Source organism: Papaver somniferum, chromosome 4 (assembly GCF_003573695.1).
Source record: "Papaver somniferum cultivar HN1 chromosome 4, ASM357369v1, whole genome shotgun sequence".
NCBI lineage: Eukaryota > Viridiplantae > Streptophyta > Magnoliopsida > Ranunculales > Papaveraceae > Papaver > Papaver somniferum.
In genome coordinates this window covers 160259907-160331789 of record NC_039361.1, presented here as the reverse complement: position 1 = coordinate 160331789, position 71883 = coordinate 160259907, and the positions used below count along the sequence as shown (strand labels likewise).

General features: G+C 35.7%; 5 protein-coding genes across 8 annotated transcripts; 3 read left to right on the top strand and 2 right to left on the bottom strand.

The window, feature by feature from the left end:
* Window positions 1-12983: 12983 nt before the first annotated feature.
* Window positions 12984-14234, bottom strand: LOC113274433 (mediator of RNA polymerase II transcription subunit 21-like). The gene is made up of 4 exons (XM_026523824.1): window positions 14025-14234; window positions 13252-13315; window positions 13155-13202; window positions 12984-13033 (listed from the first exon to the last, which is right to left on the bottom strand). The coding sequence occupies exons 1-4, from the start codon at window positions 14232-14234 to the stop codon at window positions 12984-12986; spliced, it is 372 nt and encodes a 123-aa protein (XP_026379609.1).
* Window positions 14235-27863: 13629 nt separating this feature from the next.
* LOC113271751 (ankyrin repeat domain-containing protein 50-like) lies at window positions 27864-33750 on the top strand. Of its 2 annotated transcripts, none has more exons than XM_026521655.1 (12): window positions 27864-27983; window positions 28067-28162; window positions 28253-28462; window positions 28957-29088; window positions 29685-29824; window positions 29970-30056; window positions 31280-31405; window positions 31772-31924; window positions 32414-32515; window positions 32884-33054; window positions 33136-33215; window positions 33324-33750. In XM_026521655.1, the coding sequence occupies exons 2-12, from the start codon at window positions 28093-28095 to the stop codon at window positions 33379-33381; spliced, it is 1329 nt and encodes a 442-aa protein (XP_026377440.1). In that variant the 5' UTR covers window positions 27864-27983; window positions 28067-28092; the 3' UTR covers window positions 33382-33750. The 2 variants fall into 2 exon arrangements, with proteins under 2 accessions (XP_026377440.1, XP_026377441.1); XM_026521656.1 differs by having other exon boundaries at window positions 32884-33026; window positions 33324-33741.
* A 721-nt stretch (window positions 33751-34471) lies between these two features.
* LOC113271752 (ankyrin-3-like) lies at window positions 34472-39520 on the top strand. Of its 2 annotated transcripts, none has more exons than XM_026521658.1 (11): window positions 34472-34691; window positions 34846-35022; window positions 35441-35572; window positions 36074-36213; window positions 36351-36440; window positions 37321-37446; window positions 37784-37936; window positions 38658-38752; window positions 38871-39041; window positions 39125-39204; window positions 39313-39520. In XM_026521658.1, exons 3-9 carry the CDS (start codon window positions 35464-35466, stop codon window positions 38914-38916), a joined length of 759 nt encoding a protein of 252 aa, XP_026377443.1. In that variant the 5' UTR covers window positions 34472-34691; window positions 34846-35022; window positions 35441-35463; the 3' UTR covers window positions 38917-39041; window positions 39125-39204; window positions 39313-39520. The 2 variants fall into 2 exon arrangements, with proteins under 2 accessions (XP_026377443.1, XP_026377442.1); XM_026521657.1 differs by having other exon boundaries at window positions 34472-34753.
* A 461-nt stretch (window positions 39521-39981) lies between these two features.
* On the top strand, window positions 39982-47325 carry LOC113271750 (ankyrin repeat domain-containing protein 49-like). Of its 2 annotated transcripts, XM_026521652.1 has the most exons (10): window positions 39982-40830; window positions 41143-41274; window positions 41939-42086; window positions 42314-42403; window positions 43243-43368; window positions 43717-43869; window positions 46248-46349; window positions 46453-46623; window positions 46709-46788; window positions 46894-47325. In XM_026521652.1, the coding sequence occupies exons 4-8, from the start codon at window positions 42338-42340 to the stop codon at window positions 46576-46578; spliced, it is 573 nt and encodes a 190-aa protein (XP_026377437.1). In that variant the 5' UTR covers window positions 39982-40830; window positions 41143-41274; window positions 41939-42086; window positions 42314-42337; the 3' UTR covers window positions 46579-46623; window positions 46709-46788; window positions 46894-47325. The 2 variants fall into 2 exon arrangements, with proteins under 2 accessions (XP_026377437.1, XP_026377439.1); XM_026521654.1 differs by lacking the exons at window positions 46248-46349; window positions 46453-46623; window positions 46709-46788; window positions 46894-47325 and adding an exon at window positions 46008-46217 and having other exon boundaries at window positions 42314-43368; window positions 43721-43869.
* Window positions 47326-47440: 115 nt separating this feature from the next.
* LOC113271749 (presenilin-like protein At2g29900) lies at window positions 47441-49055 on the bottom strand. Its single transcript, XM_026521651.1, has one exon. The coding sequence runs from the start codon at window positions 48862-48864 to the stop codon at window positions 47548-47550; it is 1317 nt and encodes a 438-aa protein (XP_026377436.1). The 5' UTR covers window positions 48865-49055; the 3' UTR covers window positions 47441-47547.
* Between the last annotated feature and the right edge of the window lie 22828 nt (window positions 49056-71883).

Below are 71883 nucleotides of genomic sequence, written 5' to 3'. Positions count from 1 at the left end.
AGTTGATAATTTCATTCATACACGGAAGAAGCCTACAATAATATAAAACAGGATCAAGTGGTCCGTGAACAAACACAAGACTCCTTTGTATCCCTGGTGTTATTAACAATGGTGAACTGAGACATTGCCTAGTTTTCATACTACTTAGTTTAATATTCTCTTTTTTTATTACTTTAAGTAAGATGTGCTTACCAGTAGCATATCTATTAGTCACGTTTAATAAATTATATAAAAAATAATAACAAGTACAACATCTAAAACTCAAAATAGCTTTAACTTGTTTTATGTACCTGATTTAAATGATTAAGGTAGATGTGTGGATATTCATTGTTATCCACATGAGTGAAATCCATAATACTTGCACCACAATTGCTTTGAATTAAAACCCTGAAATACTCCATGCCCATTACTAATCAGCACAAAAAAGTAATGCTTTTAGACTGAATACTAATAAACTCCATCGAATGCAATATGTATAAAAAAGGTGGAAGTAAGTGTCCACCGTCGTAGCAACAAAAGCCTGATTAATAACATTATGATCAACCACGAGCACAGATTCCCCTTCATGAGAAAGAATTTTATGATATCCCAACAATTTCTAGCAGGAACCCACAATTCTCTCATAGGGTAATGACCATCAATCTCAAGATTAGGTGCAGCCTTTTTCCATTGCCTGATTTCTTCACCATATTTCTCTATTGCTTCATTTTTCAAAAGTCCATAAATGTTCCACAATTTTAAAGCATTTTCACTTAGACCAAGTCTCAAACACTTAAATTACATTGCCAAAATACAACTAACCTGGAAAAAATAAAGATTGATTCCGCGTAAATCAAATTCGGGAATCATCGCCCCTTTACGAGCATCCCACATAAGCTTTGACATCCTCTTCGATCGATTTAACATGCACAAATTAAGAATTTATGTATTTAAGCAACCGTGGATCTTTAAATCATAAACAAATTAAGATACCAAAACCATATTCTGAAACAAACCCTAGAATTCTACCCAATATCTGTGATTAACATACTCGAATAACCCAAAGAATAGAAGTTCATAAAATCGTACCTTCCGATCTTAACTTCAATGGCTTTAAAGCAAACCCAACCTCCATAATACCAGATGGACTTGAAGTCAGTTTGAATTTTGTCCAAAAATCTAGTCAATTAACGACAGCAACATGATCATCCTCGACTAATTTTTCCATGTTCACTGGGCAAGAAGAAGGAAATCATAAAAAAGCAAAAAGAAAAGAGAAGACGAAGGCAGAAGAAACGAAAAGCTAATTTTAAAAAATATGGGTTTCTGAGAAATTTTTCGGCAGAAAATGGGTGCGCCCATGAAGTTTTCCGACAAGGGGTTTGACAGTGAAAAAAAACTGAAAAAAGGGTTTGACAGTAGTTTTCACAAAGGAAAAAATAAGCAGTAAAAAAGGAAAAAAAAAACTGTTCTTTTTGGACATTGGTAGCGGGATTCATCGACCAATTTAGCTCACCATTTGAACTTTCCTTGGGATATTATAGATGACCTAAATTTTATTAGGGCCATTTACAAAATGTTCGTACTTTTTGTAATTGGGTTATAAAATGGTCATACTTTTCAATTTTAATTACAAAATAGTCATCTTCCATCCGATCTAACAGTTTTGAAGAAAAAAAAGTCTCAAATTTTACATATATACCCTTCTCTTATAACTCAAGTATCTAACTACAGTTAGACACATATGGCACCACCTGCACCTAAACCCTTGATCTGAAATGGAAAACCTTCTGTGTTCTGAATGCCATGGACAGTGCAGCAGCAACATCCATTTGGTCCATTTCCACCTCCATAGCATCTGCAAAACCATCACATCAGTTTGGTCTATTTTCTGCTGCATTTCCACCTCCATCAACATCTTCAAAATCAACATAAGAATCAAAACCACCACAGCTTTTTGGTCCATGACGACCTCTATCAACATCATCGAAACCACTACAGCAGCACCAACAACAGCTTGGTCTACTTTTACCACCGTCAACATCTGCAAAACCATCGTATTAAATTAGAACATTTTGTTGAGAAATTGAACAACCTAAAATTGACTGCCAAAAAGTAGATACTAAGAACATACTAAATGAAGAGTCTAGTCTCAGTAGGAAGATAACTCTCTTTTGTGGTATGAACAAAACTCTTACTTGGTTATAAGCAATATTTCCCATTGCTTGTTTTCATATTACACACTACATAAATAATATGAATCAAGTTAGTTTAGGAAATTCCAGTATATGAAGAAAATATTATGCTCGAAACTGTAAAAGAAGTTCAGCAAACCTGATATGTATTTCTTGGTGACTGATTTTGGTGAGGAAATGGAGTTATCCCAGCAGAAACACCCAATATCGTGAAAGGTTCAATTTCTATACGAGTGATATCTTCTATTAGTTCCCCTTCATATAAAGCAATCTAAACAACAATTTTTCCAAAGTAAGCCATTACTGATAGCTTGGGATTAACATTTTCAAGGAGAACCTAGAAAATGTTACAGTTATAGACATACCAATGCATTTTTCTATAACTTCTGTTCATTAACGTCAAGATATTCGATTAGCCCTTCGCGTAGGAAGTTGTTAAATGTGTGCACTCCATCCTAAAGAAGTTAAAAAAACATGAGGAATCGGATAAAAACAATGTTGTATTTTCCTAAGCTTAAGAAAAAATCAGAATACAAACTTGCATCTCCTGCATGTGGTGTTCTCTAATCCTGTATTTTCCCTTGTCAGCAATGACAAGCGGACGACAAGCACATATCTCTTAGCACAAGCTAAAACATTTTCTTTGGGGATCCATTAAAGAAGAAGAAATGTCATAACAATGAAGAATTAACTTAATTAATCCAAAGTAAAGGTCACATAAATAGAACCAAGACCCAATTGGCCATTCTAACTGTAAAGATCATTCAATGACGTTTTTAGACAACAGCCCCTGTAGGCACTTGAGAAAAACACCACCACAATCACTCTTGCAAAATGGATGGTGTAACAATGAGCATCAATGATCATTCCCCCTTGATTAGAATCATACCTTCAACAGATGAAAGCTGGTTCCAACGGAATAATGAGGATTGTGTGATATACCTATATGAATTCAACATTACCAACAATTACAACACATAAATTTTCTGATAGTTAATCCCTGAACAACAAAGTAACATTACCAACACATTCAAATGTTTCATATAACTGATAATTAAGTGATAATTTGCAGTAGACATTAACCAAACTTTTGATGGAGTCAAATCTGATATTAACCTTTCAATCTCTTCAACTAAGAATCCATTATTCTCATTTTCAGCAAAAATACATTTAAAATCACCGAAATAAATAATAAGTTCAGTTCCTAACGACACTAAGTACATGCTACCGGAATCGATTGATATACAAAAAAACTGAAATTAGGGTTTCAGGAAAAATTCCCAAATTCAAAATTAGTATTTAAGGTTTCCTAAATTTAATATCAGGGATAAATGATAGTCACCTATTTAAGTTTGCTAACATCCTTGCATTTCCCATCTTCATCGTCAAATGCCTTCGAACATTGAACAACGACCAGTGATATACCTAAACCTGAAGCTAAATACGGACAACCAGTAAAAAGAAAAATCTTAATACGAGCTCCAATAAACATGAGTCTCACGTTCTTATATTGCATCCACCTCAGTTCATACCTCCATGATTTCCGTCTTTCCTTAGTTGTAGACTCGTAAGTTAGAGGACTTCTGGAAATTCATCAACAAAGCTCTTCTGGCATTGGGTCTGCCACTCTGCCTGCTTGGATAGTGGATCGTATAATGTTTTGTATATCTTCAGTAACATATACAAAATATATGCAGGAAAGAGAGAAAACTTTTCATTTTCTCGTTCAGTTTCATCATCTCAGAAGCATATAGGAGAGCAGTTTCCAAGTTCAGAAGAAAGATCAAATCATGCCTCGAGTTTTGTATTGCGAGGGAGATATCATAGAGGAGACACCAGAAATACTGATGGAGTGTACTTTGGATTGGCACAATCCTAATATTCCCATCTCCAGTTTTCCATATGAGATTGCTTTCCCAAATGGCAGAGAAGCAGTGAACTACACCCGTAATTTCAATTGACACTGGGAAAATTTGCGCCACAATCGAAGAGTGAAGTTGGAGCAACTGTATGATCAGATCACTCCAGGTCAAGGACAAGTAGTGAAGAGACCAAGATATAAGATGCCTTATTCCGATCAGGTAAGCAAATTTAACATGCAAGATTATGGTAATTCTCTTTTATTTTTATTTTTATTTTTATTTATTTTTACTTTTTTGTATAAGAATTGTAATATGAGATGTGATCCACCTTGATTAGGTGCATGTTGATGGAAACACCATTCCACCCAAAGGCCAAGGAGATGCTAGTAATGAAGATAGAAGTGCTCCAGAGAGTCGGGGAGGAAGGTATGTGTTTCAGAACAGTGTTCGTGAAGTTGGAAGTGAAAGCGGATCCAATGCTGAGAATGGAACAGCTCCAACTGGTAGAGGTCAAGAGGGACGACAACCTACTCCCAATCCAAGGGTTGATACCGCATGGAGTGTGAATGATGGTTGAGTTGTATTTGCTACTCACCCCGACGTGGTCGATTTGTGGTGAATGAAGGAGTTGTATTGGTGGGTGATCGATATGTGGTATGAGGTGGGGTGCATCAAGGTATTTTTCTGTTACAATGCATGAACTTGTCTCTCGAATTGCAGCTATTCCCATTCCTCTTCATTCTGTGATTTTCCACGGTTGGATATGTTGAGTCCCATGGTTGGTCGAATTGCTACTGAGGTAGCTGCCATTGCAAATGCTGGCTATGGAGAAGTTAATCCACCTCATGATGCACGAGAGCCTAGACCAGAACCTGCCCATAAGACAAGAAACACATAGTTTGGACTACGTAACTTTTTCCAATTTGTCCGTATTTGACCAAGTAATTAAATGTAATACAGTAGTCGGATTGACAGATTAGTTAGGCTTGTCTAGTCGTTTCATTGATTAATTAATTACTTAAGGTCATAACTCACAATCATTTCAGTTTTACTTTTTATATCTTGCTTGGATTATGTTCTTTCCTTTTGTTTTATGAGAATTTAGACGGTTTTTGTCTTAATTGATAAGCTCTTCTCTCTATAATAGTAAGAGCAGTGTTGTCCCGCGTCGTTTTGCGTGAAAACTAAATGAGCAAGCTCATTATTGATCGTTGGATCAAGCCATCATCCGTTGGATTGACTTTTTCAGCTGTATACAACTAAAGAACTTAACAAATTAGAGTTAGGCCCTTGTAGTCTTTGTCTAAAATAAAAACCACCCTCAACATATAATAATTTCTCTTAATAAGTACTATTAAACTATTAAGAAGAGAAACCGTTTCTTAATAAAAAAAACCCATCTTCTTCATCGGTTCTGTTTAAAGAAACTTTCTGCATCTTGTTGATTTTTTTTTATTGATTTTGATTTTTCTAATCACGGATTGCTGCACGTTATAGCACGCTAAGTACTGTCATGTGCATACATCTTCTCTACCTGTATCAAAAATGATGGACAAATATCTAATTCAATGATCAAATTGTGGAACTAGGACCTCATGAATGTATGACGATTGCTAGAGGGAGTCGGGCACTCTTTTGGCTCATGGTTTTCCGTCAATGACTCGCAGTGTAAACTTGAGAATGCAAGGTTCTTTGGTATGCATAATATTATCATTTGATTAGTTAGTCCGTAACAGTGGGATGTTACCGTAAATTGGCCCATATAAAAAAATGTCGCTAAAGATGCGACAAAAGAACAAACCACATGAATCTAACATGATTTGCGGAACAAAAACATACTCGTATGACCAAATTATGGTACCCAAAGATAATCACTTAGAATACACAACAAGTCGTCCTTTAAGACATTAAGCATTCAACACTTCCACCGCAAAATTGTCTTTGACTTGATAATACACCATTAATTACCCTACCCCATAAGGTTTCTTCAATCCTACCCTACTTGATTTCCAAGGTTTAAGATGGTCGAGAATTAAATGAAAATTAGTCAGTAATGTTGTCGACCCATTCATTTTGCTTCTAATCTCCAAAAGAATAAATAAAAATTATCACTAAATAATCTTATGGGAAAATGGAAAATTCAATTAAAAGAATGGCTCCCACACAAGGCGAAAACTATCAAAACAAGATACAAGCATGGTGGCTAAAATTAGCTCACACCAATAACAACATTTCAGTTACAAATTATGGTACTCAAAGAGTAACCCTAATTAGTGTTACATTTAACTGCAATTAGTAAATAAGTTATTGACCTGAAAAAGAGAGGGTCCAAAAGATTTGTATCAAGAATTACAAAGCAAAAAGGAAAAATAAAATGAAGCAAAGACAGTTACAAACAGCCATGTGACTTGTTTAATGTGGATCAAAATAAATCTTGGGCCCATTGACCATACAAGTCCAAAACCTAGGCTCTTCAAAGTCCTTAAAAGGCTTAAACTTTGGTATATGTTGATCTAACCAAATCTATCTCACAAAAACCAATGGTTTTTGAACCATCTGACGGTTATAAATGTACATTTTTGAGCCATCAACGGCTCCTATTCTGCTCAGAATGGAAAAGATAAATCGCGGGGGAGAATGAAGCCGCTTTTTAAGCCCTAATCTGACCGCTGAGATCACTTCTTTCACTTATTCCACTCTTCGGTTACCAAATCTACTTAACGTCAATCTCATTAAAATCCGATTAATCCCTAAATCAGAGATTTTCTTCAATTCGGTATTATCAAAACCATTAATTCAATCCCTTTAATTCATACTAATCAATTTCTTCCATTACAGGAACCTCTGAAATGCTCGACTACATAAATCTTCCCATGTTTCTCCGTTTTTTTCTAACTATCATCTTAGTCTGGATTCTTGCATTCGGACTTATAAAAATCAATGTCAGATGTTCCAAATAATTTGGGCAGACACCTTGATTTATATATTTTGTTTGAGCCTCTTTTTATACTGGTTGGGTTCGAATGTTACAGTCCCAGATAAAAGCCATGTCTGGTCCTATTCCATCTCATGTAGGGAAGCTTCATAAGCTCCAAATACTGGATCTCCCTCGAACAACAAGTTCAGCGGTGGAAGTACCAAATTCGGCGGGAGGCCTTAAGAACCAGAATAATTTGTGAGTTTGCATATTGCGGAGAACAAATTTAAATATGAATATGCTATAAATCTCCACCACTTTGTATTCTGCTTATAGTATCTAACTTACACCATGTTTGTTTACTCCTGACTCATCTGATTCGTCTGGATCTGAATCATCTGGATCTGAGTGAAATCACCTGACTCATCTGGATCTGAGTCGATATGTTTGTTTTGAGTCAGATCTGACTCATCTGACTCGGAAATAAGTGAGTCAGTGGTTTGGTCCCATGAGTCAGGGGTATTTTGTTACCTAATTTAAATGAGTCCGAGTCAGGGGTTATGTCTGAGTCATAGGTCGAGTCAGATCTGACTCAAAATGGAAAACAAACGGTCTGACTGTTGACTCGGTCCGAGTCAGGGGTTGACTCAGATTCAGACGCCGAGTCAGCTACAAACAAACAATTTCTTAATCTCGGTGTAAAGGCAAGTTTTTGGTACTCATTTATCTTGCTTGCGATATTTAGCTTATCTCTTTGTTATATGGAATGCAGATATCCCATCCTCTCAAAGAATACTTATTTGTGTGATTTTTTATTGTATGACTTTCGCTTTCACTGATTCATGTTGGTACGTGATTCATATGCAGATGTCAATTCAAACTGGGTATCCTCTTGATTTTCTTGGAGAAGTCATATGGTGTGTAACCAACTACGGACTCCATCTCTTAATTTTCTCTTATTGATTTGTATGATATGTTTTCCCTAATAATGTTTTTGGTTCTTTTAAAGTTGTCATATGGTGTAGTACTGGATAAGATTATTCGCCAACTTTTTATACTGATGTTTCGTAGCAAATTACGATAGAGCTAGGGAAAATAGAGAATTAGGAAAGTGTTGCTTGAAATCAGGTTATGGCCAAATTTCTGCGACATCTTTGACGTTATTTATGTGTTTCAGTGCCTGTAAACTTGCAAGGTCTGCCGTGGGAAAGTAGTTGGTAAGGAAGGTGACCAATGATGCAAGAGATGCGAAGCTCAAGTTCCTGGCGCCATACCGAGGTGACATCTTATCTCTATTACAAGAAGGGTTTTTCAATATTCATAGGCATATGTATACATTGGCGCAAATTCGACATATATGTACGGCAGTTCAATTACTTACTCCCACTGCACTTACAGACTCAAATTATTTTACCTAATGTTAAATATCCGTGTTACGTACTTTATTCTTATTTTACCCTACCAGATCATATATTTTTGTTTCCTTCCGAATGATTGTTCTCGACCTAGCAATGTACATTTGTGGATGCCAGAGATGCACTACAAAATTCCCAGCAGCTCCTGTGCGTATTGATGTTTGTTTTTTTTGGCCATCATTAACCTCTAGGGGAATTTGAGACTCAACTAAAAATGTGTCTGTGTTTTCTTCGTAACCCATATAACAGTTCTTTGATTTTTTATGGCCTTATTAGTGTGACCTGGCGCCGGCATGGGCAATAAAAGGTTAGATCCTTTATTCTTTAACAGGTAATTTTCTCTTTGTTTTGGTGTTTTGCAATTTTACTTTTTGTGCCCGTTTCTTCCTATGATTAGAGGCTCGAGCCTTCCACGACTCCGCTGATTTAGTTGCTCTAAAAATGAAGCATATAAATGAAATCAGCACCTAGCAAACAAGGTGGAGAAATATGTTACTGAAGGGGTTATATATGGCTGATAAAATTTCATAAATATGTTTTACAATAAGGTTAAGCTAAACTAAATTGATTCCAGAACAATAATCATTTTGTGGTCACTTATAGTATAAAAATAAAAATGTTACTTAGAGTTTGGATATTCTTTTAGCCTGACGTGGCGTTCATGTGGTGACGTGTCAAGTTGACATGGAAGTCCAGTGCTGACGTGTTAGTTACTGGTCGGTTGCTGATACTGATATGTCATGCTGACGTGTCACATATTGGTTGGCGATTATTGTTGATGTGGCACTCAATGCTGATGTGGCTCGCACTCAGTGTTGATGTGGCTCGCTGATGTGGCATTGGTGATGGGTCTTTTTTCTTGCTTGATTTGAACCTATGCACATGGGCTCCTATGTAAGGTGTTTGTGAGGCCTAGTTAGCTATACTAGGCTTATAAAGGAAGAATGCTTAGCCCAATGAAGCATGCTTAGCTAAGAAGAGCATTTTAGGCCTATGTAAGCCCATTTTTTGGTGTAAATGTATTAGGGTACAAACAGTATTGTTGCAAGAACAGTTAGGCTAGTTGAGAGTTGAGACCACGAAGGAGCACATCCGTATGGTTGGTTTGTCAGCTACATGCATCTCACTGTGTATTGTTCAAGACCATAAGCTAGCTAGACAAAGATTCCAATGCCAATGCGGGAAACAAATTTCTGATCATTATGTCACAACACAGCTATGGGAGGAATCTATAATCTAACATGCAGAATTATAGAATCCAATCCAAAATCTTGACGATACAACCAGCATATAGATCATCAAAGTGAAGTGGATAAAAGTTTGGATTTCACAATGGATCATGGGGCATGTTAGTACCCTGTCCAGGTATAACATTTAGGTTTTACCACGAACATTGAGAAAGAAAATACAGGAAGAAAAGTAAAAAAACTAAATTTCGTTGAAGAAAATGAAGTGCTTACAACAGAGATTATAAGTTCCTATTCTACTTCTACTACTCCTAGTAAAGTAAAAAGATCACCATTGACCAGTCATGTTACTAATACTACCAAGTTCTCTTCTTCTTTTGAAGTGCACTTCTTGAGCTTGAACTCAAGATTTTGAGTTTCTTTCTCTTGGGTCTTTGAATCAAGGCTGAATTGGGGGTCATGGAAACTAATTGGGGGCCATGACATATTTTATATCCAAGCCCAAAAATATATTGGGCTTCTAAAAATGAGGGTGAAATATCTATTTATTCTTCTCTAATAAAAAAAAACAGTTTGAGTCGTCAATATTAGAGATGTATAAAAAACGACTCTCATTTAATATGAAAGGGTCGTCCGTATATAGTAATGCTTAACTGACGACACTTGGAGTGATAGCTACAAAGAGTAAAAAGTTTTTTAGTCGTTCGGTTCTAAATATATAGAGTTAAAGACTCTATATGACCTAAAAGATGGAGTCCTCGTCTTTTAAGAACCTCATTGACGATTTTTCATAACTGAACAATGGAGTCGTTTATTTTGGTGCCAATTCATTGACGACTCTACAGGGTCGTTAGTTAATTATACTCACGACCTAACGACCCTCACACTGAGTTGTTGCATAGTGACCATGAATCGACCATTTGGAGCACCATTCATGCGATTTGAAGAGTATAGGAAATTTACCTGATTGTTTAGAGGTTGGGGTTCCTCATTTTGAGTGTTGGTTCCTTCATTTTGAGCAATGACATCTTCATTTGCACCATTGTTCATAGCTTCTTATCCAAAACTCAACTTCTTTTTCTTCACAAGACAAAAACACAATTTTTCTTTTATCAAATTTTTATCCTTAAATCTGATTTTAATCTACCCAAATTAATTAACAACTAATCAACACTCAATTAACACTAATAATCCAGGAATAGTTTACCCATTTCTAAAAAAATGGGATAAGGGATAACTCCCACTTACCATTTCATGACCTTTTTTGTCCTGTAGCTAGGAGTCCCAATTACTATTTCAAGGCCCCAATTCAGCCCGGAAGCTTCCAACAGCATCGTCACTTTTCGTATATTGGTCGGTCATCCTTTTCTCAGTGATACGTGCTTTAACTTGTAACTCTCTCATTTTTGCTTGTAATTCCTCATCCTTTTCTCGATTATCCGCTTCATCTACTGCAATACACCTAAGCTCGTCAAACTTTTCCAGAAAAGAAAGAAAAATTACAGAAAAGAAAAACTAACTAAAATTTCATTGAAGGAAATGAAGTGCTTACAACATAGATTAAGTTCCTATTCTACTTCTGATACTACTATTACCAGTAAGGTTTTGTTGCAGCTGTTTTAAAAGACACCAAGTTGTCTTCTTCTTTTGAGGTGCACTCCCTGAGCTTGGACTCAAGAGCATGAGTTTCTTTCTCTTGGGTCTTTGAATTAGCTTCTAACTGCATCATCTCTTCTCTCAACTCGGTCATCATATCCTCATTGACATGTGCTTGAACTTGCAAAACTCTCATCTTCACTTCTAGTTCCTCTTTCTTTTCTCTATTATCTGCTCCATCCACAGCAACACACCGAAGCTCATCAAACTTTTTCCGGAGCTTCTTAACATCGTAACCCATGTCTTCCAAAGTCGTCAGTTGAGAATCAAAATCTTTTACACCTCTATGAAAAGTCACAGGATCCTCAGCTTGAGAAAACGTATCAACGAGACGAACGAATTCCAAATCTAAAGCAACCTTCATGGTATGACGAATACTAGGAGGGTACTTATCCAGAGGTTTGAAATATGGTTCTAGATGAGGGACAGTTTTGAAGGTTTCCTCTTTAGCACTCTGGAAATCATCAGCAACGTAAAGAGAATGAGTGTATGAACTAGGTGATATACTGCTCACTGTTGAAGGGGGAATATAGTTGAGTGGTAGAGCTTCGTTAACGTACAACAAGGAACTAATGAAGAAGACATCTTGATTTGTTGAAGATGAAGGGAACTGCAGAATATGAGAGCTGTAGGGAAAAGAAGAAGAAGAAGAAGAAGAATGGATGAATGAAGATTGAATACAGATGTTTAGAGTTGGTTTATCTACCTTGTTTATTTTACAATAAATGGATTGATTAATGAAGGTAGGTGGAGCAAAACTTTTATTTACAAAAGCTTTTAATTTCAAAACATAAATTGATCCACTAAACGAATCAGTTATCATAAAGATCCAGTTTTCCTATAGCAGGTGACAAATCTGTGTACTTGTTCTTTTAAATATTGTCTGTAGCTCTTTCAGTTGCGTTTAGGAGTTGCACTAAATTTACTATCATATGTTTGGGATTTGTTTTTGATTCTCGTTTTGCCTTTTGCTTGTAAACCATTACACATTTCCTTGTATTCTTCTGGTAGCATTCGATTTTTGCAAAGACCAAATCTCGCCAAGTTCCAATTCTTACTTGGATTGGCAACACAAAGAGCACAGCACTTTTTCAGTTTTACTGTATTTGATGAGTTAGGTGCTAATTCTTTAACTTCTTCAGAGGAAACTAGGACATAGGTAATGATATTTAAAAAAGAAACCTTTTGGGACTGAGTGGCGGCTTAACGTCTTGGTGACAGACTGCTATCCTCCCTGAGACTTATAACTTCAACTCATTGTCACGTTCCGTGGCTTGTTTATTTTCTTTCGAGTCTTTATGGGTGTTGGTATTTTACAAGCCTAGGATGGTACGACTGTGCAGAATGTGTAGTAAATGCAACTGTGAAATGTCTTAATTAATGGTGTTGTGCATCCAGTATCGTATTTTGGCCTCAAGTCTACCATAGATGATGTCGAGAGCAATGAATTTCAGATGAAGTAATAGCGACTTAATAATAGTTGCAGCAGCTAAGATCATAAGTGGCCTAGTTGCAGCTTGTTCTTGTCATTTGTTAGTACCAAGTGTGTTTGGTCTTTGGTGGTTGAGACTAATTGTATGTCATTTAATGGGAGAATCTTATACCAAAATGCACAAGGCCTAAAAGAGACAAATTTTGCTTTTCCATGGAAGATGGACCATTGATTGATTAGAGGATAAGAGGCAGTGCTGCTCATGCCTTACTCATTTTCCATTTGAATCATGCTTTCAATCTCTGCGATCTCGCTGCTCTTCATTCAGGTTTTTTCAAGTTCAAACAGTTGTCTCGTTAAACAATCCTTGGACCTGCCTCAATTCTGTTTCTGCAATCACAAATGTGGTTATCGACATCAATTTACATCACAGAAGGTGAGTTTAGAAACATAATAGCGGAAAATTGTGGAGAATAAAATGTACAAACTGCCCATAAACTTTACAAATTACCTGCAGCCTCTAGCTGATTTTGGAGTTCATTTTCTGCCTGGATTTCAAGTTTGGGAAAGAGGGTCAGAGAAGAAACTATGTAGGGAATACCCAATATTCATGTGTAATTGAGCTTCCTCATCTCCTTCTGACACTGGAAGGGCCGAAACCAATACGTCAAACTGCAGAAGATAACCGGCAGTATGGTAAACATAGTAAGAAAATATGCATTATCAGCTTAAACATCAACATAAAATGACGAATTCAGACATCAAAACAGTAAGTTCGCAAAAGAAAAGAAAGAACTACATATCTCAGAATTGATATTTGAAACTTTGTAAATATAGTAGCAGCTTTTTTTCACAGGTTGAAAAGACAAGGTCTATGGACTATACACGTCGACCATGTTTCTGGATGATTACTCCTTGGAAAGTAAGCGAGTGCTGATAGTATTCTATACAAGACCGGATGTTAGGTCAAGTGCACAAATGATGAGATTGGAACACTTCTGATTGACAATCTCACCTAGGAGGTCTTACTAAAAAGATATAAACAATTTCTAGTGATGCCCCCGCTCGTCAAATATTCTACAAATTCTTATTTCTACCAATATGCATCAAATTTTCCCTTTTCAAATGTGATACTTATCAGTTTACTTGAGTTCAAGAATGACAAAATTTGAAGGCAATCCATATTCCACGGGAACAGACATGAAAGACGTTTTTCTAGTCAAATATTATTGTCAGTGTAACTCGATGTATCTCGAGAAGTAATTCAATTATAACCGAAACAATAACTCAATCATCAGTGTAACAAATGCATGTGTATTCATAAGGGTTCCTGCGTTCAGAAAATGGGATTCGATGTCTTTTTTTTTTTGCTTTACTGTACCTGCTTTGCAGCCTTAACCAGAGCAGCACTCATGAGCTTGGGTTGTTCTGCAATATCAGCTGGGGTTTCCGCAGTAGTGTTAGCAGGTGGCTCTGGATAATTTGGGGAAAGACTCACTGGTGGCGCATCTCTTTGAAGTGTTCCAAAAGTATTGAAAGCTAGGGATGCAATAGTATTCGCTTGTTCTTGTAGCTGTGATATGATATCCATCCTAACAAATTGTCACCAAAATCCTGAAAATGATTAATAAATACATAAGAAGAACAAAATATATGAACATACGCCAACAACATTGGACTCAATATTGGTTCGTTAAACCCACAACTGGTTTAGAATTGTAAAGTGCACAAACAATTGAAATAAAATTGATAGTTTCGTAATCACCTAATTCAGCTAACTGGTTCAGGAAAGGGAAGTAGGGTTGTTCCAACTATTCACTCGTTTTTGTAATTCTTAACCACTTCTGAAGTTGATCAAGCATTTAAATCCTACCGAGGTTAGCAATTAGGAATACCATGGCAACTAGAAATTCAGCTCTACCCCGTTATACATCCTCCAATATGAAGGACTAAGACATATAGTCATGGCCACAAAAAAACAGTAAGTCCAACATCTCAAAATCGACATGACCCAACTTTTCGTGATAGTAGAATCCTGCCCAACTCCGATATATTTTCAAGAGAATCAACTAGACATTTAGACTCAATCTCAAGAAAGATATATCAAGGAGTTAAATATCTCAATCTCTAATTCAATCTGCAATCAGCAAATAGAAATCTGCGAGCCCGATTGAATATAAGAGATATAAACTTGAATGGTACCAAAGACCAATATCCAAGGATCAATTAATTTCCAATCAACAACCAAAGTTTGGATTTCACAATTGATCGATACAACGCATAACAATGTATAACAAAATATAATGCGGAAAAGAAATAACACAAACACCAGAAGTTTTGTTAACGAGGAAACCGCAAATATAGAAAAATCCCGGGACCTAGTCTAGATTGAACACCACACTGTATTAAGCCGCTATAGACTCTAGCGTAATACAAACTAACTTCGGTCTGGACTGTAGTTGAACCCCAATCAATCTCACAATGATTCAAGGTACAGTTGCGCTCCTTACGTCTCTGATCTCAGCAGGATTCTACGCACTTGATTCACTTAGCTGATCTCACCCACAACCAAGAGTTGCTACGACCCAAAATCGAAGAATTTAATAAACAAATCTATATCACACAGAAAAGTCTGCGATAGTAGATAAATCTGTCTCCCACAGATAAACCTACGAGTTTGTTCCGTCTTTTGATAAATTCAAGGTGAACAAGAGCCAATCGATAACCCGGACTTATATTCCCGAAGAACATCCTAGAATTATCAATCACCTCACAATAATCTTAGTCGACCAACGAAACAAGATATTGCGAAATCACAAACGATGAGACGAAGATGTTTGTGACTTCTTTTATCTTGCCTATCGGAGATATAATCTCAAGCGAATCTTACGATTGTACTCTTATGATAGAATCGGAAAAATCAGATCACTAAACTACAAGATAAGTAGTTCGGTCTGGCTTCACAATCCCAATGTAGTCTTCAAGTCATTAACCTACAGGGTCTCGAGAAGAAACCTAAGGTTAAAGGAGAATCGACTCTAGCTTAACACAACTAGTATCACACAGAAAGTGTGGGGATTAGGTTTCCCAATTGTTAGAGTTCTCCTTTATGTAGTTTTCAAATCATGGTTTGCAATCAATGTTAGCTTAGTAAAAAAGCATTCAATATTCATTGTTAGATGAAAACCTGATTAGATTCAAGCTAATATAATTCAATCGTTAGATAAAATTTTATATTGTCATACACAAATGAAATGTATTTCATTTAGGTTTGGGTAACCGTACCTAAACGTGTACATTTGGTTGGTTCAACAATAGTTAACCAATGGTTAGCCATATGAGCACTTTCATATCAACCGTATTCATCTTTATCACAACTACTTCAAATGACTTCAAAATAACTAGTTGGAGAGTTGTTCAATTGCTTAGGTCTTTATAAATAGACACAATCGAAACAAAATTGGTTTGATTCATTTGAATCAATTCATGAACAATATATCCACGGTTTCCAAAGATTGCATTCCTTATAATTTATTTGTTTAAGTTCATGAACTACCAATTTGAGAAAATAACCTGCTCAAGTATGCGTACTTAAGCAACCAGATTTGAGTTTGTTTTGGTTTCCAAACTCAGCAGAAAATTTTGCGTAGAAAATTTCCGTCAGTATGCGTACGGGTACGCATACTTTAGGTGACTGGTTTAAGAGTTTGTAAACTCCAAACTCAGCAGATATTCACGGACGTGAACTTCCGCCAGTTTGTAACCTGTCTCCTTCACCAATTCCGTATACACAATATGCATACACTTGGTTCCCGGTTTATGGATTTATACACTAATGTGCGAACATACTATATATGCTTATATCCAAAGATGGTTACATAATCTTAACTCTTCATTTCAATCATTGAAACATTCTTAGAGGATGTTATATAGTTGTTATTCACAAACTATTTTTCATCAAAGCGATTTTCAAGATATTGAAATGCCATCATGACATTCGTCACGAGTAAAGATGAATTTGGTTAAAGCGAAAGCTTACCAACACATATTTCGAGAAATAGATAGGCAAGATAAACACGGGCTCGAAATAGCAAATGTGTATAATTGAAAACTATATACTTATATGACTTTTGTCTCAAGAGTAGGAGATAGAGTAAATAGACTTTTGAGTGATCGATAAGTTCAAGTCTCCACATACCTTTTAGTCGGATGAAGTTCCACTGGTTCCTTGAGTAGTTCTTCGTCTTCGTAAGACGATCGTCGTGGAGTCTGGAGCTCAACTACACTTAACTGTCCTAGTCCGAGACTTAGCTATAAGTAGACTAGAAATCAAGACATATGGTTTTGACAACTAAATTTGACAAACAAGCTTGAGATAGCAACGCTTGCGAGTTCGACCGAGCAGTGCTCTAACACCAAGTTCTTCGAGAAATCCGCTAACTCGATAATTAGTTCTCGGCTCGAAATTCTTATATATGCATACTAGTCTATTTAGTTATGCGACATCGTCTCAAATGATAGAAAAGTGAATATAACCTGAGATATAGGTGGTTCAGTCTTCAATTACCTTTTGTTGGTTTAATTTTCAAAAATCTTCGGTTTATCTTCGCCTTCAAACAGTAGAACGCAACGATGACTGCCGTGATCCACTGTTTCTCAACAACATTTATATCCTAGTCCGAGACCTAACTGTTAGAGCACTGTCACGCGTTTTCATTAACTAATTATAGACAAAAAATCAAGATATAGTTCTGGAAACTAAATTTGACAACAAGCTTGAGATAGCAACACTTGTGAGTTCGACCGAGGAATACTCTAACAACGTTCATCTATTCTCACATAAGTTTTAGAGTCATAAATCTCCATGTGACATGTAAACGCATACATATATAAGAATCTTCAAAAACACTTTCAAAAAATCATAAATATTTATTTTTCTATTGAAGCACGCTTTGTATGAGAAAGTATCTGTTAGAGTATAGATCGGTTGAACCCACCAAGCGTTTGTATATGTCAAGTTTGATTGTCATATTTTAGTATCAAAACTCATTTGTAGTCGCTTGATTAATTACTAGAGTCAAATTCGTTTAGGTTAGAATAGAAAGTATAAGAATGTTGAGACTTACAACTATTACTCTGAAGACCTGAATAATGTGAAGAACTAACGACTACAACGAAGACATCATCCCTCCACTTGAGGTTAGTAATACTGACTTGACTTGTTTCCATTCCTAACGTATCTTCCAAGTCGCTTTTATATTGAAAATAACATGCAAAGTTATATTTATAACATTCCAGTGATTAGACTTGGTCATAATAACATAATGATCAAACTATCAAATATTTATATTGAACTACGAAGTATAACGTTTATCTTGCGAACTACGTAAATATGACATCAACATAGTCTATGTATATAGTTATTTGATTATGTGTAGAATATAGGTGTAATTTCATACTAGAAAACTATGTATTATTACATTGGTTTAAGGAAGTATATGTATGAACTTGTTTCATAATACAAATGGAAACCATAAGTGTGTTGGTACGGTTTTCACTGAATAATATTTGGATGGCCAATGCAAGATGATAAGGTAGAACCGATCTTAACTTATGTTTATAATCAAGGTGGAATCGGTCATAGCCTATACTGTGTGACAAGTTATAACTGATCCTAACCAGATTTGGGAAGCAAGATACAACCATTTATAACCTATATCCAGTGACATGATATAACCGGTCCTAACTAGTTTTGGGAAGCATGGAATAACCGACCCTAACTTAGTTTTGGAGTCATGGTATAACCGGTCCCAAGAGGAAAACCGAGTTTCCAATATTCACATATTTCTCTATGTTGTGTGTGAATTTGGAATCAGGGTTTGCGAAGATAAGAAACTTCTAGAAGTCGACACTATTTTAATATGTGCATGACTCTTATTATTAATTGTTCGAATATATTCCTTGATGCTCAAGATGATCCAAATCCGAAATATTGAAATATATTTAATTATGATTTTTGATTTTATATGTTTTAATTACTAGTAATTAAAGCGTATACTCTGGAAAAGGATTATTATTTAATGTGCTAAACTAATAATAAAAATTTTCTATGACAGACTTAGGAAATATTGTTTGACATTAATTGGAAATAGGAAAACCGAAATTAGGTACTTTAATGCATATCTTGAGAATATTTTTGGTTTTGGAATTTCCTTATTGTCCAAACAACCTTTGTTTATAACCTATATTAGGAGTAAAACCGGTCATAACCTATATTATAGCTCCACCAAATAGATAACTCAACATCGGATTTATGCGTAGCATGAAGGCACCGCCTAATACGACAAACCTATCTGTCAACCTCATAAATTTAGTCTCGTGTTGGGTGGCCTCGTCCAAAGATTTTGCAATATCTGACATCCGACGTTGCACTGTTTCAGCAGCTTTTCTGTATTCTATCCACATTTTATGTTGTTGAAGAATACTATATCACTCTGCCTTCACTTGATTAAAAGTCCAACTTGCAATGGAATTTATTATCCCCTAGAGGAAAATGTGAGAAGGCAGTGGGCTTTGTAAACGTTTATGCCAACTATGGACAAGGTTGAGCCTGCAATGTGGCACATGCTCTGTGCAAATAACTCCCGATTGTACATTAAGATAGTAAGTAGTGCATTTGAATTACTTGAGAAACAACTGAATAAACCTAAGAATAATGTTTCTATAATGTAAATTTATTATAATTTTAAATTTTAAAATATTATTATTATGCCACCAAAAGGAACAAAAAGGTTTGCAAGAAGCTGGTTGGGATTCTAATACCAAATTTAACTTATTACTCTTTTCAAACCTGGACTTTTTAAATAAAAATGTGGCTTAAAAAAACAAATACATAAGTTTAAAATAATATTAATTAGTTTACCTAATTTTAATACCTTCTATTTCTAATCATATTGGATGGATTATTTTTATTTTATTTTTTGGTATCATATATAACCCCATATAAAAAAAAGTTATTAAGGACTTTTTTCCTAAGAAAACACTTTATTTATGGTTATGATTAGATATGATATTTTTTGAATTATCATCGTATTTGAATAAGATGTATTGACTCAACAAAATGATAAAGATTATATATAACAAACAAATATTATTGATTTGTTTTGTGTACACTCTTTAAAGGAGCGCAGGGTAAACATAAAATCCTATCTAAATACACAATAACACTAATTTGCATATGGAAAATCCCCCAATTCTAGTGATTCCTAGACCAAAATGCAACTAACACAAAGGGTAAGTTCAAATAACAAGCTGTAAACTTTTAAAGGTAAACAAATATACATTTAAAACAAGTGACTACTAAATGCTGAGATAATACAAACATAAGCAACAAAATACCGCTAACACATACCCAAAAGTTTGTAGGTTAACTCGTTGACTTAAAGCTCCACATATGAAAACAATGGTTTCAGCATTCCTTTACGAAAACAAAACATAAAAGCCACTGGATTACATTTCAAAGCAACTATAAATCAAAGAAGATTTATACTTAAATATTTTTTTTTATCAAGGTTCAAGTATTATTATTTATTTTTCTTTTTTTATCTTATATATATTTAAAATAACAAACTTATCGGAACTCAAGTATGTTTTCATTTATTTTTTCTTGTGTTAAATAATCAATACTTGCTTTTTTCTTGTTCTTTTATGCTAAAATAAAATAATGTTATGGGCGTTTTTCATGCATCTGAAGAAAATTTATTCGTTTTGGTTATTTTATAAGATTTACTCATTATAACTTTTAAATTATCTTAACTAATTAAAATACTACATTATTCTTGATATATTAAATAAAGGAAAAAACAACATTTGATAATTTGGATTTGTTATATATAAAGATACCAGTTGCCATGAAGGCATATAACTAAATGAAAAATAACGTAACATAACTAAAAAATCTTAATAAATGCATAATTTACTATATTTGAGTTATCACTTCCATCCCAGTATTTTGTATAACTCTTTCATATTACCTAGTGTTATTCTTGTTTTATTTTATTTGTTTTAGTTAGGTAGAATCATCCAAAATGAGCCAAAGAATGCCAACATGGACATAGAAGTGAAGATGGACTGGAGTCAAAGTTGAATCCAAAGAAATTCAAAATTATGTAACTTTATGTTGTAGAGAATGAAAATGCAAAGCCAATGCAACAGAGAATAAGGTCATTCCGAGTCTGTATGAAGAAGTTATGACCAAAACAATTTATATGGATTTTGAGTCCAATCTTAGATAAAGGAAGTTGCAAAAATAAATTAAAAAGTTAGAAAACTTGGTTTTGAAGTAATCCCAAACCCTAGGGTTGTGAGGGATATTTAAGGTGACATATAAGACTTCACAAGACACATTTGTATTAGGTTTTATCATCAAAAGATAGAGGAGAAGCGAGGTTCTACACCAATATTTCAAGGTTTACCCATTTAGGGGAGAACCGTGATATTTTTTCTTCTTTCTTTGTATCATGGGTAGCAAATATTTTGTTGATTAAGGATGAACCCAAGGTTCTAAACATCAAGCTTATTTGGTTCACAAGTTTATTTGAAGTTTTAATTATCTTATCATTTGTCTTCATCATATCTAGATTTATGATTGATATCTAGATTGTTTGAATGTGCAATTATATTAGTATATTGATCAGTATATTGCTATATCATAGAGATGAGTGATCCGTAATTGTCGATCATCTCTTACACTTGTAAAAAAAATGTGAGGCCTTACAGATGGATATTTTGGAGAAATCGCATGTAAAGACAACACCTGTAAGTGAACCGATCTTATATACTTTTTTTTAAAAAAAAGAGAGAAAACAAGTGTATGATCATCCTTTGTTTTCTACAAGTATGATTCCGAGCAAGAATAAATATGTATCACAACCCTTACGGTGCAAGAGTGATTTGAAAGAGGTATTACTCGGTTGTTTTATCATAGCAACAACAACGTCAATAAACTACTTGCAAAATTTTGGTCAGAGTCGAGAAACGTCTTAAAAAGAACGAAATAGTCGCAACTCATTCATAACATTACTTGTTAGGAATATAATGAAGTTTAGATTGGTTACAAGTTACAATAAGTTTGTTATTTTTGGAGTTTGTGGTGAGTAAGACTAAGTCTAGTAGTTCTCGCTTTTAACCTTCAACTTCAAGATCCAAGTCACTTTGAAAGAAAGCTAATACTAGTGGTTTAGAAAGATTCAAGCAAAAAGTGTTGAATGGTATATCTCAAAGAATCTCAATCATCTCCAAAGGTGGCCATCCACTAAGAAAATCAATGGCCGTGTTTGCGCTAAATAACTTCGTGCTAGAGCATTGCTCGGTTGAACTCACAAGATTTTCTATCTCAAGCTTGTTGTCAATGTTAGATGATCAAAACTATATCTAATTCTAGGACTAGGTTATAACTTGGTAGTTGAGTATCAGACATCACCCTTGAATACTGAACATCAAGGAAGACATTTGATGAACTTTTGTATCAGGTATGTGAAGTTTGAACCATTTTTTTTACTCACTATCTTACTATTATATCTTTTTTAGAGACGATGTCATATGACTTCTAGTAGATTTACAATAAAGAAGTTTCAAGTCAAGCATATGTTGTTAAAAATTTCGAAATATGATTTTAAGCAAAGATGTTCAACGATCTTTAACAATATTAGTTATAAAAAATTTATTGTGTGAATTAATTTGTGGATCAATTGAAAATTTCCCACTCATTACGCGAGAATGTTTCAAACATCATACGAGAGAAATATTGAATTATTTGATATTTATGCTCAGGGGTAGGTTGGCGAACCAGTTCGCAAACCATAGATATCTGAGCTTCATAAATAAAGGGGTGGATTGGAGAGTTTTTACTACTGGCTAGAATGCTCAAAATTTTGATTTTTCATTATTCTTATTTTTGGATAATACAATACAAATTAAAGGTTTTTTATTTAGTTGTTTCTAAACTTGCAAGTAGTTGGTTGAGTCATTACTCGAGAATTCGCCTTCATGTTTAGCTGGAGTCCTACTACTCAGTTGGGTGATTACACTTACATTTTGGTTTTCTAATCTTATTTATTGCTATACAAAATCCAGTATTACATGGTCTACGAGGTAGTCATGAATTGTCATCAGATGCAGTTAATGTAATATGTTTTCATGTTATTAATATTTTTTCATTCTTTGAAATCAGTCGCTTGTACATTTTTTGCACCATATTTTGGTATTCTTAAGATGGGTTGTTAATGTTCTTAGTTGGACGTCGTCTGTTTTTATCTGTAATTTTCTTTCCTTAAGGAGCATATTCTTCATGATTTATGTTGGTTTTGCCTCAATTATGTACTGCACATATGTGGTTTATGATGCCGACGACCTGATCAAGCGTCACTTTTATGATTAGTACTTCTGGTCTCGGCAAGTATATATTAAAATTGCTTCCGACCATAATAGTGCGATATTATTCTTTGAATGGATGATTTAAAAGGATTTGACTTCTGTAAATGAAGTTGATTATGTAGATACTTTTCCGCGTTTTTGTTTTTGTAGTAATGTTGCAAATTTGAGTAGTTTTTACTTTTCAATGTTAGGGGTTTGAAGCTGTGGGTTAATTAGATTCTTTACTTAGCAAAGAGCTTTTCAAATATGTTAGGTTTTCAAAATCTAGTGTAAATTTTGAAAATATCAAGTTTTAATTTTTTTTTGATATATTTTTAAAACAATGACATTTATGTGAATATGTATATATGTAAAGTTGAATATCTAAATATTGATTAAATGTACGTTTTACCCTAGAATATATGTGAAGTGGTAGTTGATATTGAAGGTCATATTAGTAATATGTGGACCAAGCTATTTTTTCATTTTGTGACCAACCAAAATACCTATTTTCTTTATATTAGTTAGATTAGATAACCATATTCTTATATATTGTATATATAAATTTGTGGGGTTTATTTTGATTGAAACTGTTTTTGTCGATTTCAAGAAACATTTGAGTTTCTTAACCTTTTACGAGCATACGACTTTCCAAAGATTATGGGTGTTCTTACACATCTTGACGAGTTCAAAGATGAAATAAAATTAAATTGAATAAAGCGAAAGAGCGTCTCCTGGATCATTTCCATATTGAAATATATCAAGGAGAAACAATATTTTACCCATAGGGTCTTGTAAGTTTTTTTTATTAATAATACAAATTCTCTAGCTGTAATTCATAATCCTATCTTATAACCATCTCAGTTCCTTTTTCACTCTACGATTATAACATGTACGAATTATGAAGTATAACAGCTGGCGGAAGACATATCGATGCTCCAATTCATTCCAAGTCATGGCGAGCGAGACATCCTTCTGCACTTGTCTACAAAAAAAAGTGCAAAAAGGTGCAAATTGCAAGAGAAATTTAAGTCTCCTAATTATTTTTTTGCTAAATCTCTAATTTGGGAACTATAATAATCGGTAGTATACGAAATTCACCGAACGTATAATTAATAAGTTGGAAAAGATTTCGAATTTGGCTCAGAAAAATCGGTAGTTTATGAAGTTGTTTATGAATTTCACCTAATTGCCGATTTCTAACGGCCCCAAATTCAATTTCGAGTTTTATACTTTAATAATCGGTATCTAATACCCCTACACTATCTGCCTATTATAAAAGGGAAATTAGGTAATCTCCGAAAATTTGGACATCTCATAACCGTGTCTATGGATTGGGAATAAAAAAGTCGCCCCATTCTTTTAGGGTCGCTCCTAAAAATGTAAAATATCACTTTTCCTTTTAAAGTTTTTTTATTGGATAAAGAGTATTGCATTAACTAGTTGGAAGCCTAACGAGCTAAGCTCCAACGACATACTACTACATTAATTAAACAGGTTATTGTGCTATCCTACCAGCGAGCCTCATCGGTAACCTAGCCAAGGGAGCCGAAGTGGATGGAGGGACTGAGATTGTTTCAGAAAGGGGCAAGCCAACTCTACCTTCCATGTTAATTTCTGCAATATTACGTCATTGGGAGCTCAAACCTGGGACCTCCTGGAACGTATGAAACTTTTTCTTTTTTTACATTCTTGTTACAACCCCTTTTACTTCTTGAATATTTCACATTCCCTCGCTACTAATTTTATACATATTCGGAAATTTTAATAATGATTTCGGGTGAAAAGGTAGAGTGAGTGTTAGATTTAAATCTCGGCTTTATCTTCGCATGGATTACATTGGGCCCACTTTTAGGACGGTTAAATAGTCGTCAACTGCTATGTCGTAATGTCATTTTCGCACGTCATTTTTTATTCCCCAAAAAAGAAACAAAAATACCATGTAATACCACACTCCTCCCAACCCCATCTTTGATCTCCAAAACATACCAAAAAGAAAACCCGTATGAGTTCTAAAATCGAGAGCTCTCTGTTCATTTTACTCTGAAAACTCTCCCTTCTTTAGTTTCAGTACTGTGTCTCCCCGTATCATTTTGATTTGATTTGACAAGATATGGATGGTCAAGGATATTCACCGATAATGCTTCACTTTGAGTTGTTTGATGCTGCTTATACTGGGAAACTCAATCGCTTCAAGAGTGAGGAACAAAAAAAGTGTATATCTATATTCATTTGTTTATTTATTTATTACCTTTATTTTTTGTTTGGTTTTATATTAGGGTTGGCTTTGGATCATGCTAAAGCTGAAGGGATTGAAATAGGAAAAGCGATTCGAAAGCTTGTAGATGAAGGAGATGGTGAATCTCTTCTTCATGCTACTGCTGCAGGAGGGAAGATTAAACGTTTGCAAATACTTAGTTGCGACGTTGAAACTTGATGTGAATTTCAAGGATTGATGTGGTATTATTATTTATCTCTCTCACTTTTTTGACGATTAAAATAAAATATTTTGCCTTTGAGGAATTATATGTTCTTTAGGTTCAAAATTTGGTAGTTGAGTATTAGACAAAATTATATCAGGTATGTGAAGACTGAACCATTCTATTTTACTCAACTCACAAGTTTTGCTATCTCAAGCTTGTTGTCAATGTTAGATGATCAAAACTATATTTTGATTTCTAGTCTACTAAGTCAGGTCTCGGATTAGATTAGAATTTGGTAATTGAGTATTAAACACCACCCTTAAAGACTGAAGATCGGCGAACACATTTGGAAAACTTATCTATCAGGTATGTGAAGACGGAACCATTCTATTTTACTCACTATCTTACCATTCTATCATTTTTAGAGACAGTGTCGTATGACTTCTAGTAGATATACAAAGAAGAAGTTTCGAGTCAAGCTTGTCTTGTTATAAATCTCGAAATATGATTTTAACAAAAGATGTTTAACGGTCCTTAACAATATTAGTTCTATTGCGTGAATTAATTTATGAACCAATTGAAAATTGTCCACGCATTACGGGGGAATGTTTCAAACATCATAAGAGAGACATATTGGACTACCTGATATTTCTTCTCATGGTAGGTTGGCAAACTAGTTTGGAAACCATAAATATCTGAGTTTCAGAAATACAAGAGGGTTGGAAATCCAGTTCGCAAACCATAAGTTCAAATGGGTACAGTTCACGAACCGTTGTGAACTGAATTTTGAAAGTTGGTATTATAGGCCAATAGTTGACGAACCCGGTTCACGAACCGTGGTCAACTGAGTTCAGTAGTATTATAGGGTTGGCGAACCCAGTTCACGAACCGATGCTTCCTGACTCGTGAACAATCTTAACGGTTCACGAACCGTTGTACCAACCTTCCCAGTTTAAGTTTTCAGTATATGCTCAAAGACTTATTTTTAAATATGTTTAGCATTGCTAGAATCCTCTCAAATACTTCTAAGACTTCATTGATCACCATCTCAAATTATTTTTCACTCTATGATTATAACAAGTACAAATTGTGCGAAGTATAAAAGCTAGCGGAAGACATATCGATGCTCTAATTGATTCCCTCGTTCATGGTGCGCGACACATCCTTATGTTCTTGTAGATCGTTTTGAAGATGTTTATCCTATAGAAAAAGTGCAAGAGGGTGCAAATTGCAAGAGAGATTTAAGTATGTATGGTCATCTCCGAGGTTGTAATATTAAGAGTGAAGCTAAGGTACTTCCTCTTACTAATTTAATGCGAATTTCTCAAATCTGAATATCTTTTATCCATCAGACGTCAGATATTCCATTATTTTAGGAGCTAAAGATTTCCTTTATGAGCCCATTTTTGTTCTGTGATCTTGTCAGACACGATCAAATATTATATCATCATGTATTTGATTTTGTTGTCAATTTTTTTTAATAAGACGATATCTGATATATGTTTCACAGCTTGTATTTAGGACCTTGGTTAAATTTCCCATAAAACTTGTGTAAAACCAAAAAATGAGAGGAAAACTGTAATTTGTTTGATGCCAGAAACCAACCTAGTAACTTTATTGCATGTCTTCTATTGTTATGTTTATCTGCCTTGTTGTGTATACCACATCCCTCACTCGCCCAACGAGCTAGGCTTCGTTGAAGGGCTTGTACGTCCAACCATGATCAGATCACATACATGATTTCAGACAGTGTCTGAACTAGAGTTCTGAACTTGAAAGGTGATTTCATTTTCTTTTTTTATATGCATATATTTCACCATAGTTGCAAAATAACTTGTAATTCAAAATAGTTTTGAATTTATTTTAATTATTTATTTCTGATAATATTTTGTTTTACAATTCAAGAAATCACCAAAATATTTTACAATTAAGTAAACATAATTGTAAAAAGAAATAAGGAAGAAGACAAATAACAATTTTATTTTCACACCTATTTTTTATCAAAAGAAATCCCGAAACACAAGCCATGATCTCCATCGCAAGGATTAATAAAGCAATAATTCTACGTTTGCGGTATAAAATTCGGAAATACTATTTGGCTGCTTATTCTCCATTTTCCTATAATCTAAGCCTTACATTCTTATCGAGATCCGCATTCAGGTTTGGGTGGGGTTTACCATTCCCCTAGGATGGAGTTTAGATTGCAGGGAGGAGAATAGGGAGCCAAATGGCAGTATAAAATTACGAGAAAAAAACTTTTTTTTACAGAGGTAACGTCACCCTCGGGGACCCACTGAGTCGTATTGTCACTTCCCCGCGCACTTTTTCGTTCCCAAGAAAAAAACAAAGAAACGAAAAGCAAAAGATCCATTAAATCATCATAAAAAGCAGCTATGCTTCAAAAAGATCATAAAAAGCAGCTAGAGTAGAAACACTACTTTTCCCCATCTCGTCGTCTCCGCTCTCAGTGAAACCCTAAAAACCTAAAATCCAGAGCTCTGAAGGTTCGTGTTGTTGCGGAAAGCTTTTCCTCTTCCTCTTAGTTTTAAATCCTGGTTTTGTTTTGATTTTTCCATTTCATTTACAGTTCAATAACCCAAGTTTTTACAAGCTATGGATCAGGGGATTTTCCGTTCTGAGTTGTTTAAGACTGCTTACACTGGAAATCTCGGTCGCTTCAAGAGTAAGAAAAACTCTAGATGTCTCCTTGCCTCTTTTTATTTTATTTTTCTTCGTTCTATTTTATTAAATTTTTGTGTGGTTGTTTTTTTAGGGTTGGCTTTGAAACATGCTGAAGCTCAAGGAATTGAAGTAGGAAAAGCAATTGGAAAGCTTGTAGATGTTGGAGGAAAAGGATTAGCAAAGCTTTTCAATGAAGGAGGAAGAGGATGTCTTCATTTTGCTGCTGAAGGAGGAAGTTTGAACGTTTGCAAGTACTTGCTTGAGACTTTGAAGGTTGATGTGGATTCCGTAGATGGAAAGGGTATGTATATATATATCTGTTTATTAACAAATTAAAATACTAAGAGATTTTGTCTCCTTTTAGGGTTGGCTTTGATTGATCATTCCTGATGCATGCTACTTTAAAGTGGAAGTAGGATTAGACATCACCAAATCTATGTCCTGAATTGTACTTTTATTTAGTTAATTGGTTCTGTCTAACTCGGATCCTGTAACTTACAGTTGAAATTTCCTAACTTACAAAATTTTTGTTAGTTATTAGTTATTACTCTTGGGGAAACTGAAGCTCTACTATTGAGGGATTCCACAAAAAGTGGTCAATGTGAATACGATTGCTGTAAATCGAAATAAATACTTTGTTTTCTTATGCTTACTGTAGAGATGGGTAGTGGTTCAAAGTATCTTTAAGACCTAGTATGTCTTGCCACTGACGAGGATGCATCTTCATTTGTACTGTTCATAATTGCTACTGTAAATACTAAATAGATATGTCCCTTTGTTGTATCTATTTTACAGGTTACACACCCTTGTGTCGGGCAATTGAAAAGGGGCATTTGGACACAGTTAGATATCTTCTTGAAAAGGGTGCCAATGCTGATGCGTATGATGATATTAATTACACTCCTTTACAAATTGCTACAAAGTCAGGTACTCGCTCTCTAGATGGTACTTTTAGTCTTTCGTTAGATACCTTTCTTTGCTGCTTTAAAGTCCAAACATGTCGACCCACCTTAAAACTTTGTTATACACATTACACCTAATAATAGTTTTAGGATGCCTGTCATTGCATAAATTAGGTAACTAGTGCTAGTATGTGATCTATAATTTACTAGTAGACCTAGCTACATGCTAGGATCAGATTACCTGTTAAGGATGCATAGCCTTGGCAAATTTGTAGGATCAGTCAGACCAGTTATTTCATTGTCAACCAGAAGGATGCGATAGTTGAAAATGACCTTTTTGCCTGGCTGGATGGTTGGCCTAGTAACGAGCCATCTTGATTTGGCCGTCTAGAAATATCCTAGTCTTTTTTTATACAGTGATTTAGATGTTCAAGTTAACGTAAAAATATTATAATGCCTTCCGATGCTTCATCAGACATGGGAAGATACTCTGTCTAGAGCCTAGACTTCTGGTTCTAAAGTTAGAATGGCAATAAGATGTTCTTTAACATCCTTCTAGTAATTTTTTGATTTATTTGAGCAAATAATTGGCATGTGATTCCTATGAGATACCATGTGCAGGTGATACAAAGATAATAGCCTCGTTACTCTCTAAGGGTATACAGCTAGATGTTGCAAATAGGGTTGGCACTGCACTTGAGATGGCTGCTCGTTTGGGTCATCAAAATGCTGTTAAGATGTTGTTGGATCACGGTGCAAATGTAAGTTGGGTTCTTCTGCTGGTATTGAGTAGTTGTTCGTCTGTAAGGTGTCAATAAAGAAGAAAATCTAACATGTCCATAGAATGTCAGCTTTTTCAATTGTTGTCAAACCGGATTTATTTATTGATTTTCTTTTACGTTGCAGCCTAATGTTGCCAGTCCGGAGCTGTTTAGGCCGCTCATTTTGGCAATTTATGCCAAGTCATGGGAATCTGTGGAACTTTTACTACAGGTAACAAAACTACTAAACCTTCTAGTGGAACAACCTTCTTTTGTTTAATCAGACTAAGGCATGTTTTGAAAGTTTTAACTATATGTTCCTTCATAAACCAGAAAAGGCAAATACTGTAAGTGTAAAATATATATATATATACAGCACCTTTGTCTAAAGCTTCGGATGAGACTTCATATCCGAAACGGAGGAAGGATCTGACTAGAAAGTCATTCAAAACTTGATAAGAATTTCACTTTTTTCTTCTTTGACTGTCGTCTAACAGGGTTTACTTCATAGCATTTGTTTTTTTATATTGTTTTTGGGGTACACCCGTGATCATAAATTTTAAATTTGACCAATAAATATATTGACCACAAAGATGAAGAAAAAGTATTCCAATTCTCCAAAAATCTTTTCTGAAGTGGCTTGTTAGTTAAACTTTTTTTATCTTTTGTTTCAGATAATTCTTGTTTCTCTATCAATAAGTCTTCACTGCTTATTCTTTTTTAACTATATGGACCTGTCATAAGTTGTGCTTTTCTTATTTGACCTTGTATAAATCCTTGTCTATCTGGTTCATTTGGATTCAGTTATAGTCATCCAAATGTTGTTCCAACTGAATGTGGTGAACTGATTACAGTCTTTCTCTGGTTGACCCTGTGCCGAGTCAGAAACCTGTCTGCTTTTTGTGAATATAGCTGTTAGTTCCACCCTAAGTGTTACTCATAGTTCTTGTTATGAGCTAGTAACAAGACCAGCTACGGTCAGCCAGTAGTTTTTTTTTGTTTTTTGCTTTTCTTATTGCTTGATATTTTCTGTAAAGTCCTCCAGGTATAAATAAACTGATTTACATTGTTCATCGCAACTAAATTTGCCCCATTCTTTTTATATTTCTAGGATTCTTTAATGCTTGGTCTTTTTTCCCTCTTATTCTATACTTTCTCATTGTTCAAGCTTTCAGAATTAATATTGAAATTCTGAACAAAAACCAAAAGATTGGTATGGAGCCTCCTAATTTTTATGGATGCTACAGTACATAATACTTACTTACTATAAAAATGGGAGTGGTATTTCTGGAGGTTTCAAAAACGCTCACCTTATCACTTGGCATTTGCGAAACCACATGCTTCTGTAAATTTACATCCTTTTAATTTCATGGAAGATGTAATGTAAACTTTCATAGCATTTCTATCTTGGAGCATGTTTATAACGTCCTCCAATTTGCATATATATATATATAGGCAGGCGCTGACCCAAATGCTGTGTCATGTGGAAGTACACCCCTGATAGCTGCAGCAAGGGCTGGACGCACAGATGTTGTCAAGCGCTTACTTGAAGCTGGTGCAGATCCAAACTATAAGATGAATGTATGGATTTATTAACTTGCTTCTTGCTCCATTTTTGTCCAAATTTTGATATCATGTGAGAGTATGTTATCTGCACACAGATCATCATGCAGGTCCATAAAAGTTCCTTGCAAATTGTGTTCCCAAATAAAGACTAGTCTGGGCGTCATTTCTTGGCCCAGACTAGTCATTTTTTAATACTTTTGATAGTTTATGTACATAGTCTATTTCACGCCTACCGTAGAAAGAAAAAACCTCCTAAGATTTCCCAACTGCATTAAACCTTATTGCATCAGAACTTCGAATAACCTGTATATTCAGTATTAAAATGTCATGTGGTGTGGCATTCAGTTTCTTATCTAATTTTGTTTCTGTTTTCCATCACAGGCAGGGCTGACAGCATTAGAAATGGCCGCTGTTCTCTGCAATTATCAAAGTGTTGGGGTTCTTTTTCCTGTGACTTCTCGCATTCCAACATATCCTGATTGGAGCATTGCCGGACTATTGTGTCATTTATATTCTGATGCAAACAAAATGCAGGTATGGAGTTTATATCATTCTTGCCCGATGTTTTGTTGGACTTGGCTTCTTGTCTTTACGTTCACCGTAACGTGCAAATTGGTCTTCTGGCTCCTTTTTACAATTAGTTATTTTCTCAATTAGTGATGACCACATGCTATGGTGTTATTTTCTCAATTAGTTAATCACCTGTGGAGCATGCCGTCGAGTTTTTGGCTTGTTCGCCCAATATTGGAATGCCATTCACGGTCTTTGAGATGGCTACATATACTTTGAAGTTGAAAATGAAACATTGTAGTTCCAGGATTCTTTGTTGTCTCTCACAAGAGAATTTTTTAAAACATCATGCACACAGGCTAGCCAATTTCTCAGGCTGTGGCTGTTACTAGATAGGCGGACTTGTCTGAAGAGAATTATTCTTGTATGCATTCACCACTAATTTAGAACTTCGAATGTGCCATTGGTAATTTTGATCTGATTTTATCTACGAATTTGGAAAATTATTGGCAGAGGAAAGCCCATGAGATGGAGAAATTTCATCAGGCCAAGTCAAAAGGAAGGGATGCCTTCCAGGGAGAGCAGTATCATATGGCAGCACATTGCTATGCAGAGGTATGTTTCAATCGATGGAGTTCTGTACGATTGCGAGTGTAGTGATCCTTAGATATCCATAATGGTTACTGAACTGAACTCTATATAGCATTTAAGTTCTCCTGGAGATTAGAACCCCAGCTTTTCTTTGGTCTTTTTATGGTCTCAAATTTTACAATGAAAACTTAAACTAGTTCTTTTGGTTGGTTTTGACATCTGAACATATTTGGTTTTCTGGTACTGCATGGACCTATCGGAAGTAATATCCGCCAATGTACCATTATGATTGTATTAGCACATTATCAGGAATACTTTTGATAAACTGAGTTGACATCATCAACACATTTCCTCCTCTTATGTTGATTTTGTCTTTGTTGTAATGGAAATAGGCTTTGGAGATTTCCCCAAAAGATCCAGCAGTACTATCCAACCTGAGCGCCTGTTATGCGCGTCTAGGTGAAGGAATCATGGCACAGGACTGTGCTATGAAATGCATTTCTGAAAGGCCTGAATGGCCTAAGGCACACTATAGGTTGGGTGTCACATTCAATGTACTTAAAGTACGTATCTTCTCTTCATTTTCTTACTCTCTCCAGTAAACTACATCTCTTTTCAACTTTTTGCTGCATTTATTGTCACAGATGTACGGTGAGGCAGCAGATGCCTTTAAGAAGGGTTTGACGCTTGATCCGAGAAACAAAGAGCTCAAAGATGCATACAGGTTAAGTTGATACTTTCACTTCCAACATTGAGAACCCTGATGCAATATTTTTCAGCTTTAAGGATCTAGTTTGTTTCTTTATACTAATATTGTTTTGTCTCTTCACAGGAAAGCTATCGAAAATAAATTGAACTCTCTCAAAGTGGAAGAAGATAATGCTGAGTAATGCGGATATGAAAGAATCAAAATGACGAAAAGATGTACTCACCTGCGAATTGATTCTGCAAATGAAGTATGCTAAAGTCATTTGTTGGTGACTGAATTATATAGTAGTTTGTCCATTTGAGGTATGTTATTACTGGAGGTGTTATTTTGATCAAACTAACCCCAAATCATCATCTAGCCAGAAGATGTACTGATGGATTGGTTATCTTTTGACTTCCGAGAAGTCACTTCTGTGTACTTCTAGGTTAGTGCCACTTACCAAGGAGTAGTGAACCTCTTTTCTGGTGCTTCTTATTTTCTTGTTACTACTGGTTATATTTGGTTATCCTTGATTATTATTATTATTATTATTATTATTAAATGTCGCTTTGCAAAGTTTGATTGTTCTGTAAATTGTCGAATCGGGCTCTATTTTGTGGAGCTTGCCAGATAAAAAACTTTTTAAGGTTGGGAAGCTATGTTGTTGTTAATTGTTATCATCCCAACCTTGGAGAACCAAGTAAAGCCAATTAGTGTCTGCCGGTGCCACTCTGGGCGCCAGATTTGCTACAAATCACACAGGCCAGACAACTCCTAGGAATCACTTATTAACTGTATGCACTATCAAGCGAGAGTATCAAAGTAATGCATGTCTGATCTCATTTCCCAACATAGTGCAACTCTGGGCATACTGTCGTTTTAGTTTTCCTTGCCACCCAAATCAAGGGGAGGAGGTGTTCAGATTCACAAACATATATTCCAAGCATTAAGGTTTGGCACTTGAAGATGCTTACCACTTCGGCGAAAACCCTGAAATTTAATCGAGAGATCTGGATGTCCGTCTTCTTCCTTTATCTTTAGTTTTTAATCTTCATTTCGTTTCATTAAAATCCAAGTCTCCAAGGGAGTCGGTCAAAACTCTTTATTTAGCTATTCTCGTCGTCTTGATTTTTTAAAAACGTCTGCCGTAGAAAATCGTGCGAAATACTGGCGCAGGTAATGTTCACCCCCGGTAAACTAACGACGTGGTGAGTAGTAGTTACGCACTTGCCACTGTGAATAATGTCATTTCCGCGCGCACTTCACTTTTTCGTTCCCAAGAGAAAAAAACAAAGCACCTAACAGCCTAAAACCCCTTTTCTCCGTCTCATCTCTGCTCTCAGTGAAAACTTTTTTTTTTCTTGTCTTCCTTAGTTTTGAATCATTTTCGTTTTGATTTATTATTTTTTCCTTTCCATTTCAGTTCAAAAATCAAAGTTTTTAGATCAGGAGCTGCTACGTTTGGAGTTGTTTAAGACTCTGCTTGCACTGGGAATCTCGATCGCTTCAAGAGTAAGAAAAACTATGAGTTGTTTAAGACTCTGCTTGCACTGGGAATCTCGATCGCTTCAAGAGTAAGAAAAACTATAGATGTCTCTATGTATCGCCTTTTTTTTTCTTTTCTTTCTTTCTATTTTATTAAATTTTTGTGTGATTGGTTTTTTAGGGTTGGCTTTGAAACATGCTGAAGCTCAAGGAATTGAAGTAGGAAAAGCAATTGGAAAGCTTGTAGATAAAGATGGAGATGGATGTCTTCATTTTGCTGCTGATGGAGGAAGTTTAAACATCTGCAAATACTTGCTTGAGACGTTGAAATTTGACGTGGATTCCAAAGATGGAAGGGGTATTATATCTCTCTTTATTAGCAATTCAAGTTTAAGAGATTTTGTCTCGTTTGAGATATCAAATTCTGTTTAAGGAGTTGATTTTTAATTTCTTTTTGTGTGCTCGGTATGTCAACTATACCTCCAAAATTGAAATCATAAATTTGGTCTGGGAAGATTTATTTTCTGTCACTGTTGTGGGATTCTTAGAGTTGCCAACTAAACTCGATTTTATTGCTGTAAATCGAATTAAAATATCCAAATACTTTGTTTTCTTATGCTTTAACTGTAGAGAAGGGTAGTGGTTCAAAGTAAAGTATGTTTAAAACAATCATGCTATTGAGTCATGCAGACGAGAATTCATCTTCGCTTAAACTGTTCACAATTGCTACTGTAAATACTAAATACATATGTCCGTTTGTTCTATATATTTTACAGGTTACACACCCTTGTTTCACGCAATGTCAAAAGGGCATTTGGACACAGTTAGGTATCTTCTTGAAAAGGGTGCCAATGCTGATGCATCAGATGGTACGAATGAAACTCCTTTACAATATGCCGCACGAGAAGGTACTCCCTCTCTAGATGGTACTTTCAAGTCTTTTGTTAGATACTACACCCTTCATTGCTGCCTTTAAGTAACATGTCGACCCACCTTAAAATTTAGTTATACCTTTATATGGATATTAATTGCGTTTACACATTACATCTTATAATAATTTAGCTACATGCTAGGATCAGATTACCTGTTAAGGACACATAGGCTTGGCCAATTTGTTGGGAGCATACGATCACATTTCATAGTCAACCAAAAGGATGTCATAGTCAAAACTTTAAAATGAGGTTAACATGAAAACATTATAAATCCCTTCTGGTGTGCTTCATTAGACATTGGCAAGATACTCCATCTTGGTGTAGTTCTCTCTAGGCCTGTCTAGAGCCTAATCTTCCTCAAAGTAGGTTCTAAAGTCAGAACGGCAATAAGATGTTTTTTTTAACTTCCTACCAGTAATTTTTTATTTATTTAAACAAATAATCAGGCATGTGATTCCTATGAGGTATTATGTGCAGGTGATACAAAGTTAATGGCCTTCTTACTTTCTAAGGGTGCTCAGATAGATGTTGCAACTAGGCTGGGCACTGCCCTACAGATGGCTGCTGTTTTTAGTCATCAAGATGCTGTTAAGATGTTGTTGATTCACGGTGCAAATGTGAGTTGGGTTATTCTGCTGGTATTGAATAGTTGGTTGTCTGTAAGGTGGTCGATCAAGAAGAAAATCTAACATGTTCGTAGAATGTCAGCTTATCAATTGTTGTCAAGTTTTATTGATTTTCTTTTACGATGCAGCCTAACATTGGTAGTCATGAGAATATGCTTAAACCGCTATATTCAGCAATTTATACCAAGTCATGGGAATCTGTAGAGCTTTTACTAAAGGTAACAAAAATTCCTAAACCTACTAGTGGCACAATGTTTTTTGTTTGTTTAATTAGACTAAGACATGTTTTAAAAGTTGTAACTATGTGTTCCCCCGTAAACCAGAAAAGGCAAGTACCATTAGTTTACATGTATATATTGTAGAGGAATTTTGCTATTTTCTTCTTTGGATTCAGTTATAGTCATCCTTGTAGAAAAGGCAAGTACCTTGTGGAAAGCCTTGTGTATCTGGTTCATTTGGATTCAGTTATAGGCATCCTCTGAATGTGGTGAATTGATTAGTCTTTCTCTGGTTGACCTTGTGCCGAGCCAGAAACGTGTCTGCTTTTTGTGAATAAAGCTGTTAGCTCCACCCTAAGTGTTATTCATATTTCTTGTAACAAACCAGTTACCGAAAACTGTGGTCAGCCAGTCTTTTTTTTCTTTTTCCTTAGTACTTGATATTTTCTGTAAAGTTCTCCAGGTATCAATAAACTGGTTCACATTGTTGATTTCAACTAGATTTGCCCCGTTCTTTTTATGCTTGGTATTTTGTTTCCCATATTCTCTACTTTCTCGTAGTTTAAGCTTTCAGAATTGATATTGAAATTCTGAACAAAAACCAAAAGGTTTGTACGAGCCTCCTAATCTTTATGGATGCAACAGTACATGATACTTATGGACTATGATAAAGGGAGTGATATTTCTGGAGGTTTGGAAAAACGCTCAACTTATCACTTGGCATTTGCAAAACCACATGCTTCTGTAATAATCTTATGGAAGATGTAATCTACTGATAAAAATATCTCCTGAATGACTTGTAGTAAATAAATATATGAACTTTCGTAGCTTTTCTGTCTTGGAGCATGTGTATAATGTCCTCCAATCTGCATATATATAGGCAGGCGCTGACCCAAATGATGTGTCATGTGGAAATTCACCTCTAGTAGCTGCAGCAAGGGCTGGGCGCGCAGATGTCGTTACGCGCTTACTTGAAGCTGGTGCAGATCCAAATTATAAGATGAATGTATGGATGCTTCTTGCTCCACTTTTGTCTAAATTTTGATATCATGAGAGAGTATGTTATATGCACACAGAGATCATTATGCAGGTCCATAAAACTTCCTTGTAAATTGTGTCCCCAAATGCTAGTCTAGGCATCATTTCTCGGCCTATACCTTTGATATTTCATGTACGTAGTCTATTTCGCGCTTACCGAAGAAAGAAAAAACTTCCTAAGATTTCCCAACTGCATTAAACTTTATTGCATCAGAACTTCAAGTAACCTGTTTGTTCAGTACTAAAATGTCATGTGGTGTGGCATTCAGTTCCTTATCTAATTTTGTTTCTGTTTTCCATCACAGGCAGGGCTGACAGCATTAGAAAGGGCCGCTGTTTTCTGCAATTATCAAAGTGTTGGGGTTCTTTTTCCTGTGACGTCTTGCATTCCAACATATCCCGATTGGAGCGTTGCCGGACTACTGAGTCATGTATATTCTGATGCAAACAAAATGCGGGTATGGAGTCTATGTTATTCTTGCCCGATGTTTTGTCTAAGTTAAATTCACGGTAACATGCAAATGGGTTCTTCTGGCTCCTTTTTACATTAATAAAAAATTCATTCAGAGTTGTATCTTTCCCGTCCACCAATTCATTAACCTCTTGTGGACATCCCTTCTCGTCTATGCTTTCTTTTTCGCCTCCACTATGAGTCATCAATTATCTAATCCTACTTTCTGTCAACCTACAGCAGCACTGCTAGGTTATTGATAATCTAAATAAGCCGTCTTACCAATATTCCAAGGCAGATGTTATTTTGCCAACTAGTCAATCACCTGTGGGGACGCCCTCGAGTTTTTGTCTCGTTCGCCCAATATTGGAACGCCATTCGCGGTCTAAGAGATGGCTGCATATACTTTGAAGTTGAAAATGAAACATTGTAGTTCCAGGATTATTTATTGTCTCTCAGAAGAGAATTATTTAAAACATCATGCACGCAGGCTAGGCAATGGCTCAGGCTGGGCGTGTTTGAGTTTGTTAGCATGCCATTTCGGTGGTGCCTGTTACTAGATAGGCGGACTTGTTTGACTCCTGTTATTGTGTGCCAATACTAATTTCTACCATCTCGCTTATCTTCTTCTCATATGTATTCACCATTAATTTAGAATTTTGAATGTGCCATTTGTAAATTTTATCTGATATTATGTGCGATTTTGGAAAATTATTGGTAAAGGAAAGCCCATGAGATGGAGAAATTTCATGAGGCAAAGTCAAAAGGAAGGGTTGCCTTCCAGGAAGAGCAGTATGTTACAGCAGCGCATTGGTTTGAAGAGGTATGTTTGTAATGATCCATAGATATCCATAATTGTTACCGAACTAGACTCAAGTTCTGTTCTTGGAGGTTGGATCATGATTAATTTATTAATTTTGTCTTTTTTGTAATGGAAATAGGCCTTGGACATCTCCCTTAAAGATCCAGCAATACTGTCTAACCTGAGTGCCTGTTTTGCGCGTCTGGGTTTTGGAATCGATGCACTTGAGTATGCTACTAAATGCATTTCTGAAAGGCCTGAATGGCCCAAGGCATACTATAGGCTAGGTGTCGCACTCAATATTCAAAAAGTACGTATATCCTCTTTAGTTTCTTACTCTCTTCAGTAAACTACATGTCCCCTTTCAACTGTTTGCTGCATTTATTGTCACAGAGGTAAGATGAAGCTGCAGATGCCTTTAACAATGGTTTGAAGCTCGATCCGAGAAACAAAGGGCTCAAAGATGCGTACATGTAATTTCATGCCTTTACTTTCAAGTTTCAACGTTGAGAACCCTGTTATGATATTTTTCAGCTTTGTGGATCTAGAATCCTCATGCTAATGTTGTTGTCTCTTTACAGGAATGCTATCGAAGCTAGATTGAACTCTATCAAAGTGGAAGAAGATAAAGTGGAAGAAGATAATACTGAGTAATGTGGATATGAAAGAATTAGAACAACGAAAAGATATACTCACTAGCGAAACTGATTCTGTAAATGAAGTATTCTAAAGACAGTTGTTGGTAGCTAAAAAACACACCGATTTATTAAGCAAGCAAAGAGTTACAAATGTCTTTTAGGTTCCCCTTCCTAATAAGAGAGTTCAAAAAAGAGGGAAAAGAGACCCAAAGGCCATTAAGACCAAATTTCCTAACCCGATGTGCCAGCCGGTCTGCTAGCTGATTGTTCACACGCTTTACATACAATTTTTTTTTTTTTTTTGATCGGTCAAGAGGAAAGGATTCATTGAAAAAGAGGTACTTAAGGGGTACCTCAACCTAATAAATACAACCGACACAAAAAAGGAGACCGAGTTTGGAATCGATCACCCAAAGAAAAGAACAAAAAGTCAGGTGAGAAAAAGAAACAACAAACAAACACTGAACGCCTCACAACCACCTCAACCTAATAATTCCAATTGAAGTTGCACCATTCGGCAAGATAATCCCAAATTCTTTTTGTTCGCCAACAATCATAGAATAAATGGGCACTTGTTTCATCTTTTTATTCACAAAACCGGCACACCCTATCCATATCCATACCCCTTCTAGAGAGCTTGTCGGTCGTCATCAACCTTTCAAGGTACAAAAGACCTAGAACTTAAAAGACCTAGAACTAGAAATTAAACTCCGATAATGCTCAACAAGGTCACCACTTCTCCAAGCAATATTTGTGTTGGCACCATATAACACCCAAACCCATATTATAATCTTTAAAAGAGCCATCAATAAACATAAAATGATCCACAACATCAGACTAGGGATCCTGTTAACCACAGTAGGAGGAGCAAAAGAAATAGACTTTGGAGAGATGTAAGTATTAATCATTCTCTTTATGTCCAAGATAATCTATGAATATCTCTTCACATCTGATATTCCAAATACACCATAAGACAATACCGCCAATGCTAGGCCAAGTAACAGAAAAAGGGGAAGCACCTCAATCTTCGACAAAGGCAATCAACAGATAGAGTTTCAACGAGAAACAAGATAACAATCATATTTGTCTTCTATAAATATCACATTTTCCTTTGTTTTTCTTCTTTGCCTTTTTGGTACGAAAACAAAAAACTGGATTCAAAACCCATAAAGTTTATGTGTTTAGATGATCAACGCTGATCTCGAGCATCAGGCTCCTGGCAAGATTGAAGTGAAGTGAGTACTAGACATGGTGAAAATCTCGGCTTCATGGATCGCATTGGGCCCACTTTCATGACGGTTAAAGCTCAAGGGGTTGAAGTAGGGAAAGCGATTCGAAAGCTTGTAGATGAAGACGACGGTGAATCTCTTCTTCATGCTGCTGCTACAGGAGGAAGGTTAAACGTTTGCAAATACTTGGTTGAGACGTTGAAAGTTGATGTGGATTTCAAGGATGGAGATGGTAATATTATTTATATCTCTCCTTCTGTTGGCGACTAAAATACTAAAGATTTTGTCTCGTTTGAAGGATCATATACTCTTTTAGGGTTAGACTGATTTTTAATTTCTTTATTTTCAGTAGATTTTTTGTTAGTTATTTCTCTTGGGAAAACTCAAGTGTGGTCATTGTGACTACAATCGTTGTCAATCGAAATTTTAAACATCCAAACACTTGGCTTTCTTATGCTTTAACTGTAGAGAAGGGTCAAACTGTTCGTCATTTGCTATTTTAATTACTAAATAGATATTTCTCCTTGTTGTATCTGTTTTGCAGGTTACGTACCCTTGCATCACGCAATTTTCAAAGGCCATTTGGACATAGTAAGATATCTTCTTGAAAAGGGTGCCAAGGCTGATGCATCTAGTGATGGGAATTACACTCCTTTACATATTGCTGCAAAGACAGGTGCTATCTCTCTAGATGCTACTTTCACTCTTCTGTTAGATACTGGACCTTCATTGCTGCCTTTGTATCTAAACATGTTGACCTACCTTAAAAAATTTTTATACCTTTGTTGCAATAATAATTTACTACATGGAAACACTTGTGACTGCACTAAAATTTTCACTTATCTGGGCACACTAAAGGGTGTACTTGGTTGCATAGATTAGTTTATTATTGCTCGTTTGTGATCTCAAATTTACTGGTATACCTAGTTTACATGCTTAGACTAGATTACCTGTCAAGGAGGCACAGTCCTGGCCAATTTGTCGAATCAGTTAATTTATAGTCAACTAAAAGGTTGTTATAGTTCAAAAATACAGCTTTGCCTGGCTGGATGGTCAATCTACTAGTGAGCTATTGTGATTTGGCGGTTGAGAAATATTCTTGCCCCAAGTTCAGGTCCACGTGAAAATATTTTAAATTCCTTCCAACGGTTCAGCAGACATGGAAAATTACTCCATCTAGGTATAGTTCTCACTAGACCTGTCTAGCGCCTAGACTTGCTCGAATTAGGTTACAAAGTCTGAATAGCAATAAGATGTTTCTTAACTTCGTGTATCTTTAATTATTTGAACAAATAGTTAGGCATGGCTGGCATGCGATTTTTAAAAGGTATTTTGTGCAGGTGATACAAAGATAATAACCTTGCTGCTATCAAGTGGTGTTCACATAGATGCTGCAACTAGGATTGGCACTGCCCTACAGTATGCTGCTGGCCATGGTCATCGAGAATTCGAGATGCTGTTAAAGTGTTGTTGGATCACGGTGCAAATGTAAGTTGGGTTCTCCTGCTGGTATTCAACAGTTGTTTGTTTGTATGTAGTCGATCTCTATGTTTGTTTCCAACTCTTAACATGGCCACCCTTCTCTTTTTGTAACTTTATGAAGTTCATTTTACTTCTAAAAAATAATAAGGACGATTAGCTCTATTTGAGAGCAACTTATGGCACCTTCTTATTCAATTGTTCTCAAAATTAATTAAGTTTCTTTTACCTTGCAGCCTAACGCTGTCATTAGTCCGGGAATGCTTAGTCCACTAATGTCGGCGATCCTTTTTGAGTCATGGGAATATATGGAACTTTTACTGCAGGTAGCAGAATTCCTAAACCTTCTGGCGGCACAATGTTTTACTGTTTACTCAGACTAAGGCATTGTTTGGAAGTTAAGACTGTATGTCCTTCATAAATCAGAAGAGGCAATAAATAACCGCTAGTGCTTACATGTGTGTGTGTTGTTGAGAATTTTGTAGTTGTGCCTTTCGTATTTGCTCTTGAAAGCCTTGTCTATATGGTTCATTTGGATTTGGTCATCCAAATGTTGTTCTAACTGAATGAGGTGAATTGATAACAGTATTTCTCTGGCTGACCTTCTGCCGCTAACAAGGTTACCCTAATTGTTACTCATATTTTTTGTTATGAGCTGCTAACAAGATTAGTTACCAGAAACTGTTGTCAGGCAGTCATTTTTTTCCCCTCTTTTTCTTAGTACTTGATATGTTCTGTCAAGTTCTTCAGGTATTAATAAACTGGATTACATTGTTTGTTGCAACTAAATTTGCCCAATTCCTTCTACATTTTTACTATTATTTTTGTATGTTTGATCCTTCTCTTATACTCCCTCCGTTTCTGGAAAAGAGTTACTATCACTTTCCCAGAAACGGAGCTAGTATTATACATTTTCATTGTTCAAGCTCTCAGAATTAATCTTGAATTTTTTGACAAAAACTAAAAGTTTGGTGTGGCGCCTCCTAACTTTTCTGCACCATAATAATGGGAGTGATAATTCTGGAAACCTGGGTTATACTTTTCACTTGGCATTTTCGACACCAGATGCTTTTGTAAATTTACATCCTATTACATTTAAGTTCCTTCATAGCTTTACTGTCCTGGATCATGTAATAAGTACTCCTTCCAATTTGCATATATATAGGCAGGTGCTAACCCAAGTGCTGAGTCATATGGAAATACACCTCTTATACTTGCAGCAAAGGAGGAATATGTAGGTGTCATTATGCGCTTACTGGAAGCTGGTGCGGATCCAAATTATAAGATGAGTGTATGGCTGTATCAACTTTGCTTCTTGCTTGATTTTTGTCCAAATTTTGATATTGTGTTAGAGTTTGTGCTAGCTGCGTAGATAGATGATTATCATAAATTTTGTACCCTGCTGACTAGCCTGGGCGTTACTTCTCTGCCCTGTTTGATACCTTCGAGGTTATTTTTCGTAGTGTATTTCATATCCATGTAAACGCCAACCGGAAAATAAAAAACTGTATAAGATTTCCAAACTGCTTTTATACGTTAATGCAGTAGAATACATAAGTAGCTCGTTTGTTCTGTACTAAATTTTCCTGCTGTTTGACATTTGGTTTCTTTTCTAATTTCGTTCCGTGTTCTATCCCAGGTAGGGCTGACAGCATTAGAAATTGCCGCTATGAGATGCAATTATCAAATTTTTGAGATACTTTTTCCTGTGACATCTCGTATTCCTACTTATCCTGATTGGAGCATTGGCGGACTAATGAGGCATGTACATTCTGATGCATACAAAATGCAGGTATGGAGTTTTCCCCTTACTTTAATGGTTACTTAGCAAATGGGTTTTTCTGGCTCCTTTTTACATTTTATAAAAATCCTTCAGAACTTCTTTCCCCGCCACCAGTTCGTCAACCTCTAGCAGACATATCTTCTAGCCTGTCTTCTTTTTCGCCTCCATTATGAGTTATCAAGTTTCTAATCCTACTTTCTATAAACCTACAGATTATTAAAAATCTAAATAAGTCGTATGCCCTACTAATATTCTCCGAAGCAGGTATGGCACCATGACATGGCTCATGATGGCATACTTGTCTTGCTGTGCTGTTATTTTCTCAACTAGTCGATTACTTGTGGTACCGTCAAATGTTAGGCTCGTTCACTCCATAATGGAACCTCATTCACGCTCTTTGGGATGGCTGCATATACCTTTTTTTTGTATACCAATAAAAAGTTTATTAATCTCAATGAGGATCAGGCACATTGTGCCTTGAAAGTACAGATTGTAACCAAGGGGAGTAGTCTTTGTACTCCTCTAAGTAAAGTTTATCAACTCTGACCTTCTTAGAAATGATATCTGCAACACAGTTGCCATCTCTCTTGACATGAGACAACTTACATGAACTAAAACTAGAAAAAACAGCTTTAATCTCTTTTAGAGTTTTCTTATTTTCCCATCTCTGATTTGTTCATTATCAGTGGTTATAGAACTAACTAAACTTCAGCATCAGAAATTAAGTGGAAGTTGTCCAGCTGCATACTTTTCATCCAATTTAGGGCTTCTAGTATGGCCAGTCCCTCCTCAGCTTCAGCATCCATTACTCCAACTGCATAGGATCCCCTGATTCCTTCACATTCACCTGTATCAGAGAAAAGCACCATTGCAGTGCCAATTTCATTAGTGAGGTGACTGAAAGATGCACCACAAATAAAGTGAGTTTAAAATTCTATTCCTGCAACACAGTTAAAGTATTAGTATTAGCAGTAGTAGGATGTGTAGATAAATAAAAATTATGCAAATGATGCTGAATTCTAGAAGCAGTCGAAGTAGGATTTAGAGTTTTGTCTTGAAAAACAGCTTCACAGCGCTCCTTCCATATGACCCAGCATCCTACCATGAGTGTACTCTTCCATTGATTCATGTCTTCAACTCCAGTATTACCCACACTGTTGAACCAAGAAATAATCCATTCTTGGATTGAAGAACAATTATCTTTGACCTGATCAATATTGATGTTCACTATCCTCCACACTGCTCTTGCATGAGCACAATTGATGAGAAGATGAAAAAGAGATTCCTCTTCATTGTGACAAATGCAGCAATCCAGATCTATGTCTCTGTTGTACTGTGTTAACCTGAGTTTACTTGGTACTATTCCTTTCAAACACTTCCATATAAACAGTTTTATTCTATGAGGCAGCTTCATGTTCCACAAATCCTTCCATATTTTCTTTGGTACAGTATTTAAAGCAGCTTGATTATTGACCCTTCTTTCAACTAGTTTGTTGTAAGCACTTTTTACTGTAAATTTACCATCCTTAGTAGGTTTCCATCTAACAACATCTTCTTCATTTGGAGAAATAATCATCATCTTAATTCTATCCACGACTGTAGCAGGAAATAGAGTATTGAGGAGAGGAACATTCCAAGCAGCTGAATATGGCAGTATTAGCTCACTCACTGAGTTGTAAGAGAAATGAGCAGGATCAGTAGGAGTGGGTTTGTAATCCAATCCAATTATCCAGAAATCTAGCCATATTCTAGTTCTTTTCCCATTATTAACTTCCATACAATAATTTACTTGAAGTACTATTAAACCCACTTCAATACCCCTCCATATCCAAGAAGTATTATATGAAACTGGAGTTGATGGGTCTAGCAGTGGGGATCGAACCCCTAACTTCCTCCTTACATGGGATACCACTGGCTGCATATACTTTGAATTTGTATAGGAAACAGTTTGAAGTTTGAAGTTGTCTCTCACAACAGAATTTGTTGAAACCTGTTTTGAGGCATACATCTGTCTAAGTTCGGCTGAAAAGTTATCAGCCGAACCTAGGCAAAAACATAGGTTACCAGCCGAACCTTGAGTATGCGTCAAAATATGTTTCAATTTGTTTACACAAATCTAAAGCTCATCTAAAACAACATTCACACAGGCTAGCCAACGGGTGTGGCCTACTCTATAGCAGGTCAGGGTCAGGATCAGGCTGGGCTTGTGTTGTTAGCATGCGCGGTTAGTTTTGGATGTTACCAGACAGGCAGACCAGTAAAATTCTTCTAGTTATGGTGCAGCAATACTAATTTCTACCATTTCACATATTTACGTTCACCGCTTAAGAACTTTGATTGTGTAAATTTGAGGTGAATTTATCACTAATTTAGAAAGTCTTTTGCAGAGGGAAATCTATAAGAAGGAGAAATTTCATCAGGCAAAATCGAAAGGAAGAGATGCATTCCAGGAAGAGCAGTATCTTACGGCAGTGAATTGGTTCAACGAGGTAGTTTCCAGTGGATTGTGATTCTTTACGCTTTTGCATGGTATTCAAACTATGAGTAGTTTGGACATGGTATTCAACATTGTCTTGTTTGTAATGGAAACAGGCCTTGGACATTTGCCCAAAGGATCCAGCAGTACTGTCCAACATGAGTGCATGTTATGCGCGTCTGGGTGACGGGTTCAATGCGCTCGAGTATGCCACTAAATGCATGAATGGAAGGCCTGAATAGCCTAAAGTGTATTATAGGTTAGGTGTTGCGCTCAATATACTGAAGGTATGCATCTCCACTCTATTTCCTTACTTTCTGCAATAAACAATATGCTTTTCAACTTATTACTGCATTTTTTTTTTTGGCACAGAGATACGGTGACGCAGCCAATGCCTTCAACAAGGGTTTGACGCTCGATCCAAGAAACAAAGAGTTTAAAGATGCCTACATGTAAATTTGATACCTTCAATCGCAACATTAAGAGCCCTAATGATTTTTTTTCAGCTTGACGGATCTAGTTAGTTTCTTCATACTAACATTGTTGTTTCTTTACAGGAAAGCTATGGAAGATAGATTGAACTCTATCAAGTAGTGAGGAAGCAGAAGATCTGCCACATGTCTTTTGGAAAAACTTGCTAAATGGGAAGACCCTGGTCAGGAGAGCTATCAACAGCTTGACTGAAAGCTGCAATTCAAGCTGAAAGGTGGAGCTTTAGTTTTTTGGCACTAAGATCACTTTCATATTAGTTTTCAATGCAAGGCCCAAGTTTCTTCCCAGGATTGAATTAGTGAATAGCCTGTGGGTTAACAAAATTTTCTTGAGTGACACCTGATTGTGTTCTTGCCTCCTCTTGTTTATCTTCCAACTGTTCTATTTAGAACCAGAATCCATTTATCTTTCTCACCCATTTTGAGAAAAGAAGAGGCACATATACTTTACCCATTCTGCCGATTACCAAACTAGTGTTGCTCAAGTGTCTGGCTGCAGCTGCATAAAAGAACTCACTGTGTCCCTTGTTTCTTGCCAACTTAAAAACAGCAATAAGAGAAATCTAATACAACAAGTCACAGTAGGATAAATAACCGACACTAAAGATCATGGTTGAAAGTTCATATGAAGTAAAATTTATTGAGAGGAATTTCAGAAATCATTCTCATATAACACTATTCAGAAATTGTACACCATCTCAAACAACAAGATTTCAAATTCTAGAACATCAGTAGATTAACAGAGCACTCTACAACAAAAGCTTCTAAGAAAAACCGAGTCAAGACATAGAACAACACACCTAGCAAAATCGACACAGGAAGAGCTGGTAAGGCCTTCCGATAAAGCGCCAGAAGCATTAGAGTGACCCCAAGACCAGCTATGATAGCAAGGTAACAAGCATAGACTGTCATGAAATCATACATTGCCGCTCGACCAACCAACACACTGTAGAAGATAAAATCACCAAGCCCTAACTTAATTGCACCAGATGAACCTAAACCAATACCCTCAAACGGCGTACTTTCAGTTGCAAGATCTTCTCCTTGTCCATTCCTCTGTAATTGTCTATCAATCAATGGCGCCATTAGCTCATTTGCTCTTTCAGAAACCATAGCCTCTTCAGAGATAACCAACCTTGTCTCCATTTGGTTCACCGTATCATATGATAAAGTCCCAGATCCTGGATTAGGCGGAGAACCCGTATTCACTACGGCATTAGAACTGTCATCCGAAGCAGAACCAACTTCCCTACTTCCTCCAACAGTTGAAGAATTCCCAGTTTCTTTCCACAACCTTCTAGGTACACCCTGTCTAGCGGCAGATTCAAGATGATTTATCACAGGCCGAGCTTCGTAAACCAATGCAGGGATATCTTCATCCCTCGAAATTGCTAGTTCTAACAAAAGCCTCAACGGTCCACCAGGTAATAAAACCGCAGCAAGATCATACAAAGCCATAGCAATCAAAAGTGCCCAAGTAGTCCATTCAGGTAACATTGTAAACCAATAAGCAACAAACATCCCAATAACAACTAAATAACCTTGTGTAATCAAAATAGCCATGTTTGACATAAAAACAGCCATAACCCCAACCACAGAGAAATTGAACAAAACAAATGAAAATGTAATAGAATCAATAGGGATTCTAAATTTCTTAACCAATAACAATGTAATATCACCACCCATGAACCCTAAAACCATGAATGCTGAAAAACCCATGTAATATTTGAGGAATTTAGTACATCTAAAGTAAAACATTAGAACTAATAGAAAAGTGGCAATTGTAATCATAGCTACAAATACAAGTGAATTCAAAAGAGCACCTTTGAATTTATCCCAATCTGAATCTGAAGTATCTTCATTGTAAGCTATTGTGGCTATAGATGAAATTGATGCTTGTGAAGAGGAGGAATCATTATTAAGGATTGAAACAAGAAGAACAACTAAAAACATACAAATGGATACTGGGGTTATGATTCTAACCATTTCTTCTCCTACAGTTTCAAGTATGCTTGACCTTTTTCGATTTTCATCCATCTTTTTTTTGTGTGGGATAAACGGGATTATTTGGGATTAAATTGGGGTTTCAATTGAAGAAAAATGGGGGATTCTTTTTGGATAAAAATGAGGTTTTCTTTTTTTGTTTTTGATTATGGTGGGTACTTCTGCCCTTCATTTGTTCGAGAAGACCAACACAGACCCGATATAAAGAAGAAATTTCAAGGGGAAGAAGAATATTGGTTGGGACTTGTTTGGCCCTGGAGTAACTTCGGGGGACGGGGACTTTATGTCTCAGCCCAACTTTTTCACCACGGTGGCAGGGTAATTAAAAATGGAAGTACAGCAGCAACAGTTTTTTTGTTTTTTTAGCTCTGCTCCATCGCCACGACGTAAATAAGGGTCCGTTTGGCATGGGTGTAGTGCAGTCAACGGTGTAGTCAAGGGCTGCATTCAGTTTAGACATGTTTGGCAAGGGTTCAAATGCATGACATAGAAACTATAGGTAGTCCATACTACCTCCAATGGGCGTAGTTGAAAACCCACCTCAAAAGGTCTGCATTGGATGTTGCCTTCTACTGCAACTTCTAACTACCTCCTTGGACAATTTTTGACCATTTTATTCGATTTTCATATTCTTTTTCTAGGAGAGTTGGTGTTCTTGTTTTCAGATTTTCTTCAATAGCTCAGATCATTAATAATCACTGATTAGAAAAAAAAAACAAAATCATTGTTAGTTACTCCTTCCGTTACACTATTTATTAATAAACCCTTCGTCAAAACCTTCAAAACCGAACTTTTCATTCCCAGTTGAGCAATCAATCTTCTAATCCTCATCTACAGAGTCCGAAGTAGCCCTAGTTTCAAAAGCTTTGGCTTTCCCTTGGAGCAATTTATGGGAACACAAGAAGAAAATTTGTAGTGATTATTTGTTAATTAAAATCGGAAAACGAAGTATTATATGAAAACTTGAGTTAAATATTGCAAAAAGATAAAACTGGGAAGTTTATTGGGTTTACATATGATTGTGGGGCGAGGAAAAATTGAAGCTTCCGTTACTAAATTCATGGTGATAGTCAACTATTTTAACAACAGATAAGAAATCAAAATAGGTGATTGAAGTGCTTGATCTGTTTTTCCTTCATCTCTATCCTTGTTTGGTTTATTGGTTACATCATATCTATTTTTTGTTGCATCACATCTATTTTTCTTTTTCAATCATAGATCAAACAAATTTTGACATGATCTAATCTTGCGTTGATGGTGATTCCAAGACTAAATGAAACCTGTTTAATGTTTTGCAAGATCAACTAAGATTTTAGAAAGGAAATAATTGAAAAAGCGGGGGTCTAACACCACCACCCAATATTTCTCTTAGCAATCTGTATGGACTAACTCTGAAATACTTTCTAGAGAACAACTAGACAGTCAGACTCAATCTAGGTAAAAGTATCTCCAGGAGTTAATATCTCTCTCTTGTTTTGATTCACTCGAGCTAAAAGAAATCAGCGAGTCTTTAATCAAACACAAGGAATAACTTGGATGATACCAAAGAACAATATCCAAGGATCAATCAATTTAAATCAACAACCAAAGGTTGGATATTCTAATTGATGATCTACAACGCGCAACATGTATTATTTCAATTATAAAGATAAAACAATATAATGCGGAAATATAAATAACACATATACCAGAAATTTTGTTAACGAGGAAACCGCAAATGCAGAAAAACCCCAGGACCTAGTCCAGATTGAACACACACTGTATTAAGCCGCTACAGACACTAGCCTACTCCAAGCTAACTTCGGACTGGACTTTAGTTGAACCCCGATCAGTCTCCCACTGATCCAAGGTACAGTTGTACTCCCTACGCCTCTGATCCCAGCAGGATACTGCGCACTTGATTCCCTTAGCTGATCTCACCCACAACTAAGAGTTGATACGACCCAAAATCACAGGCTTTGACAATAAACAAATCTGTCTCCCACAGACAAGTCTATCAAAGGATCAATATGTCTCCCACAGATAAACCCTAAAGGTTTTGTTCCGTCTTTTGATAATAATTAAGGTGAACAAGAACCAATTGATAATCCAGTCTTATATTCCCGAAGAACAGCCTAGAGTTATCAATCACCTCACAACAATCTTAATCGTATGGTAGCGAAATAAGATGTTGCGGAATCACAAACAATGAGACGAAGATGTTTGTGATTACTTTTTATATCTTGCCTATCGGAGATATAAATCTCAAGCCAATCAATCTGATTATACTCGTACGATAGAATATGCAAGATCAGATCACACAACTACGATAAAAGTAGTATCGGTCTGGCTTCACAATCCCAATGAAGTCTTTAAGTCGTTAACCTGGTTTTAGAAGAAGAAAACCAAATGTTAAAGGAGAATCGACTCTAGCATGCAAACTAGTATCACAAGTAAGCTGTGGGGATTAGTTTTGCACAATACTAGATGTCTCCTTTATATAGTCATTCAAATCAGGGTTTGCAATCAATGTTAGCTTAGTAACAAAGCATTCAATATTCACCGTTAGATGAAAACCTGATTTAGTTTCAAGCTAATATTTGTCAACCGTTAGATTGAAAACTTAGCTTGTTATACACACTTGAAAATGCACGCTTCTAGGTTTGTTAACCGTACCCAAACGTATGCACTTGTTGGTTCAACAATAGTTAACCAAATGGTTAGCCATATGAGCATTTCATATAAACCATGTTGTTCTTTACCATAACTAGTTCAAATGACTTCAAATGAACTAGTTAGAGAGTTATTCAATTGCAAGGAAATCTCATGTACTACACAAGACACAGTTGAAGCAAAGATGATTTGATTCACTTGAATCGGTTGATGAACTTTTATATCCACGGTTTGCAAACTGCATTCCTTAGTCTTTTTAAGTTTAAGTTTAGAAATCATCTTCAGATATATAACCTTCTCAAGTTCGCAGACTAGGTTCGCGGACTTAAGTTACCGGGCAGAGTTTACAAACTCCAGCAGAAATTCTCGGGTTTGAGAACTTTTCCGGTTCGCGGACTGGGTTTGCGGACTTAGCTTCACGCAAGTAATTTGTCAACTCCAGCAGAAATTCTCGGGTTTGAGAACTTCGGCAGTTCGCGAACTTGGATCACGTCATTCTTCCAGTTCTCTTGATCAACAAAGTTCGCAAACTTTGGTTCAAGGAATAGGACTTATACATAAATTTGTTTCCAAAACAATGCTTATGTCCACCATTGGTTATGTAATCTAAACTCTCATTTCAATCATTGAAACATTCTTAGAGGATGTTATATAGTTGTTACATCATTTCTCGTCAAAGAAATTTTCAAGATGATTCAAACATATTATGACTTTCGTCACATAGTAAAGATAAACTTGGTTAAAGCGAAAATCTTACCAACACATATTTCGATATATAGATAGGCGAGGTATACTCGGCTCGAAATACTAAATGTGTATAATCCAAGTCTATATATATATCATACGACTTCTTGTCTCAAAGAGTAGGAGATAGAGTAGATGGACTTTTGAGTGACAGATAAGTTCAAGTCTTCACATACCTTTTTGTCGAGAAGTTCCACCGGTTCCTTGAGTAGTTCTTCTACTTGTATGATGAATCGCCATGAATTCCTTGAGCTCAACTACACTTTCTATCCTAGTCCGAGACTTAGATATAATAGACTAGAAATCAAGACTTATAGTTTTGATCACTAACATTGACAAACATGCTTGAGATAGCAACGCATGCGAGTTCGACCGAGCAATGCTCTAAAAATCTCCCCCTTTGACAATTTTAGTGAAAAAACTATCAATACATGTGGAATACAAAAAAGATAAAGAAACTTTAGTAGCTCCTATTCTACATGTATAATCTTCAACATTCCTCGAAATCTTCGTCACTTCCAAGTACTCCAATGATCCCAAAGGTTGTAATTTTAGCATCACCGTTGTTGAAGATCCGTAGCTATAACAATGAGAAAGCATCAGTCTCGATCATTGTTATACAGTGTCATAGTATTATTACACAGTGTCAAATTCCAATTTATCACAACTTCAACAATAATACTATGGTGATATGTATCACTCCCCCTTAGTCAATATTCCATCTCACATGGAAACCACTCCCCTTTACACAATGATCCGAAAACCATATGTATTTTTAGTGTGAACTACATATTAATTCTCCCCCTTTTTGTCAATAAAATTGGCAAAGGTAAAAAAAAGGGATCATAATGAAATTTTCGAAAGAGACATTTCATGACTAAAAGAAAAAAATACATACCAACTAATTTAGATGCAATCATAAAGCCGAAGCTAAATGCATTCATCAAGGAGTTTAAAGATACAAGATAACCCCTCTAAAATTCCACAGCCGCACACCCCTCAAGATATTACCATTAAGCACAAGTTCAAAAGAACTCTTCCCCATTTGATGTCATTTCCGAAATAACAACAACGAGCGACCTTAATTTCAAATGAAAATAAGGATTTTTATTGGACACCAAAAACCATGAGAATGATTTTCTATATCCAAAAACTCAATCAAATTAATCACAAGTAAACCCATGATTAATTTAATTGGGATACGCAACCAAATTAAATACAAAAAGTGATCAATTCAATTGATTGTGCTCAACATAAGAGGACTTATGGAGACACGCAAATACTCAACTAGATTAATTACAAGAGAACCCATAATTAATCTAATTGTAATACACAACCAAACTAATTACAAAGGTAATCAATTTAATTGTCATTTGTTTTGCTCTACGTAAGAATACTTACGGAGCAATAACTAAATAACCAAACAAGATGATTAATTTAGTTCAATATGCTCGACATAACATATCTCACGGAACAACAACCAAGCTAAGAAAATCAACTTGGTTGTATAATGCTCAACATAAGATACATTACAGAGCCTCACAGTAATACATAAAATATGGATAAGGGATGATCAATACTGCAGAATACACAAGGATTTATTGTATCTTCAATCACTATTTGCATTACGGAAATTAATAGACATAATCCTTGAAAACAAAATATTTTAACCTATATTTCATCAAATGTTTGACAATATAGGCTTAACTCTTGTATTTGTCAAAAGTCCATTCATTCTTTTACCAGTACGTGAATATCGAACACGAACGACTTTACTTTTGACAAAGTATGGGACAAACATAGTTCACGGATGTAAACACCAATATCCCATAACAAAATTGCAATATATCAAATTATAAATATTAATACTTCAAAACATCATCCTCCAAATACTTTTTAGAATTTAAACCAATAAACCTAAAAAAAAAAGAGAACAAGAGGATGAAAATAATAGTTATGTGTAGTCACAATCATTGCTATTCAAAGCACTAGTTATTCTTCCAACTAAACCAAAAAGAAGACATACTAGGCAACAATTGAATCAGATTTCTTTGACCACTTCATACCTTTGAAATGGACCATCAAAGTAAGTATCGCTGATATCCTTGATCTTCTTGACAGTCGAAACACCATGTTCAAGAGTTAAAACATTAGTTTTTCGGTCAACAATGCGAGCAAGATTTCTAGCTTTGGCGCAGTCAATGAAAACTTTCTTCTGATTCCTAATTAAGATATTCTGATTGCCAATGATTTTTACCTGTCCATCAATAAGCTGGTTTATCTGCAATTTAAGGTTAGCAAGTTCGTTCTTAACCTTACTTTGAACGAGAATTAAATCCTTGATAGATTCTCCAATCCAAGAGTTATACTCTTTTATTTCGAGCATCTTCTTCAGATCAAAATCTTGAGCTGGATCACATCCTTTTAGGTCTTCCTCCATTGTAGGGTTTACTTCTTCTTTAGGAACAATTTCCCGAGACAACTGACATAGTTGAAAGCTTTAGGAGGCATCTTGGTATGCGTAAGAGATTCTGTCCTCAGACTCAGATTGCTACAAACACAGACTTGTAAGGTCTTGAACGTGTTTGCCTGCTCTGATACCAACTGAAAAACGGGGGTCTAACAACACCACCCAATATTTCACTTAGCAATCTGTACGGACTAACTCCGAAATACTTTCTAGAGAATCAACTAGCTAGTCATACTCAATCTAGGTAAATGTATCTCAAGGATTTAATATCTCTCTCTTGTTTTGATTCACTCGAGCTAATAGAAATCAACGAGTCTTTAATCAAACACAAGGAATAACTTGGATGGTACCAAAGACCAATATCCAAGGTTCAATCAATTCAAATCAATAACCAAAGGTTGGATATTCTAATTGATGATCTACAACGCACATCCTGTATTATTTCAATTATAAAGATAAAACAATATAATGCAGAAATAGAAATAACACAGACAACAAAAATTTTGTTAACGAGGAAACCACAAATGCAGAAAAACCCCGGGACCTAGTCTAGATTGAACACACACTATATTAAGCCGCTACATACACTAGCCTACTCCAAGCTAACTTCGGACTGGACTGAAGTAGAACCTCAATCAGTCTCCCACTGATCCAAGGTACAGTTGTACTCTCTACGCCTCTGATCCCAGCAGGATACTGCACACTTGATTCCCTTAGATGATCTCTCCCAAAACTAAGAGTTGATACGACCCAAAATCGCAGGCTTTGACAATAAACAAATCTGTCTCTCGCAGACAAGTCTATCAAAGGATCAATCTGTCTCCCACAGATAAACCCGAAAGGTTTTTTTCCATCTTTTGATAATAATCAAGGTGAACAGGAACCAGTTGATAATCCAGTCTTATATTCCCGAAGAACAACCTAGAGTTATCAATCACCTCACAACAATCTTAATCGTATGGTAGCGAAATAAGATGTTGCGGAATCACAAACAATGAGACGAAGATGTTTGTGATTACTTTTTATATCTTGCCTATCGGAGATATAAATCTCAAGCCAATCAATCTGATTATACTCGTACGATAGAATATGCAAGATCAGATCACACAACTACGATAAAAGTAGTATCGGTCTGGCTTCACAATCCCAATGAAGTCTTTAAGTCGTTAACCTGGTTTTAGAAGAAGAAAACCAAATGTTAAAGGAGAATCGACTCTAGCATGCAAACTAGTATCACAAGTAAGCTGTGGGGATTAGTTTTGCACAATACTAGATGTCTCCTTTATATAGTCATTCAAATCAGGGTTTGCAATCAATGTTAGCTTAGTAACAAAGCATTCAATATTCACCGTTAGATGAAAACCTGATTTAGTTTCAAGCTAATATTTGTCAACCGTTAGATTGAAAACTTAGCTTGTTATACACACTTGAAAATGCACGCTTCTAGGTTTGTTAACCGTACCCAAATGTACGCACTTGTTGGTTCAACAACAGTTAACCAAATGGTTAGCCATATGAGCATTTCATATCAACCATGTTCTTCTTCACCATAACTAGTTCAAATGACTTCAAATGAACTAGTTAGAGAGTTGTTCAATTGTAAGGAAATCTCATGTACTACAAAAGACACAGTTGAAGCAAAGATGATTTGATTCACTTGAATCGGTTGATGAACTTTTATAGCCACGGTTTGCAAACTGCATTCCTTAGTATTTTTAAGTTTAAGTTCAGAAATCATCTTCAGATATATAACCTTCTCAAGTTCGCAGACTAGGTTCGTGGACTTAAGTTACCGGGCAGAGTTTACAAACTCCAGCAGAAATTCCCGGGTTTGAGAACTTCGTCGATTCGCAGACTGGGTTCGCGGACTTAGCTTCACGCAAGTAATTTGTCAGCTCCATCAGAAATTCTCGGGTTTGAGAACTTCGGCAGTTTGCGAACTTGGCTCACGTCATTCTTCCGGTTCTCTTGATCAAAAAAGTTCGCAAACTTTGGTTCAAGGAATAGGGCTTATACATAAATGTGTTTCCACAATAATGCTTATGTCCACCATTGGTTATGTAATCTAAACTCTCATTTCAATCATTGAAACATTCTTAGAGGAAGTTATATAGTTGTTACATCATTTCTCGTCAAAGAAATTTTCAAGATGATTCAAACATATTATGACTTTCGTCACATGGTAAAGATAAACTTGGTTAAAGCGAAAAGCTTACCAACACATATTTCGAGATATAGATAGGCGAGGTATACTCAGCTCGAAATACTAAATGTGTATAATCCAAGTCTATATATATATCATACGACTTCTTGTCTCAAAGAGTAGGAGATAGAGTAGATGGACTTTTGAGTGACAGATAAGTTCAAGTCTTCACATACCTTTTTGTCGAGAAGTTCCACCGGTTCCTTGAGTAGTTCTTCTACTTGTATGATGAATCGCCATGAAGTCCTTGAGATCAACTACACTTTCTATCCTAGTCCGAGACTTAGCTATAATAGACTAGAAATCAAGACTTATAGTTTTGATCACTAACATTGACAAACATGCTTGAGATAGCAACGCATGCGAGTTCGACCGAGCAATGCTCTAAAAATCTCCCCCTTTGTCAATTTTAGTGACAAAACTATCAATACATGTAAAATACAAAAAAGATAAAGAAACTTTAGTAGCTCCTACATGTCTAATCTTCAACATTCCTCGAAATCTTCGTCACTTCCAAGTATTCCAATGATCCCAAAGGTTGTAATTTTAGCATCACCATTGTTGAAGATCCGTAGATATAACAATGAGAAAGCATCGGTCTCGATCATTCTTATACATTGTTATAGTATTATTACACAGTGTCAAAGTCCAATTGTATCACAACTTCAACAATAATATTATGGTGATATGTATCACCCCCTTAGTCAATACTCCATCTCACATGGAAACCACTCCCCCTTACACAATGATCCGAAAACCATATGTATTTGTAGTGTGAACTACATATTAATTCTCCCCCTTTTTGTCAATAAAATTGGCAAAGGTACAAGAACGGGATTATAATGAAATTTCCGAAAGAGACATTTCATGACTAAAAGAAAAAAATACATACCAACTAATTTAGATGCAATCATAAAGCCGAAGCTAAATGCATTCATCAAGGAGTTTAAAGATACAAGATAACCCCTCTAAAATTCCACAACCGCATACCCCTCAAGATATGACCATTAAGCACAAGTTCAAAAGAACTCTCCCCCATTTGATGTCATTCCCGAAAGAACAACAACGAGCGACCTTAATTTCAAACGAAAAGAAGGATTTTTATTGAACACCAAAAACCACGAGAATGATTTTCTATATCCAAAAACTCAATCAAATTAATCACAAGTAAACCCATGATTAATTTAATCGGGATACACAATCAAATTAAACACAAAAAGTGATCAATTCAATTGATTGTGCTCAACATAAAAGGACTTATGGAGACACGAAAATACTCAACTAGATTAATTACAAGAGAACCCATAATTAATCTAATTGGAATACACAAGCAAACTAATTACAAAGGTAATCAATTTAATTGTCATTTGTTTTGCTCTACATAAGAATACTTACGGAGCAATAACTAAATAACCAAACAAGATGATTAATTTAGTTCAATATGCTCGACATAACATATCTCACGGAACAACAACTAAGCTAAGAAAATCAACTTGGTTGTATAATTCTCAACATAAGATACATTACAGAGCCTCACAGTAACACATAAAATATGGATCAGGGATGATCAAAACTTCAGAATACACAAGGATTTATTGTATCTTCAATCACTATTTGCATTACGACAATTAATAGACATAATCCTTGAAAACAAAAGATTTTAACCTATCTTCCATCAAATGTTTGACAATATAGGCTTAACTTTTGTATTTGTCAAAAGTACATTCATTCTTTTACCAGTACGTGAATACCGAACACGAACGACTTTACTTTTGACAAAGTATGGGACAAACATAGTTCACGGATGTAAACACCAATATCCCATAACAAATTGCAATATATCAAATCATAAATATTAATACTGCAAAACATCATCCTCCAAATATTTTTTAGAATTTAAAACAATAAACCTAAAAAAAAGAGAACAAGAGGATGAAAATAATAGCTATGTGTAGTCACAATCATTGCTATTCAAAGCACTAGTTATTCTTCCAACTAAACCAAAAAGAAGACATACTAGGAAAAAAATGAATCCGATTTCTTTGACCACTTCATGCCTTTGAAACGGACCATCAAAGTAAGTATCACTGATATCCTTGATCTTCTTGACAGTCGAAACACCATGTTCAAGAGTTAAAACATTAGTTTTTCGGTCAACAATGCGAGCAAGATGTCTAGCTTTGGCGCAGTCAAGGATAACTTTCTTCTGATTCCTGATTAAGATATTTTGATTACCAAGGATTTTTGCCTGTCCATCAATAAGCTGGTTTATCTACAATTTAATGTTAGCAAGTTCGTTCTTAACCTTACTTTGAACGAGAATTAAATCCTTGATAGATTCTCCAATCCAAGAGTTATACTCTTTTATTTCGAGCATCTTCTTCAGAACAAAATCTTGAGCTGGATCACATCCTTTTATGTATTCCTCCATTGTAGGGTTTACTTCTTCCTAGGAACGGTTTGCAAACTGCATTCCTTAGTCTTTTTAAGTTTAAGTTCAGAAATCATCTTTAGATATATAACCTTTTCAAGTTCGCAGACTAGGTTCGTGGACTTAAGTTACCGGGCAGAGTTTACAAACACCAGCAGAAATTCTCGGGTTTGAGAACTTCGTCGGTTCGCGGACTTAGCTTCACGCAAGTAGTTTGTCAACTCCAGCAGAAATTCTCGGGTTTGAGAACTTCGGCAGTTCGCGGACTTGGCTCGCGCCATTCTTCCGGTTCTCTTGATCAACAAAGTTCGCAAACTTTGGTTCAAGGAATATGACTTATACATAAATGTGTTTCCACAACAATGCTTATGTCCACCATTGGTTATATAATCTAAACTCTCATTTCAATCATTGAAACATTCTTAGAGGATGTTATATAGTTGTTACACCAGTTCTCGTCAAAGCAATTTTCAAGATTATTGAAACATATTATGACTTTCGTCACATGGTAAAGATAAACTTGGTTAAAGCGAAAAGCTTACCAACATAGATAGGCGAGGTATACTCGGCTCGAAATACCAAATGTGTATAATCGAAGTAGATATATACACCATACGACTTCTTGTCTCAAAGAGTAGGAGATAGAGTAGATAGACTTTTGAGTGACAGATAAGTTCAAGTCTTCACATACCTTTTTCTCGAGAAGTTCCACCAATTCCTTGAGTAGTTCTTCTACTTGTATGATGAATCGCCATGAAGTCCTTGATCTCAACTACACTTTCTATCCTAGTCCGAGACTTAGCTATAATAGACTAGAAATCAAGACTTATAGTTTTGATCATTAACATTGACAAACATGCTTGAGATAGCAACGCATGCGAGTTCGACCGAGCAATGCTCTAACAATAATTGTAGGTTACTCTTGTAACGTGCCAAACGCCATCAGTTTTAATACATGCAGTCGAATGCAGTGTTGTAGAACTATCTGCAGTTCAATTACCTTGTAATGGAAAAAAACTGTGTGCCAAACGGACCCTAAGATAAGTTCTTCAAAATCCACATAAATGAACCGCTAGCTTTAGTCATTAACTTACCTTTCAGGTCAAGTCTTCTTTAAGCAATTCAAGAAGAAATAAACTAAAACAAACAGAAGTTATGATTACTTTCATGATAATTATACTATACATAGCTAGTATTCTCACAGCAGAAGATTCAGCTTCTATACCCCACTTTCAAAGCATAAATACTAGCTTCAAGTAGATATAAATAAGGAAGGACAATAATTACATTACTACCAAAAAACCAAAAAATTGGGTTTAAAGCCCAAAAATTATATTAAACTGAAAATGATTCATTTATCCAAATATTTTTAAAATATGGTTTTAATGGACGAATAAAAATTAGTATGAGTGAAATGAACACAAAAAAATAGCAAGAATGAAACTGGATTCATCCTGGCTTAAACTTAAAAATAGCGAGGATGAAACTGGATGCATTCTGATGTAAATTAAAAATAAAAAAAATAAATATGAAAATGGGTATGATGAAACTGTTTACATCCTAACTATGTTTACATTCTCGTCAATTTAAACAATATCAAATTTTACATGTCCTTTTCACCCAGGAATTATCGTTATTGAGTTAATTGACCAATTTTGTGTATATTAAAGTTTAAACTCTAAGAGGTTTACTATCTACAAGCACAAATAGCTAGGAAAAGAAACTGAAAAATCCCCTCATCCCAATGCTGACGAGTTTCGAACTCAGGTTACTACTATCATCACCCAACAATTTTACCACTGTGATATCTGCCAAAAACCCCGATCTTGTTAACTTTCAACAAAAAACAAGAAAATCAATATCTACCTCCTTTTAACTTTCTACAACAAACCAGACGAAGACTAAGCACCAACTCAGCATGTTGAGCAATTATAAGCACCAGAAAAAATATTGCTGTTTTCACGTGGAAATCCTGAAACCTCTCAAGGATGTAACCTCAAAAGCTTTCTCCAATTGATTCTTCCAATGTTCTTCTGATGACCATCAATGGTCATCATCATAATCACTCTCAAACTCATCTTCCTCATAGTAGAAATCCCTATTATTTTTGCTGCTGGAAGAATAAGCAGCAGACCCATATCACCTTCATCTTTTTCACCATCCTCTCACATGACCTGTTTTCTTTCCCTCTCAACGGATGCAACATGATTTCCATTATCATCCAAACCCGCGTATCTCCTCTCCGTCTAAATCCACGTTATGAGGTTCATACGTGGTATGAGGTTCATACGTGGTACGAGTAAATGATGCATCAACGCGTCTTTCCTTTCTCTCTCTCTAGCTTCTTCCTGCGGATCAGTGGCTGGATCACTGCTGCTTTCATTTTCATCAACATCGAATGCATCTTCATCCTCCTCTTCACTGTCACTTTCTGTGGCACTTCTTGTCTTCCTCCAATAACGTGCATGTCTCTCTTGTCTTGCTTGTTTTTCTCTCATCTTTCTTGCACCTCTTGCATACCTTTTCCTCACCCATAAGTGAAACTCATCTTCGTTCTCAATCATTTGTCTATCAAATTCTTCTTGTCTTCTCTTTCTGGCTAATTCCTACTACGGAAATGGTACCAATTTCTCTACCTCCTGACTTGACAACGCCTCAATTGCTCGTTTCGCATTCTTAAATACAGGGGAATCCACCTGATTGTTTGCAGCATTGTCTGGCTCAGCCATCTCGTAATCTTTTTCTCTCTGGAAATTGATTGATATCCAAAATTAATCCTTAACCCTAAGCAGAAGATAGAAAAACCAGAACTTAATGATTTATTCGTCTTCATCAACATCATATGCTTCTTCTGTGTTTTTTTTGGTTGTTTGAGTAGAGAGATTTCGAGAGGCGGGGATGGATTAGTGAGTGAATGCGATGTATACGAATATACACCTAGAAATCGGCAAGCTGAATTGTAGCAAATTTTTTTGCAGATAAAACCAATGGGTCTTTCTGATAAATAGTTAGGAGTGCCTCTTTTTCTGAATAGGTTTAGATCTTTATCTTTTCAGCGCAACAAATGAAATCTAACTTAGATGGTTGGAAGGAAAACTTTATAAACAGATTTAGTGGTACAATTACCAGTTTTTGTTAAAAACCATCTAAGGCAATCCTTAACTGAAAAGGTAAAGTATGATTAATCTGATCCTGCGAACATAGTTCTGCAACGACCGAGTGATACTACTCATTATTATAAGGTTCGATAAGGTAAAACACACGAGTGTAGTCCTAGAGGTGAAAATCGGCTGTTGTTTCTAAGAGCTGACAATCCGTTGTTACCCACATGTCTTGGAAAATACTAATATCCTCGCTTGTTGCCACTTACCACGCATGACATTTCGTAACAATTTTTAATCCCCTACGCAATTCTATTCCAAAGTGTAAAAGTAATTAATCTTCAGGAATTGTGATATACATCAAATAATGTTCTATTACTGCCAAAATCAAAGGATACTTTGTAAAGCCAAATATTAAACCAATTGCGTCTGTTATAGCACTGATCGGTCGAACTCGTAAGCGTTGCTATCTCAAGTTTGTTTGTCAAATTTAGGTGATCAAAACTATAAGTCTTGATTTCTAATCTACTTATAACTATGTCTCGGATTAGGATAGAATGTGTAGTTGAGCTTTAGACTTCGCGGCGTTCATCGATTGAAGACGAAGATCTACTGAGAACAGCTTGGAGGAACTTCATCAACACAAGGTATGTGGAGACTAAAATTTATATTTCACTCAGTGAATATTCTGTTCTATCTTCAATTGAGACTAAGTCGTATAACTAAGTAGACTTTACATTATGCACATTTGATATTTCGAGCTGAGTTTAACTCGCCTATATCTTTCTCGAAATATGTGTTGGAAGATTTTTTTTCTTTAGCTACGTTCATCATTATTCTTGACGAGTTTAGTTGGAAACAATTTATTTTTTGGAAACTAAATAATGAGTCAAAAGATGATCATATGAAAATTGCCTTAAAACATCTTACATGATTTGTATGAGACAGTCATTTGATGTAGACTCAGAGTGTTTCATCATTCGATCACTTGAAAGTTACTTATAAGATAATAGTTTGTGTGAGATAGCTATTGTCATCTTCTAAGGATGTTTCAATGATTGAAATGGGAGTTTAGAATAACTAACCATTTTCTGGATATAACACAGTATGCATACTAGTATGCAAACTGTTGTAGTATGATTCAAGACCGGAAACCAAGTTTGCATACCCGTATGCAAACTGTTTTAACTATTAAAGTCCGGAAACCAAGTATGCATACCGGTATGCGAACGGTTCTACTTGAGTTAGGTCCGGGACGACGGTATGCGTACCCGTTTGCGAACACGACCAAAGTCCGGAACTTAAGTTTGCGTACCTGTTTGCAAACTAAGTTGGTTTAAGTTCTAAAATCGGTTAAGTATGATTTCATACTCATGAAGAAATACATATATAAATTAAGGAATGCAATCTTTGCAAACCATGGCTTAATGTTCATGAATTGATTATTTTGAATCAATCCGATTTTGTTTCAATTATATATTGTATACTTCTATGAGAATATAAACATTTGAACAACTCTATGAGTAAAAAAATTAGATTCATTTGATTATCATTTGATCTAGACATGTTAGATAAATATGGTTAATACAAAAGTATTCATATGACTAACTTCGGTTAACTAGTGTTGAGCGAACTCAATATACGTTTAGGTGTCGTTACCCATATCTAAATGAAGGTATATTTAATTTGTGTGTAACAATCTAAGGACATCTAACGGTGGAGAGATACTGCTTTGGTTTTAAGCAAATTTAGCTTGAATCTTAAATCAGGATTTCATCTAACAGTGAATATTGATTGCTTTGTTTCAAAGCTATCAAACTCTGATTTAGAGACTATAAGGGAGAACTCTAGCAACTGGGAAACCTAATTCCTATACCTCCTGTGTGATACTAGTTGCGTACTAGAGTCGATTCTCATTTAACCTAGGTTTTTCCTGAAACCATTATAAATTAACGACTTAAAAGAATTCATTGGGATTTTGAAGCCAAGCCTAACTATTTTTTTTTTAGTTGCGTGTTCTGATCTTACTTGTTCTATCGTATTGAGTATTATCTTCTCCAAGATTGACTCGAGATTTATCTCCGATGGGTAAGATATAAAAAGTAATCACAAAGATCTTCGTCTCATTCTTTGTGATTCCACAATAACTTCTTCTACTACCATATAGTTAAGTTATTGTAAAGTGACTGATATTTCTAGGATGTTCTGGGAATATAAGACCGGATTATCAATTGGTTCCTGTTCACCTTGATTTATCAAAAGACATAACAAAAACTTCGTAGGTATTCATGTGGGAGACAGATTTATCTATCAGAATAGACTTTTCTGTGGGAGACAGATTTGTTTATCAAGTCTTCGAATTTGGGTTGTAGCAGCTCTTAGTTGTGGGTGTGATCAGCTAAGGGAATCAAGTGCATAGAGTCCTGTTGGTATTCAGAGGTGTAAGGAATGCGACTGTACCTTAATCGGTGCGAGACTTGATTAGGGCTCAATTACATTCCAGTCCGAAGTTAACTTGTAGTAGGATAGTGTTTGTAGATACAATGTGTGTTCAAAACTAGACTAGGTCCCTGGGTTTTTCTTGGTTTGCGGTTTCCTCGTTAACAAAATTTCTGGTGTCCGTGTTATTTCTTTTCCGCATTATATTTTCTATATAATTGAAATATCACAGGTTGTGCGTCATTCAATCAATTGGTAAATCCTACCTTTGGTTTTTGATTGAAATTGATTAACCCTTGAACATTGGTTTTTGATTCCGTTTAAGTTATTTTTCGTATCAATCGGGCTCTCAGATTTATATCTTTTCGATTGCAGATTATACTGAGAAATTGAGATACAACTCTTGGACCGTGATTGAGTCTGACGGTCTAGTTGGTTCTCTTAGAATTATATTAGAGTTAGTTCATACAGATTTCAGAACGAAATATTGGATGTGGTTGTTAGACCCCCGCTTTTTCAATTGGTATCAGAGCAGGCAAACATGCTAATACTTCATAAGTCTATGCTTGTAGCAATCTGACTCTATGGACATAAGTGTTATCTCTGACAAACGAATTACCAGAAATAAAAGTTATGTTTCTGTGAAATCTATTAAAGAGAAAGACTTTTCGATCTCGTATAGATGAACATTTTGTTCCTATGAAACAGAAAAGTATTGGTACGTGTTACCCAGCTAATTATATTACTTACGAGTCTGACTCTGAAGTAGAAATGGAAGCATACTAAGAGAGTGTAGCAATTCTAAGTCGTATAGAATCCAGTCTATTGAAATCAATAGGCTGAAATACAAGGTCAATATGATCATTGGTATGGTAAAGGATCGTGATTCCCAATTAACGTTTCTTCGTGAGGAAAACGCCACAGTTTTTTCATTTCAAATTTTATTTGAGGCTAAACTCAAGGAGGATGCCTTGGAAATCGAACGCCTATTGATTAAACTATCTGTAAGGACCCTCAAGCTCGTCAACGCTATTAGACTAGTCAAGAGACGTATTAGCCGATAGTAACTCGACTAGTTTAACACGAAGGTTAATTATTAGAAACTAATCTAACAACGATCTAGATACGAGACCGGTACCGTTAGATAGAACTAGAGAAGTTATACGAAATGGACTACTTGAACGTGTCATTCAGACACTGGACGAAGATGATATCACCGGATGAGTATGAAGGGTAAAAGAGCCTTTTTTCCAATTAAAAGACCTGACTTCCCCTTAACGTTTGAGTGGGTTCCTTTATCAAGGGATGTTGGCCTTATCACCAAAACGTGTCGAGAGAAGATTTCACTTTCTTTTCCTTATCTTTCTTCTTCTTCTCCGCTTCTCCTCTTTCTCTCTCTGTTCTTCTTCTTCTTCTTCTTCTTCTTCTTCTGCGATTGTTGAGAAATCAAACTGAGCTTTGATCGATGAATTAATAGGGATACGATCCATTAAGTGTATCTGGTGGTGAAGATTTTTATGTTGTTTAATCAGACTCAACATGAAAGGGAATTACAGAGAATTAGAATTAGGTTTTCTTTGAGAATTGATGAAGGTAAAGATGATTGAGTCTGAGATCGAGGGACGTATATAGATTAAGAAGGAGTTAGGTTTCTATTAATTATGAAGAAAAGAGTGAGTTGTTAGGAATCAAAGAATTAGGATTTCCTGAGTTGGATTGGAATTCGATTAGAGATGAATTAGAGATGGGTTTTATCAGAATTGGAATTTGAAGATGAAATTGAAAGTTCAAGAGGAAGATTTGATATGGGTACGCTCGATATGGAAGTTAGGGTTGCGTCTTGAGTTGGAATTAGAAAAATAGAGGATTGGGAATTTGTCAGGGTTTCCATAGAACCATTAATGGTGTTAAAGATTATTAATTTGTTGGTGAGCTGTGATGAATTGCTGAAGTGAAGCCAGGTGAAGAAGAAATTGAATATATTTGCCTGAGTATTACTGAATCACGGTAAGTGTTCTTATCAGTAAATTTAGTTTAGTTATTCATTTTAGTTTTAATTTGAAGGTTGTGGGTGATATAAGAATTGAGAAAGGGTTTGCTGTGAATGTGGAATTATAAATCATTGTTAGTGATGATGTTGAACTAGTAGAAAGATTGTTATGTTGCAAGGAGGATCTGAGCCTGTGGTGATAAGAAATTGATCAGATTGTGAAATTAAGAAGTTGGGGTTTAAGTGAACTACAGTGGGTGCTGGTGTTGTATTGTTGGTGGAGTTGGATATGAGAGTCTCAAGTAAATGGGTTTGTTGGTGAACTGGAGGTGTTAATGCATGAATTGTAATTGAACTGGTGGAGGTTTAGATACTCTAGGTACTGGTGGTTGTTGAAGATGGTATTAGTACTGAGTCTTGAATGGTCGGTTGAACTGGTATTATAGTGGTTTATGATTTACAAAGGTTCCGTGTTGGAATTGGAAGTTGTAAGAGATGTTATTGATGTCTGCAATGGTTGAGATTTAGATGAATGTTTGGAGTTTGCAGAGGGAATGAGTCTTGCCAGTGGGTTGAGGCTGTGGTGTTACAGTTGGAATTAGAATCAAGACGTCTGGTTGTATTGGTTTGAATCTGATGAATCACAATTGCAAGGTTGTGAAATTGGAGGTATTGAGATGTGTTACATGTATGCGAATGGTGGTGTTGTGTTGAGATGCAGGGTATGATTGAAGTTCTAGAGGGTGGCTGGTTTAAGTTGTGTTATGGATGCTGGCTAGATTGCAGCTGCAATTGAAAGGGGAAAACTAATGATAATGGATTGAGATTCAGCTGTAATTGTTAGTCTTATTGCAGTCTAGTGAGATTTAGTAACCTGAGATGATGACGTTGTGACAGTAAAGTCACAATTGCTGCGACTTGGAGAAGAAAAATTGAATGGGTGGTGGTAGTTCTGGTAGTTTGAGTTACTGGTGGTTCAGATGGAGTCGTATAATCTCATGATTGATGAAAGGTGGATGAGTTGAGTTGAGCTAATGGAAATTCTATTCAGTATGGATGTGTTGCAGTTGAACATAGGATGGCAGTGTTGTTAGAATAGAGTTAAGTGAATGTGTGGAGTTTAATCTCTTGTAGATCCATCTTAGAGCCGCAATTGCAGGTAAGTTGTAACTGTATTTGTAAATGATTCTGAGGTTTGTTTAAGAATGTTTGAGCTGAAGTTGATTGTAATTGTTGTTGTAGCAGTGGCCTTAGTGAAAGCCTGCAGCTACTGATTGAGGTAAATAGATTTTGTAATTGTTATTTGAGTTGATTGAGTTGCTGTAATAGATATTTTGGTTTAGACCTACTAGTCATCCTAGTCAGTTGTCGGACTGAGTTAGTTTAGCTGACTCGGTTTTCTGGCTGAATTGAATCGGTGTTGACTCACCGAGTTGTCTTGACTTGAGTTGACTCAGTGACCGATTCAGACTTTAGTCCTTGACTAATTGACCCTGGACCTTGACCCGACCTTGGACGTTGACTGTTAGTTGACCCTTGACCGTTAGTTCAACCGTTAGTGACTGTTGGTTAACTTTGGTGGATTGGGCTTAGGGAAGTTTTCTTAATTAGATGTTTTGAACCTCTTGGGGTCCGAATTAGACTTTGGTTCCTTCTATAAAGTTGTAGATGTTCACGAGACTAAGCTAATGGTTTATAGAACCAATCTAGTTCAATTAGTAAACCTTAGCTATGCTAAAGATAGATAATGAAAGGTGTACAACCATAAATGGGCTTAGAACCATTAGTTAGACTTGTATGATTCTTGTGTGAGCCATTTTGGTTAGATACTTAGACTTCTTGTGTGATTAACAGTTAGTCTATATTAACATCGATCGATTCAAAGGATGAACCAGTGGATCGTGGATCTCGAAGTAGGCTTGGCTTGTCATCAAAAGAGGTGGGAATACTTTAACTCTGTTGCAACCATTGTTGTTGTTTCTTTTATAAAAGTCTTTATTTAACAAATTCATGCATTATCTGATTGTGTATTCCATGCACTGTTTTATTTAAAATTCCGAAAGTACTGTTGATTTCTTTTAATCTTTCCATTGCTTGGAAAGGAATTGTAATGCTTGTTTGTCTTTACGAATTGTTTGGGAAATGAGAATTTCCATATGTGGTATATAGGATACTGCTCCTTCATTTATATCTACATGAATTCGAGCTTTTATGCAATCACTAGGTGCGGGACGAGTCACCATATAGCTATCTAGGTGTGGGACGAGTCACCATTATTATATATTATTTGGAAGGAGTTAGTTCCATATACATGATTGTTTACCTATGTGAAATTGATTGCGCTTTAATGTTTAGGAAGAATATGAATTGTTTTCAAATCATTTTCAATGATTACATGAAAGTTAAATGTTAATTCCTGCGGGGCACCCCTTTTAGGGATGATGTGCTCACCCATTCCTACTTTCAGTTTCAGAGAAAGATAAGAGTTGCGCAGTGGAAGCTTCGAGGAGTTGAGTTCGTTAGTTGATTAACATTTGCTATGTTTATTATGTTGTATATTCTATTTGTAACCAAATGACTATTGTATAGGTATCATTTGAGAGAAGTTCTTTTATATATATATATTAATGAGCGGGGCTAGTTTTGGGTTAAATTCTGTAGCAGATTTCTTAATTGAATGTTTAAGTAACTGATTTAAATTTTAGTGCCTCGTATTTAGTTAATCTCTTGGATTAGTCAGTTGTTAGCTTAGAGGGCGCTACACAATCTATCAAGCAAAGGATATTACGAGGAGTCCACTATACCAATTGCTTCTGACTCAACTATGATGTCAGAAAAAGTGACTGCGTGTAATCATGTTTCTCTGATAAAACCAGTTTCAGAAGCTAAATTTCATATCCTTCCTATTGCTAAAGATGTGCTTATAAATTCCACTAATCAAGGAATTACCACATCTTACGGAAGGAAGAAATCTTCTGACATTTTGTTAATCTTACTCACTATAATCACTCAGTGATTAGAAAGTATATCTCTTTTGTGATACAAAAGGACGTGTTCAACGAAAATGCAAATTGAGGTTGAATGACAACTGTCGTCGACTTCAACAAACCTTAGATTTAATATTCAAAGGTGTAACTGACATTCGGATGTCTAAACCAATTGGTTTTAGTACTCACCCTGTGAATCCCTCCAGGAAGGTCAGTTCAATCTACTTGTCCAACGTTTGAACTAATAGTAGCGTTAATCCAAATCGGTCAAGGAGATTTCAGAAAGGTCCTTCTCAATCTAAGGTGAAGGATGATGTTCAAGGTGTGAGAAAGTTACCAGTAGGTGAAGACAACAATGGAGACATGGAGGACAACCATAATCTGATAGTTGAAGGATATAAGGATTTTATCAACAGGTTGTCAAAATCCTCCAAACTAACTTCTTCCGGTAAGAATTCAAACTTAGTCTAATACTTTAATGATAATAAGTTTTATGATACTTTTTCAGATCAAAAAGGGTTTCCTCTAAAAATTATAAGGAAAAAGAGGATTAACCATGAACATTTCTCATTTGATGAGCATAAATCTCATACTTGTGTTAATTAACCATAAGGATTGAAATCTTACTCATGAAAAATCCCGTTGAGTAAGATATGCTAATAATCAGGTATACTTTTGGTAAAGTATCGTCAAATTAGTTGAGCTATTTTTTATCGTTCTTAGCTAGACTTTTTCCTACGAACAACTTTTCCTAAGTATTGTTTTGTTTCGAGAATCACTTCAAGTGTCTACTTTTTAATTTTAAAAAAAGTATATTTACAATTGTTTTGTGAGATACATTTGTGCTTTAAATTTTCCTTCTACAAGAATATAAAATTTTATGAAAGAAATTTTCACGTAGTAAAATTTTGTTGTGTTCTTTTTACCTTGAAAAGAGGAACTTTACAGTTTTTTTTAAGATCTCTATGGGGGCCATACTGATTTTCGTACGGGTAACCACATTGACTTGTCACAAACCAATTTTTAGAAACCCTAAAGTTACTCCCTGAGAAACCTTTGCATTTTCTCCCTTCCGCTTCTTGCTCTTTTAAAAAAGACTTATAAGAAATGACCGGTTGGATTTGTCCAACCAGTTTATATACCTATCCCATGATGTTGAGTTTTCTCACTCTAGGTTATTTTTCTCATATCAAGAATGTCATCTCCTTCTCGCGCTTGTGATTTACGAAAGGGTTTCTTGATAAATGTATGGGTTACGGTTCCAATAGAAGAAGAAAAGAACCCTTGTAGATGATGACAATGTCAAAGCTCAAAATCCTGATCATTATTCGGATGTTTTAGCTATTATACTTATACGCATCAATATGTAGAGCATGATGAAATGGTTTTCTGCTAAAGTGGTTCATGATTTTCTTAAATACTTTGAGGAAGCAAAACTGTAGCTCGTTGATACTATGAAAGGTCTCGATGTGTTACGTACTGAGTTGAAAAAGGTTACCTCTGACCTTGTTCTCATGAAGACACATGTTAAGGATCGTCTCAATGAGGATATCTTCTCCGAAGAAGCATTAGATGTTGTCGATCACAAGCTCAAAGTCTCAAAACCCGTGAGGGTTCCGGAAGTGTACTTTGATTTTAGTATACTTTTAGTTTTATTTTGTCAAGGAAAGTTCTTTTGAGAATTTATTCTTGTGTTTTAAACAGGATAACTAGGGTTTGGAATAGCAAATATTATGATTACACATAGCTATTGCCAACGATTTTCATCTTGCAATGTTTTAGATTTATTTATTTAAATTCTAAGTTATTTGGAAGATGGTTTTGCAGTATTCATCTTTATGGTTTTATGTATTGCAAAATTTTTATGGGATATGTGCGTTTAGGTCCGTAAACTATGATTATCTCATATATGTCAAAAATTAAGTCTATTATGTCTTTATGAAAAGATAGAATTAACTTTTGAATATTCCGTAGTATTGATCTTTCCCTGATCCACTTGTATGTGAAAGTACCGTATGGCTCCGTAAGTTTTCTT

Excerpts from the sequence above, each read along its gene's own strand:
- LOC113274433 (XM_026523824.1), bottom strand. The coding sequence starts at position 14,234 with ATGGATATCATATCACAGCTACAAGAACAAGCGAATACTATTGCATCC. Across the intron at positions 13,316-14,024 it reads TGGTTAAGGCTGCAAAGCAG|TTTGACGTATTGGTTTCGGC; the intron begins GTACAGTAAAGC and ends TATCTTCTGCAG. Across the intron at positions 13,034-13,154 it reads AAATCAGCTAGAGGCTGCAG|AAACAGAATTGAGGCAGGTC; the intron begins GTAATTTGTAAA and ends TTGTGATTGCAG.
- LOC113271751 (XM_026521655.1), top strand. The coding sequence starts at position 28,093 with ATGGATCAGGGGATTTTCCGTTCTGAGTTGTTTAAGACTGCTTACACT. Across the intron at positions 28,163-28,252 it reads AAATCTCGGTCGCTTCAAGA|GGTTGGCTTTGAAACATGCT; the intron begins GTAAGAAAAACT and ends TTGTTTTTTTAG. Across the intron at positions 28,463-28,956 it reads GGATTCCGTAGATGGAAAGG|GTTACACACCCTTGTGTCGG; the intron begins GTATGTATATAT and ends TCTATTTTACAG.
- LOC113271752 (XM_026521658.1), top strand. The coding sequence starts at position 35,464 with ATGTCAAAAGGGCATTTGGACACAGTTAGGTATCTTCTTGAAAAGGGT. Across the intron at positions 35,573-36,073 it reads ACAATATGCCGCACGAGAAG|GTGATACAAAGTTAATGGCC; the intron begins GTACTCCCTCTC and ends TATTATGTGCAG. Across the intron at positions 36,441-37,320 it reads CTGTAGAGCTTTTACTAAAG|GCAGGCGCTGACCCAAATGA; the intron begins GTAACAAAAATT and ends GCATATATATAG.
- LOC113271750 (XM_026521652.1), top strand. The coding sequence starts at position 42,338 with ATGCTTAGTCCACTAATGTCGGCGATCCTTTTTGAGTCATGGGAATAT. Across the intron at positions 43,870-46,247 it reads CTGATGCATACAAAATGCAG|AGGGAAATCTATAAGAAGGA; the intron begins GTATGGAGTTTT and ends AGTCTTTTGCAG. Across the intron at positions 46,350-46,452 it reads CAGTGAATTGGTTCAACGAG|GCCTTGGACATTTGCCCAAA; the intron begins GTAGTTTCCAGT and ends TAATGGAAACAG.
- LOC113271749 (XM_026521651.1), bottom strand. The coding sequence starts at position 48,864 with ATGGATGAAAATCGAAAAAGGTCAAGCATACTTGAAACTGTAGGAGAA.